This window comes from Centroberyx affinis, unplaced genomic scaffold (assembly GCF_046629955.1).
Source record: "Centroberyx affinis isolate AG114_WGS23_722 - 3 ecotype Tasmania unplaced genomic scaffold, CSIRO-AGI_Caff_v1 ptg001357l_1, whole genome shotgun sequence".
NCBI classification, from domain to species: domain Eukaryota; kingdom Metazoa; phylum Chordata; class Actinopteri; order Beryciformes; family Berycidae; genus Centroberyx; species Centroberyx affinis.
The window spans coordinates 1-72089 of NW_027279847.1; the positions used below are offsets into that span (position 1 = coordinate 1).

General features: G+C 40.5%; 1 protein-coding gene across 1 annotated transcript; it reads right to left on the reverse strand.

The window, feature by feature from the left end:
- Positions 1-1798: 1798 nt before the first annotated feature.
- LOC139649494 (uncharacterized) lies at positions 1799-39294 on the reverse strand (the record flags this gene model as incomplete). The annotated part of the gene is made up of 8 exons (XM_071525909.1): positions 39220-39294; positions 34700-34813; positions 33018-33080; positions 28279-28449; positions 17974-18166; positions 11455-12363; positions 10800-10981; positions 1799-1845 (listed from the first exon to the last, which is right to left on the reverse strand). Coding segments are annotated over exons 1-8 (1712 nt in total), but the record flags the coding sequence as incomplete, so codon positions are not given.
- Positions 39295-72089: the final 32795 nt, after the last annotated feature.

Sequence of the window (72089 nt, forward strand, 5' to 3'; positions counted from 1 at the left end):
CTCATTTAAGGCACCATCAGATTGGAATTTACCTTCTCATTTACAGTCTATTACCTCTTTTGGTCTGTTTAAAACTACTTTACTTCTGTTTCTGAAAATTACTTGATCATGGTTTTTAATGTTTTGTTTTTTGTTTTTCATATATAGCTTTTTTTTTTTTTTTTTTTTACTGTTTATGCTTCTCTTAAAAATGTACTTTTTTAAGGCATTTTATGCTTTATTGAGAGAGAGATAGTGTGAGAGAGAGACGGGAAGGTATGGGAGAGATAGAGGGGAGGACATGCAGCAAATGAGCGCGGGCTGGATTCAAACCCGGGTTATGTTCACTTTTTGGATGATGAACCACCAGAATTGTTGACTAGACATTGATGTGCAACTCTTGTGTATTGTAGGAACCCCTCGAAAACGAGATGCGACATCTCAAGGGGCTTATCCTACTAAATAAATACAATTTAACAATATATAATTTACTCCATATGTAACATGGTACTAATTTCAGTCAGCCAGGCCTTGAACTGAGGTGCTGTATCTTTACTCCAGACACCTGGAATCATTTTCTTAGCTATTGCTACGCCATACTGAATTACAACAATCATTTCTAACTCGTTTGTACACTTTTGAACACCAGTGCAAAATTGCAGTCTCTGGGTCTGGAGTGAGATCAATGCCATATATCTCAGAATAATACTGAAACATCTCCAACCAAAACCTATGGAGCTTTGGGGAAAACCAGAAGAAGTGACCCAGGGACCCGTCGACAGATCTACCCTTGACACATAGGGGTAAAAACAAATACATAAAATAAAGTAAATTGTGTCTCAGAGTAGTGCAGTCAATGTATCACTTTGTAATGGATTAACTGATATCTTTAGTTTATAGAACATGATTGGATACCCTGGAGAGACTCTGTCCAAAGTGTTGGGTGGGAGGGATGAAGTACCCACAGATCTACAGATCTACAAACCTAGACACAAGATTTTTAGTATCCCACTCAGATAGCTAGAAGTAAAGCTCCCTGGGGGATTTGTATATTTCAAAGTTTTCAATGTTAGTCTTGCCGTAGTTTCTGATCTGTAAATACAAGATAAAATGGGAGGGTGGCAGTCATGAATGAACGAGTTAAAAGAATATCCCTGCTCCCTCTTTGACTGAGTAATAATAGCTTACTTCTAGTACAGGGGCAAGAAATTAAGATCTCAATAGTATCTCCCTGCACAAGTCTGAGTTTTACGGAGATTAAATGGTGTTTTGGGTTTTTTTTTTAACTTGTGGGAATGAGATCTATGTCGTGGCCATCCTCCATGGTGCTGAAAGGGCGCTGATTAATAGCTGCAACAGCTATTTCTTAGTCCCAAACAAAATGATCTTGTTCCCACACCTTAATAAGTCATTCCCACAACATAAGGATCTCTTTCCCATGAGTTAGTAAGCTGTGGCCACAACATAGATCTTGTTCCTGTGAGTTCAAATAAAAAATAACAAACACCATTTCACTTCAAGGGCTCCGTAGTTTGCACAAATGGAGAAAACCAAAAGTGAAAGCAGTAACCCATTTAATACCCATTTAATCTTAACCAGGTTTCTCATAATCAGAGTATGAACGTTTGATGTAGGGCCTGGGTTATTCTAACCCAGTTATGATGCTTACATGCGTCAAACTAAATCCAGGTTACTTGACTAACCCGGTTAAGAGGGGAATTCTCTGCACATGTGAATGTAGCCACTGACTCTCAAAATGCTTTTCAGTGTGTAGCTCTAAGCTTTGTGACATTTTGGCATATTATTGAATAAAATTTACCTTTGGCTCTCAATTACGCTGGAATGATGGACTAGGCTTCCAAGTCTCTGAAATGAAAGAGCAAAAATTTGTATTGCATTTTTAAATAAACATTGGAGGGATTACATGAAATATCTTTTTTGATTGATGTATTATACTATGAATTTTGAATCAACAGTGCACTACATTTAGTTTGATCAAACAAATAGTTCGGTTAGTTGCCTGTTTTTCAATTTTTAAATAAAAGCAACCAACAAAAAAGCCACAAGTACTCTTTTTCAAGATTTAAACAAAAGCAGACAACAAAAATGCCACAAGTACTCCCATGTCAATTCTTCTTCCAAGGTCCACAAAAATAAGTTTGGATGCATACAAGGTAGTTTTACTTGTAATTTTGCTGTTACCACAGATCCACGCTCACAAATAAGTTTTCAAAAATTGTTCTTATTTATGTTTTATGGTCGAGCACTGAACCTTTTTCATTTGAAGTCCTTTATTTGAACTCAAAGGCAAAGAATCCTTATAAGCTTTCCTCTAGCGGGACAAGCCAAAGAACTGCAAAAGACTTGCACTTTTAATTTAGAGTGCAAGAACCTTGATAGGCACTCTTTTTGATGTAGGACATCATTTTAAGTGGTCTCTTGTATGGTTCCACCAAAGTTCTTTATGTACAAGAAAAAACAAAGTATAATTTCAGTTTTATAGTTATTCAGCTCCAGGTTTGATCTCAGGAACTTCTGAGAATTACTACACATGGACACTTGCTTGCTGAATCACACAGGATGCCTTGGTAGTGGCGGACTTTGTCAACATGGTGTCCATGGTTTGATAAACTTGTCAAACAAAACAAACTAGCAGCTAATTTCCCTGCAGTAGTAGTCTCTGAGATTCCGAGATCATAAATCATGCAAATTGTATGTCCCTTAAATGAAACAGAATATGACTGGAACTCACAGTGGGGCTCATTCATAAAACTCTGAATAGTGGTATTATATATAAAATATAAAATAATATATTACTATAATATAAAAAATAAATCAATAGATTAAGTTCCTGGAACTTAATCTATTGATATATCTTTTTTAAATGTATTTTCATTAATTTCTACAATATACCGTCTGACTAGATCAGGTGGTTTTTTTTGCAGCGCAGTGTGCTTTTATGAATCCTTTCACAATATGTAAATGATCATGTTAGGCTTGACCCGATTAGCGGCTGGATTCACAGCAAAAGAGGCAGTGGTACGGTGCAACCAAAAGGTGTTTATTCACCCACAAAAACAAAACTAGTTTGAGATAAGTGAGAGCCATGGCTGTGAGCAGCTCTCCAAGGTCCTACCAACAGCAGAGTCAGATAAACACCACAGGGGTCACTTAAACAATAGCATTCAACAATACAATATACTGCCCCTTTAACCTACCATTCTACATATCTATCGAATACATACAGTTAAATATATGTTGCTCTCAAACAATATACATTTTAGTTCAAACCCACACACAACACCCCCCTCTGCTATCCCATCACATGGTCCCTCCTGGAACTATATATAGGTGCTCGGACACAGTGCTTAATTTGTAAATGATGAGGTCCCGGAACACCAAGGGGTCGGTGTTCCCGCGAGTCGGTCTGGAGGGAAAAGGTTCCGGAACATATCAAGACAACAAGTGCATTGGAGGCATGGTGGTGCTCAGTGCAGCCATATAGCTTACTGTAGACCTAACAGCCTAAACATTACTAAATGACCGACTATATGACCTTAGAGCTCCGACTACTGGGGACCTATAACAATATTTGATTATTGTATAGGCTACATAATGCTCATTCTGTCCAAACTGATGGGTTTTTACAAACCTGCCCTTCAAGTAGTGGACTAAAGATATAACTGCACTGTGCACAACATAAAATGCCCGTATACTTGGCTGTGAGATATCCTAATCATACATAAACACATCAAGGAAACTGCACTGGCTTCATCTCTTCATCCACCTCCTGCAGCAGCACTGCTCCGAGGCCCACTCCAGAAGCATCTGTTTGCAAGGTGAATGGCTTGTCAAAATCTGGACTGTTGAGAACCGGATGGGTGCAGATTGCTTCCTTGAGGTCTCTGAATGCTCTCTCACACTCATCAGTTCAGCGCACTTTATTGGGGGCTGAGGCTCTTGTGAGGTCATTCAGCACTGCTGACCTCTCTGCAAAGTGGGGAATGAACTTTCTGTACCAGCCCACCTTCTTGGTGGTTGGAACAGGGAAGGAACGGATAGCTTCAACTTTCCCTAGTTGTGGCTTGATCTTGCCAAACCCAATGACAAAACCCAAGTACTGAACTTCTCTCTGGGCAACAGCACACGTCCGAGGGTTGATGGTTAGTCCAGCTGCTCGGATGCGTGGCAGGACTTGCTGCAGATGGGACATTTGCTCTTCCCAAGACACAAAACACATGGTCCATCAGTCTCTGGAATGTGGCAGGTGCCCTGTGGAGACCAAATGGCATCACACGGAACTGGTACATACCAAATATGTCTTGAATGCCGTCAGCTCCTTAGCCTCTGGTGCCAAGGCCAGCTGCCAGTAGCCTTTGCTCAGGTCCAATGTGGTAATGTACCTCGCTCTGCCAACCCCCTCCACCATGTCATCGATTCAGGGCATCGGGTATGGATCAAAGGCGGATATGGCATTGAGGTACCTGAAGTCAATACAAAATTGCAGTGAACCATCTTTCTTTGGCACAAGTACAATGGGACTGCACCACTCACTGGAGACCTCAATTATCCCCAACTCCAACTTGATCTCTTTTTGCAGTGCAAGGACCAACCGCTCAGGAATCCTGTAACTCCTCTGCCGGACTAGAGCATCCTTCTTTAGACGAATCTTGTGCTATACAAGAGAGGTAAAACATGGTGTCTCCTGGAACAGCTCCAGGCCCAGGAGGGGCTTGACATCCTCCTGTCAAGTGGTGACAGATGGGACAGATCCACTGGGGTGGGTTCTGCTGCACTGGTCGGAAAGAACTTACGTCCTCATCCTGGACTGCATGCACAAACAGCTGCTGGTGCACAGGCTCTGAGCGAACCTGGAATTCCTTCAACAAGTTTACATGAAAAACCTGGTGCTTTTTCACTTGCTCTGGCATATGAAGTTCATAGGTAATCTTACCCATTCGTCTGGTGACTTTATATGGTCCATGCCATTTGGTCAGCAACTTGCTGTCACTGGTGGGAAGCAGCAACAGTACCTGCTGGCCTGGGCCAAAGACTCGCTCTCTGGCCTTCTGGTCATACCACGTCTTTTGGTATTGTTGAGCAGACCCTCATGTTCTCCTGTGCAAGCGCTGTCATCTGCTCCAGTCTCTCCCTCATTTTGACCACATATGCCACAATGTTCTCTCCTTCTGGTTTGGGACTTTCCCAGTAGTCCTTCAGAAGGTCCAATGGCCCCCTCACTTGGCGACCATACACAAGTGGCGAAAAGCCTGTTGACACTTGTGGCACCTCTCGGTAGACGAACAGCAGATATGGCAGCCATTGGTCCCAGTCAGCACCTGTGCAGGAGACAAACTTGCGCAGCATGTTTTTCAGTGTCTGGTTGTATCTTTCTACAAGCCCGTCCGTTTGGGGGTGGTAAGGGGTGGTCTTAATACCCTTGACTCCTAACAACTGGTAAACTTACTGCAGCAGTTTAGACAAAAAGTTTGTCCCACAGTCTGTCAGGATCTCCTTGGCTATGCCTACCCTGGAAAACAGCTGCAACAGGCAATTTGCCATGTGTCTGGCCTTAACTGACCTAAGGGGGAAGGCTTCAGGGTACCGGGTTGCATAATCACATATGAGCAATATGTAGCGATTGCCTGAGGTACTCCTCTCTAATGGTCCCACAACATCCATGGCTATTCTCTCAAAAGGTGTTTCAATGATTGGCAAAGGCTGCAACTGAGCACACACCACCCCCCTTCCTGAAGTCAGCTGGCATTTTTCACAGGAACTACAGAACTGAGAGATCTGGGTATACATGCCTGGCCAAACAAAGTGACTAGCAATCCTATGCAGTGTTTTCTGGAATGCCATGTGTCCTGCCCATGGAATTGAATGTCCAAGTTCCATGACCCTGTGTCTGAATTGCTGTGGCAGTACTAAGGCCTCAACCTTTTCCTTTCGCTGGTTGAGTATCCCACCTTTTACCACATAGGTCTCTTCAAGACAGCCTGCACTGCCCTGCTCAACTCCCTCTACCTCTGTCACCTTCTCAAACCATGGCTTTAAAGTAGAGTCCTCTTTTTGCAGGCTACCTACATCTGGTGGGATTTCACTGTCTGAAAGACAGCCTGGTGTTGACAGCTCCTCTATCCTTTTTTAGCTGTGCCCAACAACTTCTCCCTCCTTCTCTGAGCCTTAGTCTTGGGAGGCTTCACTGGGCCTGACTTCAACTCTACTCCAAAGAAAGGCAACTCCCTGAGAACTGTTCCTGCAGTCTGAGCTCTAGTGGTAACCACATTACAAGGCTGCACTGGCTCTGTGGCTGGTTTTAATTCAGCTTCCCTGCATGGTGGCTCTTTGACTTCCTCACCTGAGCTCTGTGCCTCACTGTTACCAATGCTACCATCTGGCTGGTGCACAAGATCTAGGAGAGTGGGGACATCATTACCTAGAATGACTGCATATGGTAAGGTTGGGGCTAGAGCTACTGACAAAATAAATGTCTGGCCTCCTACTGTCAAATATACCTCTGCAGTGGGGTACTAGTGCTCATCACCATTAACACAGCTGATTATGGCCTTGTCTTCACTCCACTTTTCCCTTGGGACCAGACTGGACAGTACCACTGACTGAAAGCTCCCTGTGTCAAGTAGGGCTTCCTCCCGCTGACGATTAACCAAAACAGGTACAATGTGACCTTTCTCCTACAGTGTGTCTAACCTGGTTGGCTGGGGGACTGAACACAAAAGGGATGGCTTGCTCTGATTGTTTGCTGGGCAATACTGAGTGTGACCTAATCCATTGCACTGATAGCACCTAACCTCTTGCTTAGAGGACTTAGGGGAAGAATTCTTAGCCTTGGCTGAAGGGAAGTGCCTACTGCTGGAAAAACCCCTCCCCAGACCAGAGCCCTGCTCACCCCCAGTGGACTTACTTGTCTGGGCATGGTGGTTCTTCCGGCCAAAGGTGGTGTTTCTGCTCCACTTTCTGGCTGATGTTAAAACCCCTGCAAGGCCAGCCGCTTCCTCTGCCGTCTTGGGATCTTATTCACAGATCCAAACCTCCAGGTCTGGATGCACCATCCTTAAAAACTTCTAGAATCAATGTTTCTGAGATGTCTTTGACAGTTGACCTTTCTGGTTTGACCCATTTTGAGAACAAGTCTTTCAGTCGTACATACTACTCTCTTGGAGTCTCTCCATGATCAATTTTCAGGGACTGGAACCTTCTGCGGTAAGTATCAGCTGTTATTTAATATTTTGCCAAAATGGCTTCTTTCACTTTGTCATAGTCCTCAGAGTTGTCAATGTCCATTAGAACATAAGCACTATGTGCTTTACCTGTCAGCAGGGGGACAAGGTGGACAGCCCTCTCATCTCTGGACCACCGGCATACATGGGCAATTCTCTCGAACGTGGTCAAAAAATGTTCATTGTCATCGTCTGGAGACAATGGAAGTAACTTGGGTTCCCTGTGGAAAGGTGGTTCCCTCTGAGGTCTGACGTTACTCCTCTGGCTGGTTCCCTCATCTGGGTCTTCATCGTCAGTTCTTTCCTGGCACTGCTCCCCCTCCTACTCACATCCGTAGTCTTCTCTCATTCTGTTGACTTGCAACTGGAGCTGTTGAAACTGGTGCTGCATACTCTTCCATCTCTGCTCCTGATGAGAGGAATCTTTCTCCGTCTGCTGGTCTCTGGCTGCCTGAGACCGGACAAGAGACTTCACCAGATCTGTGAGCTCTTCCAGCTTCTCTCCTGGACCACTGCCATGGCCCCCAGGTCAGCTGATGAGCTTGCTCCCTCCTCTGGCTCCTCCTGCATGCCATTCTTCTTTGCACCTCTTGTCATCACCTCTTTACTGTGGTGCGGGCCCCAACTTCTGACACCACTTGTTAGGCTTGACCCGATTAGCAGCTGAATTCACAGCAAAAGAGGCGGTGGTACAGTGCAACCAAAAGGTGTTTATTCACCCACAAAAATGACATATGACAAAAACAAAACTAGTTTGACATAAGTGAGAGGCATGGCTGTGAGCAACTCTCCAGGGTCCTACCAACAGCAGAGTCAGATAAACACAGCCTTATATACCCTGCCACAGGTAATACCTGGATGCTACTAATTACAGGGGCTACTTAAACAATAGCATTCAACAATACAATATACTGCCCCTTTAACCTACCATTCTACATATCTATTGAATACATACAGTTAAATAGATGTTGCTCTCAAACAATAAATACTGCAACATATAAACAATATACATTTTAGTTCAAACCCACACACAACCCCCTCTGCTATCCCATCACACGGTCCCTCCCGGAACTATATATAGGTGCTCGGACACCCCGGGGAACTCTTTTGCCCGAACACCCTGGAACACAGACAAGCAAAGTGATTGCATGAACCAACAATTAAAACCCTTACACTGCACCAATGTAGTATTGCACTTAGAAATATATATTGCACTTAAGTTATACTGCACTTAGAAGTATTGCACTTAGAAATATTGCACTTGCCCATACCAAATCATAACATTCAACCAAACTGTGAAAACCTATTTCATGTCAGGTTAAGTACTGAATGTTTAATAAAATAAACATCAAACAAAAAGTTCGGAAATTTGTGTTTGGTAGATTATTTCTCTGTTGTAACAATGCTTCTTGGCAATACTTTTATACCGTTGGAAAGCCTGTTTATTTCCCTTTTTAAATGGTGCCTCATTTGTAAGGAACATGCATTTGTGGGATGAGCAGCACAGCTGAGTATGTGGGTTGCGCTCATGTAAAATTTGCCAAATCTTCTCTGCCAATGCCAAAGAGCTTATTCTGCTGTTGCTATTGACTCTTGTTTGGTGTTGTTTGGTGGATTGGATGATTGAAGTCTATCAGTAACAAGGAAGAAACAAGACATATTGGCAATTTTACAATTTATTCATTTAACAAACAGTCAGGAGCCTCAGTAGCGTGTGGAAGAACCATACACAGCCACAACAGCCTGGCACCTCCTCCACATGCTGGTCACCAGCCTGGTCACACACTGCTGTGGGATGGCATTCCACTCCTCAACCAGGATTTGTCGCAAGTCAGCCAACCTGGTTGTGTTGGTCACTCTAGCACGAACAGCACGCTGATCCCATAAGTGTTCAATTGGGTTGAGGTCAGGACTGTTGGCAGGCCATTCCATTCTCTCTACTCCCAAATTCTGGAGGTAGTCTCTGATAAACCCCGCTCTGTGGGGGCGAGCGTTGTCATCTTTGAGGATGGAGTTCGGTCCCAGACTGTGGAGATATGGGATTGCCACTGGTTGCGGAATCTCATCTCGATATCTCTCTGCATTGAGATTGCCTCCAATGATGACAAGCCTCATTTTTCCAGTGATGGAGATGCCGCCCCACACCATCACACTGCCTCCACCAAAAGGTGTTACTCTATCGGTGCAGCAATCAGCATAGCGTTCTCCCCGTCTTCTCCACACTTTGACCCTACGATCCAACTTCCGTAGGCAGAATCTGGACTCATCGCTGAACATAACGTTCCTCCACATGTTCAGGTTCCAGTGCAGGTGTTGCCGACACCAGTGCAAACGGGCCTGACGGTGAAGGGAAGTCATGGCAGGCCTCCTGGCAGCCCCATGAGCCCGGAGATTGGCTGCGTGTGGTCTGTTCCGGATTGCCGAGAGCCGTGTGCCATATCGTCCTGCAAACCTTGACTGCAAATCTGTAGAAGACAGCCTACGGTTCCTAAGTGCTGAAAGGGTGAGGAACCGGTCTTCTTGGGGTGTCGTCTTCTTGGGACGCCCACTTCGCGGTCTGTCTCTGACATCCCCCGTTTCATGGAACTTGGCCTTCAGTTTGGAGATGGTACTATGGCTCACTCCAAATAATGCCGCAACTTGCTTTTGTGGAACACCAGCTTGAAGTTGCCCTATCGCACAGGCCTTATCGAGATCAGACAAACGTGGCATGCCGGTTCTTGGAGCAGACACCAATTGACCACTGTAGCAGGGCCCATGCTCACAGGTGCTGCCAATCAGGTACCTGATTGTCAGCACCTGGGGGTACCGGAAGCTCAAAACAAGAGTCAATAGCAACAGCAGAATAAGCTGTTTGGCATTGGCAGAGAAGATTTGGCAAATTTTTCATGAGCGCAACCCACATACTCAGCTGTGCTGCTCATCCCACAAATGCATGTTCCTTACAAATGGGGCACCATTTAAAAGGGAAATAAACAGGCTTTCCAACGGTATAAAATGTATTGCCAAGAAGCATTGTTACAACAGAGAAATAATCTACCAAACACAAATTTCCGAAATTTTTGTTCGATGTTTATATCCAATAAAATACTTATGACTCGGTGTGCAATTATTAATGCTGTGCAAATGTTACTGTGCAAATAACGCTGTGCAAACTATTCAATAAGTCAATAAGTGTACAATATAAATGTGCAAATAGTGCAAAGGATTAGTAACGAAGTGCGCCTTCGTTACAGATCAAAAGGGGTGGAAATACGGGGAAAACAGTAACGCTAATAACGCCACGGTATTTCACGTTTATGAATGAGAAAACATCCTACTGTGATGGTATCTGCCCCTAACGTCATGCTAAACCTGCCGATAAGTTTTATGAATGAGCCCCATTGTCACATCCTACCCAATTTGAGCAATCCTTCTGTCAATATTTCAGAAAGTAAAAGGTTTCTTCTGAGCCTTTTATTGTCTAGAACCCAGATGAATCCTACAGTTCTCCAAACAAACTAGCACGTAATTTGTGATAAGCCGTGACCAGATTGATGCAGGGTACCTTATTTCTTTCACAAAATGTCTATTGCTTACCCTTTTGCTTGTGAAACAGCAGACAAAAATGAACAGCATTCCACCAGACACTGCAGCCATGATGAACACAGCCTGCCTGGAGAGCTGCCAGCTACTGTTTCCATCCAGCAGTTCTTCGTTTAGACCCTCATGTAAAGAAGCCCTGTTGGTATCATCACCACCTTCTCTGTTGGACAGCTTGTCTAAAACCGAGAATAGAGAGGAACATTAGAGGAAATATCTGTGCTGAAGAAATCCAACATCCTGCCTTTCCCTGTGCCAGAGTTATTGCCACTGTGTTATAGCACGAGTTTAAATCAAAGGTAAAAGCAAGACAATTTTATTCAAATTCTCTTTGCAACGCCCTCCCCTTCACAGCCTTTTGCATTTTGCTGGGTTGTGATAACAGTTTTTTCTTAATTTATCTGATCTGGTCTTACAGAGAATAAAATTCTTAAAAATTGCAAAATACTTGTATTTCAATTCTGGTTAGTCATAAATAATTTGAATGTATGCATAGCATTTGTTAATGCTGTGATTATGTATGTACAAAATACTTCCAATGACTTTTCAGTGCAACGTCCAATATGTTTTCTCATATCCCTAACCCTAAAATAAAACAGCTCAACAAAAGACAGTGTGACAACACAGGAACAGTTCAGCCAAAATATATTACCTGTTCTAATCATGTCTTTGTACACTGTACTAATTTTGTTGGATTCAGGCTTTGCCATTGGGGTTTGGAGATCCCTTGCTTGAGCCTTTAGATCCCTGAAGATAATTTTCAGTTTGTACGAATGCCTGTCGCTCATCTTAAATGCCTTGACATCCACTGTTGGTATCCTCTCAGTCTTATGATCCCCATTATCCATAATGCTCTCTGGAACTCTGTATCTTGCTTTGGTGGCCTTGGCTTCAGGGCCAGGGCTTGCAACCTCATCTTGACGAACAGAATTTGAGTTGTGCTGTATTCCAAAGTTCTTGGTATCCAATGATCTCTTGGCCAACAGATGTGCTTTGCTCTGGTCACTGCTGGGAGTAAGGTCCATATCAAACAGATGAGGAGCTGATGCGGCAGCATCCAGCCCAGACACAGCAATCTGCTCTTTTGGTGAGCCTTCAATCCCACTCCCCAGTGGACTGTATGTGAAATTCTCCCTAATATCCTCTGTCTCATCCACAAAGACAGAGGACCCCAGGGTTAAAGAACCTGGTCGAGCTAAGTGTGCAGTGTCATATGTGGTTTCAGGAATGTCCGACTCTGCTTTGAGGAGCATTGGACCATGCACTATTCTAGTGGGTGGAGGGGATTGCCATGACAACTGCCTCTCCTTTACAGGATGTCTGTCAGGGACAGCAGCTGTCATTGAGAGAATAGCAGAGAACCTTTCTGTCTCAAGAGCCCCCATCATGGCATTGTAGCGCAATGTGCCAGGAGGAGGGTGGGGGAAGCTGAGAGACATGGCAGGACTGGGCTGATTAGGTTGGCCTGGCTGCTTGGGTTGACTCCATAAGTTGAAGGGAGTGTAAGAGGCAGTGGTGGTTTGAGTGAAAGTAGGGCAAGAGCACTGGCATCCAGGACCACCTAGAGGGAGAGGAACATAGCAAGGAAGGGTAATCAGACAAAAACAACAAGGTAAACTAGAATTAAACAATTTGGAACACAAATAGTTTATAAGCAATTGATTACTAAAAATTAGGCATTAATGTGAAGGATTGCAAGTTCAAGGTTTTTACTATGTTGATGTTGGCACCAGCCAAAAACATTACAGCTTGTTTAGACCAGAAGCAGAATCAAAGTAGTGTAGTGGGATTTACACACGCAAATCACAGCTGGACTGGTGAAAGTATTTTGACAAAGAAAAAGAAAAAGAAACTAGGACAGCACTCCTTATTGACTTTTTATTTGCCACATGGACGTTTTGGGCAAGACGCCCTTCTTCAGCGTGTGTATTGCCAATACACACACTGAGAAGGGCAAATAAAAAGTCAATAAGGAGTGCTGTCCTAGTTTCTTTTTCATTATCTACTGCTTTAAGGATCCAGCACCCAGTTGTCATGGTATTATCGTGAGTTGAGTGCGTTGTATCTTATTATTTTTTCTATTTTGTATTTTGATGCAATCCAGCAGTTCTCTGTGAGTGAAATGCACTAGATGGAGGTGAAATGCCCCTGAAAATGACTGGCAGCCAATGACTGAAATATGCTGACATACAGACATAGAAACAACATCCTATGCCTTATCTATTTAAGGGTTCAACCTTTTGTTTTTTGTCGGTTTATTATTAGGGGAACACTATTGTAATTGTTAGGATTATTCTTATTATTAGGTAGCCAGCCAAAGGGCAGGCAGTCTCTTGCTATCCTATGCATTAGTAGGTGGCTGGGATTGAGTCCTGGGCGGTGCAATCACTGTATGCTGGTTGGTTTATGTGAAGTTCCTCAAAAGGTTAAAAGGCCTTATTTTTTGCCTTACGGATTTCAATTTCTCCTCCTTTTTCCCCTTTTTTCCCATGGCACAGCCGAGGGCATCACACAGCAAATTCAGGTCAGTCAGTCAGTCAGTCAGTCAGGTAACGCTTAGTGAGATGTCGCTTCGTGAGATGGCCTCTAGAGGGCGTCTCTGACTAAGAGATGACCCTGAGTCTCTTGACAGAGAAATGGGCCGGAACGCATCGATACGAGTGAATTCAATGACGTAGCGGCCCGGTTCTGAAAAAATAAATACAGAGCAGTACCAGTGGTTGTACCTGTTTTAGGAGCTTAAACCGGGATGCCGGGCGACTTTAAACAAACGCACATTCAAACAACAAGCACAGACAGTTTACTCTGAGCCGCGGAGCTGACAGGTTATTGTGAAAATGTCGAGAAAGAAGAAACTAGACATTCTTTCCTATTTTCAACCCAATGTGAGTACAATGTGTTCAAGTAAATTCAACTTGTTTCTATGAAGTAGCACCGTTATAAGTGAAGCTAGGCTGCTGTATTTCTGCCTCTCCACCATGTTGCCGTTCCAAAACAGCCCAGTGGACAGAAATCTATCTGTCAATAATTCTGTCCGTTTTCTGAAGGATCAGTGTGGCCGCCATAGAGATATATCAGTAGAGGGGACATTATGGCATTAAGCGTGGGATAATCGTCTGCTATCTTACCTGGGTCCAGTTTACCTGTAACTACAACAGCTACCTATGGGAAGCAACCACTGTTGTCCTGATTTGTACCTAACTGCTGCACTAAAAGGACCAAAGACACCAGACACGTTCTATAGTGTTTTCTATAGTATTTGTATAGCACTCAGTAGCGGCACCACTGCTGAAAATGGCGCCGATTTAAATGTATTTCTTCCAAGACGTAACTTAATGATGGAAGTGACACATAGTGGCGTGTGGTCGTGGACAGAGCGGACATTCATTTGCATATCTGTATAGGCTACTGTGGATTTTAAGTTGATTCAAGTATAGAAATGTTTGTTTTTACTGTAGTACTTGTTTACATGATGGCATCTATATAAATTATTTCTTTATGGATTGTAATCTTAATTGTAGGCTAAGATGTCATCCCAATAAAGTAACAAAAAAAGTGAGGGCTTATGTCCATTATTACCTTCTTAATTGGCTTAAAGCTGTCACACTAACCACGTAATGGCATTACATTTGCCTTTTATTGTATATTTTATCTGGGTGTATTGTTAGGTGTGTTTCAGTGATGGTGATATTTAATTGCTGCCAACATCCGTCTATTGCTACAACAACAGATCATTTGGGGGTTTTACATTAATAATAAGGAGATTTTCATAGACTCTTAATACAACCACTCAGATTACCAAAGAAATCTGAGAATTACAAGTCTTCTTGAAAAAAGGTTTCATAGTTTCTGTAAAGTAAATGCACCAATGAAATACTTCCAGAAGGTAATCTTTATGATTGAAAACATAATGACTTCACATAGTTTAGGTATTTTGATCTACAAACTACTAAAATGGCTCATGTTTGGTACCATTTTTCACAGTTGTCTTGCACACAGTGAGCTAAATAAAAAGTAGTAGTGATGTTTCAATAAAAAAAAATAGCATTATAATGGCAGCATAATGCACTATCACCATTGACTCCAAATACAGTCAGCTGAGAAGTTGACCCAGGTAAAATGGCTGCCATATGGTCCCATTCCAGAATAGGGATTCTCTATGACAGGTCCCCTCTACTGTTATATCTCTATGGTGGCCACAGCTAGTGGAATTCGACACACGTGCCATGGGCCTGTACAGGATCTGTACTTGTTTTCCTTATGACTAAACGACCAAGCTGTTACTGCCTGCCATATTGGTGCTAGCAGCTATAATTAGGTGGCTGGGCCCACAGCCTATTGTTTTTGTAGGCGTTCTTTATTGCTTTGTTTCTTTCTTTCCTCCTCCTGTCAAAAAGAAGTTAACCAGTCTGTTTTTTCATAACTGTAAAACTAAGTCAAGCTACTGTTTTCAATGTAAAACCAGCATCCAAATAATTTGCAGACCTTAAACTATAAAAGACATATGGTTTAAAAAAAAATCTGAAACTGAGCCCACAGTGACTATTAAATAAATAGTACTCTACACAGACATTTTAACTGTTGCTCCAATACTTGACCAATCTCAATGCATATAAATTACAAAAATTGTATCACCACCTGGGTGACATGAATTGAATTTTGAAAAATTGTTAAAAAATCCTAGAGAAGTCATTTTTCAGAATACATCTGTCTATAGGTGTGGAAACTTTGCTTCACTGCAACATGTAGTCAGTTATGAAGCTGTCAGGAGACCTAGAGTTCAGTGAGGAGGTACAGTCACAGCTTGCCTAGGCCCTTGCTTAGGCATTTATCACTCCATTTATCACTCCACGTACATATATATGTACGTAGGGTGTCCTCCACTGCACCCACACCAGCCCTCACAAACAGCAACCTTCACAAAACCAACCATTCATCAACCCCTTATATAGCCCACAAGGTGAGAACAATCAGATGGGACAACTCACCAATGGGCAGCTCCACCATACACACAACATGATTTTTCCCAGAACACATAATCCCCAATAACAAATTAGCAAATGCAACTACAATAATAACAACTGCAATAACAACTGCAGATTAACCCTCCTTCTGCGTTGCGTAAGCACCAAAACATACTCCACATATATAGACACATGCACCAGTCACTTCCAATATATTCCAACATACTGTATGTATACATACGGGACCTCCATTACAGAAGCTACCTAGTGGAAATTATGAAGTTAATCACTGTTTTTTTTTTTTCATAAACTGTTAAACTAATTAACTCAAACTCCTCACACATTTTACATTCAAATTATACCCAAATTGGTACACACATCAAAAATCATGCCTGCACTGCAGGACATGTCTGACCGTAAATGCTACTGTACTATTTGACTTATAATAATTACCCTTTAGCTTCATGAAAATAAACAGACATACTGTAGAAAGTCTGGATATGGAGAAGTCGACACCGAGCATGCATGGATAGTACACCTAACTCAGAAAGTGGAGAGGTACAATTTTTTTTAATAAAAGGTGGGTGTTACAAACATTTAATATAAGAACAACATTGGGGTTTTGGTCCTTTTGGATTACCTTCACAAGAAGAGTCAAACTTTGTTTAAAAAGACTGCACCTGAGGCATTGATCTAAAATAGACATGTTTCTGCGTCCACGGATGACGCTGCATTACCTGTACGCACATCCCCAACAGGTGATTTACACAAGTTGGATATTGATTTACTTGCTGAGCCTTTTACTAATTATATAAAAAAAAACTGAGGATTTACAACTAAAACCATCTGACTGACTAAACAAGCCATTTGGGACTTAGACTGCTGATCTGGCAGTTTGCCAGCCCATCTGTATCTACCTATTTGCGCAATTAAAATGGATATCCTTCACTCAATAAAGGAAAAGCTGCACAAGATTGACATTCTGGATTAGTTACAAAGAGATGACAATGATTTGAAAGCTACGGCTGACTTCACAGCAACTTTACCACCGTTGACGCAGGCGGAGGCTGATGTATTAAAGTGGAGGATATTGTGAAAACTTTTTTTGTCAGAGAGCTCTCACTGGATAAAGAAATGGTCCAAAATAGCACTTTTCACTAAGCAACGGGAATCGATGGAGAACATATACAAGCAACAAACAAGCAACAGGAATCTATGGAGAAAATGCAGGAGGCAAGGTTTCAAGAGTAATTGTGGTTAAGTTTGAACATTTCAAACAAAAAGAGATGCTTCTTAGTCAAGGGAAACAGCTGGCAGGGAAACAATTTGGTTTTAGTGACAACCAACTTCACACTTTATGCCAGCTGCCATCATCGCCGCTAGCTAATATTGATTTGTGAATCCAGTATCATGTATCAAACTGAACCGTGAGCTGAATGTATCGTTACATCCCTAGTGATGGTATTATTATAATTGGCTACATACATCAAATAACAGCAAACACAGTCTGCATTTTGACATTACTCAGAGGCAACATGAAACATAAAATATTAGTGAATTAATTTTGGTTCGCTAGTAAATTTTTAATTATGTAGTTAATTAATCACTGATTAACCATTAATTGATATATTAGTTAGCTACTACCTCTTAGTCACTAGTAAGTAATATGCTGCTAAGTGATTAAGCACATATTACTGAATCAATAACAACATTGAAATCTCAGTTTAATTTACCTTTATGTATTCATTACCTCTCTGGTAGCCAATGGTAATTATAATGCTAATATATTATTTATAATATGTAATATACAGTGCATATATATTATGATATATTATAACGTGTTATGTATGCTCATATTAAGAAGTAATATGGGAATATACCAGTAGTTATGTGTGTTAGTTCTCTGCTAGTCAGTTTTTTCTCTTTTTCTTCTCAAGTAGTATATAAAGATGCAATAGGCCTATAAAAGTATTAGTAGTATATATACAGTATATACACAAGTAGTATACTTTGTATATATACACATATATAAACTAGAAATATAAATGGGACACTTTAAATATAAACTGGACTCATATCTATAGTCTACAGTATGCACATGGTTCTCTATATACTTTTTATACATACATACCTTGTTTTCTTTATGCCTTGAGCAAAATACCCACTTAGTCTATATGAAAATGATTGGTGGTTGCCCCTGTTTTTACCTGTGGTTACAGTGTCAAAGACACTGGTAGATTCTGGGTCCTCCTCTGCAGCATACTCTGCTTGACAGTTCCAATCCACAGGGCCAGTGCTCTCTGTCATAAGGGTCCTATACATCTGGATCACACCTTTGGCCTTTTTCAAAGCCTCCTTAGGAGAGCCACGAAGCACCCTCATGAACCTTACTGGGTGGTCCTGCCAAAAACAGGAGAGGAGAGAACAAAGATAATAATAACCAAAAAACCAAAATATTATTTCAATTATTATCTAATGTCACACAATGAATTGTGTGACAATTGAATATATTCTTGATGTTATTATTTTTTACTGCCCATAAAAACAATAACCAGAATGTTAAACAATAGGAAGAAGCACCTGCTGCACACACTTAAAGCCCTGGGAAAGTGGATTTGAATAGTTTGTTGTCCCCTGTTGTAAAGGTTGAGTATCATTTTACCCATTCACCAAGGTTTGAAAGACCAGAAAAGACCAGAAATGAATAAACACATTTAAAAACATACGTTTTTGGAGAAGTGGCTTAATGACCTTAGCTCTATTTCAGGCTTGGGCAGATGTGGATTTGTAGTTTTATTCAGAGTCCCTTATTTGGCCAAATGAACCTGCAACACGTCAAGTGTAAACAATCCCTCATTCCTCTTACTAGTGAAAAAAAAAAACTTTTAGCAGTGGTTTGATGTTGCTGAAACAATGGCTCATAGAGGAGCAGGCAGAACATGACAAATACCACCTTACATGTACGAATGTATACAACATACACAGTAAAAGACTCCAGTCTCATTGTGTTCCAGTCCACCTCCATTGCACTAGAACAGAGCACACAATGCGCAAGGGATTCAAAAATGATTAAGGTGGCTGATATGACCAAGGGATGATGAGTAGATGTCAAAAAATGATTGCCAGTTATACGTTAATTTAATAAGCCCATTTTCTCACTGACGGCACAGTTGACACACTGAGTGTGTCAACTGTCGGCCACTGCCCTCAATGACAAGGTCAGTAGGGGCATGGTTTGGATGAGAAAGTGGATGCTGAGTAATGGGCCACTCGCCTTATATAGGGCGAGGTCCCATAGGGTTGAGTAGGCTCATCCTGGGTATGTATATGCAAATTTCAGTGTGCTGAGGTACAGATGACATGGTGAAGCCTGTGTGAAACAGAACAGTATAACCGTATACATATATAAAAAATGTAGGGTAGTCTACTATCATTACATTTTCAATGATAATCTTTGAACAAATCTTTAATCTAAACTAATATCAGTAGACAGTACACTATGACACACATAAGGAATAATATGAAAGGACTACATGAGGTAAGATACTTCCAATTGCAGTATTTATGACAGGAATGTTTGCGCAAACACTGTCGATACTGATACTAACACTGATACTAAACTAGGAGTGAGGTGAACTAAACGTGTTGCTAGAGCGCTGATGCGCTTACTGAGCTGACCAAATCAGCAAAATGAACAATAGACCCTGAACCTAAGTGGAACTGAATGAATCACTTAGTGATTCTGAACTGAACATAATAATTAGAATCAGCAAAGTGATTCATAATTAACACCTCTAATATCAACACGCAAATTAGCGCACAACATCATCCGGCAACCCCCTGAGCAGCCAACAGCCACCCTTTTCTTCATATACAAATACTCCTGTTTTAAAATTTGGTGAACTTCATTAAATCCCAAAAGATAACTGGTTCATTATCAAACTTAATTCAGAAAACAAAAACTAAATTTCATTTATCCAAATCCTACGGCATTGCTTCAACTTCAAATTACAGCATAAATTGCCTTTAGAGGGCAATGTGCTACGTGAGTGGACACCATTGTCATTGTCACTGATTTCTAACAGAAAGCTGGGGGGAAAAATCAAGTGGAAGAGAAGCAAATGAAAGAATGAAGTAAGGTGTCTAGTACCTTTTTAAATGCAAACCACAAAATGAATAAGACATGCCATCCATCCATCCATCCATCCATCCATCCATCCATCCATCCATTTTCTATCTGCTTATCCGGGTCAGGGTCGCGGTGACAACTGGGTGATCACAGCAACCCAGACGTCCTTTTCCCTAGCAACTTTCTCGTGCTAGGAACACCTCCACAGGGAGGCACCTGGGGTGCATCCTTACCAGTTGCCCGAACCACCTCAACTGGCTCCTCTCAGTGGCTTGATACCAAAGTCCAAGATACCTGAACTCCTTCACTTAGGGCGGCTGCTCCCTCCTCACCTGGATGAGGCAGGCCACCTTTGAGAGAACCAAGGCCTCAGACTTGGAGGTGCTGATCCTCATCCCGACTGTGTCACACTGAGCTGCAAACAGCTCCAGAGCACACTGGAGATTATGGTCAGATGAAGCCAGAAGGACAACATCATCTGCAAACAGCAGAGATGCCAGCCTAATGTCACCAAACTGTACACACTCCAGACCTCGGTTGCATATCCTGTTCATGAATATCACAAATGGCAGGGAGAACAAGGCTCATCCTTATCGGAGTCCAATGCCCCCATGCTTGACTTAATGTGACACAACTCTCGTTCTGAGTGTACAGGGACCGAATGGCTCGCAGCAGCGATGCCGGCACCCCATACTCCTGCAGCACCTCCCACAGGATACACCGTCATAAGACTTTTCCAAATCCACAAGATTAGAAAAATCCCATAACCCCTTGATTATCTGCAAGAAGGTAAAGAGTTGGTCCATTGTTCTGCGACCAGGACGGAATCTGCATTGCTCCTCCTGAATCTGAGGATTGAAAATCAGTCGGAATCTCCTTTCTAGCACCTTGACATAGGCTTTCCCAGGGAGGCTGAGCAGTGTGATTCCACGATAGTTGGAACACACCCTGCAATCCCCTTTTTTGAAAATGGGGACCACCACCCTTATCTGCCAATCCAAGGGCACTGTAACCATTGAAGAAATGTGTCAACCACGACAGCCCGACAAAAAGGTGATCTTTGCACAATCGTATGCGCCAGGTGCATACGGTTGATTCAGGTATCTGGATCAGGTATCAGGTATCTGGATCAGGTATCTGCAGATACCTGACGAAGGTCCATTGACCGAAACGTTGTGTCATTTAATTAATTTTATTTAATTTAATTTTTAGTTAAATTAATTTAATTAAGTGAAGACAGTGGAGTCTACAGATCTCTATTTTAACCACGACAGCCCAACAATATCCAGAGCATTCAGCATTTCAGGACGACTCTAATGCACCCTTGCAGGTAGTGAGCCCAGGCCTTGCTCCAGGAGTGGGACCCAGTGTCCCTATTCCGGCCAAGGTTCCTTTGGTTCTTGCTGCACCAGTCATGGGGGTCTTATTGGATCGCTATTTGTCTGGCACCTCACCTGAGACCAGTTTTCTTTAGGTGTCCCTCCCAGGGGCCCAGGCTCCAGACAACATTGCTCCCAGGGTCACTGAGGTGCACAGACCTCTCCACCATGAAAAGGCTGCCAGGGAGGGGCATGCTGTTTCTCTTTAAAAACGTACAGCAGTTTAGTATTCCTCTTACTTATTTCATCAGTATTTACAATTACAAAAAAAGCTTTATTCATCAATTTCTCCACCCTCCCACCAGACCTACTCTCAGTAACATCAACATGAACCCAAAAACAAAGGAGTAATGACATAGATATATGACATCCCATCATCCATCTATTGCCCCACCCTTTTCATAATTAAATGCCAATGGGAAGGTGACCTGGACACCTAACTGACAGTGAAGCATATTCCTTGATATTCTTCATAGGGTTCACTCCTTCTCAATCTGTGGCAGCAAACGACTGCTTCAGTTCATGTTTCCGCACCGTGTTCCTCTGTTCAAAGAGAAACTGGCAAAAACAAATCTAAATATTAATCCCTTATGTAGCAGATGGAACATTCTGGACAAGATTTAAGGTCCATTGGTCTAATACTTTTGAAACTTCCTCAAATGTTTTTGGAGTGACTTTAAGTCCCTCTAGTTTTTAGTACAGTTACAGAGGATATTAAACTTTTCGGACATTAATTTCATGCAGTTGCTTTCATTTATTTGATTGCCAGACAGTTTATTTTAAATTGGAAGCATTAACTCCCACTAGCACAGTGGGGCTTATGAAGTCACCACTAAAGAAGTTTTCCGGGAAGTAAAAGTAATGAGATTTCAACATAAAAATACAATACATTCTTGTTTTTTGGCATAAATTGTCAAAAGGTATATGGTATGATAGTTAGAATGAGCTAAAAAGACATTTTTTTTATTTCAGTGTGACTTTAAAGCTGCACTTGGCAACTTTGCATGTTGGCAGACCCAAATGGCAGCAAGATATAACTGTTAGGATTAGGGTTTTATTACCTAGAAACGCCCGTCAGTAAACAAAAAATAAAGTGTTAAAAATAGATAGTAGATCAGCGTTTTGATGCAAAGGTTCCAGAAGAGCGGAATAGGCAATTCAAAAGGGCCTGTTGTCTGGTGACCATTTACAATGCCAGAGTAGCTAGAAGATGCAGTCAAATCACCAGTCTCATTCTTGGAAATCAACTGAAACAGTGGCAAATCATTTGAATTGTAGTGTTTAGTTTGTTTTTAAGCATAATTTACAAAAGGTAAGTTATTTAACCTCACACTAAGCGTTTAGACCCTAATGTCCAACAAAGGTTCAACAGAGGGCAATGCGCTACTCAAATCAGTGTCATTCCCATCAATGACCCTCAAATAACATGAGTTCAGGAAAAGGAAATCAAATGAAAAAGTGGTAAGTTGTTTTTGTTACAGCTATTCTAAGAGGTGAGGAGGACAACACTTAAGGGCAGCAATACAGGAGACAGATACAAAAGGAAAAACACAACACAATTTATATGGGAGGACTGGAAGGAATGTCAACAAAACAGCATATGATTGAAAGAGTTATAGGATGAGAAGGAAAGGATTGTTCCCTGAGAAACAGAAACTCGAGCGAGTAGTTCAAATAACAGCAATTTTGATAATAGTATTACTTGCTAGCAGTGTTGGGGGTAACAGTAAGGGTTACAGTAACCAGATAATTTTTTTGTGGTAACAACTAACTTAACGCATTAGTTTTATTCAATTTATGTAATCAGGTATTAGTTACTTTCTCAAAGTTACATTTCGCTACTTTTATTTTTCTTTCAAATGGTTAAATGTTTAGTTAGTGCAAATTAAAAACAATTAAGGCATTGTACGCTACATATGTTATTAAAAGCAGACTGTGCAGCAGGCTGCAGCACGGTGGAGGCTTGTAGGTTATGACTCACTTTAGGAATGAACACAAAAATAAACTGCAGAACTTGGAAACATTCACATTACTTTGAACTGATCAAAGAAAAGGGTAAGAACATTATTTTTAACTGTAAGTTTAGCTTTCACTATCACACCTGAAGATTTGAATTGAAAGCGCTTGTGCTTGAGTACTGTCCTATTTACAGTGGAACCAGGTAAATGAAAGTTACCTTGATGTTTTCTTTAGACAACAGTAGATTGTTACTTCAGGCTGTGTCCCAAACGTGATGATTATTGATGATTTCTGTACAATAATAGTGATGACATCAGCAGAAGAGGTATTTTAAAGGCATGATTTTAAGTGGGTAATGTAAAAGTACTCTAACGTGTTACTTTTAATAAAGACTAATTTAGGAACATAAGTTTCAAAAGTAACTTTCCCCAACACTGTTTGCTAGTGCCTTGTAGTCTGCTAGTCTGCAATCTTATATGGTATACTGCGGCATTGAATTGGAATTAGCTTTTTTACACTGCCTGAAGTAGTAGTAGTAGTTTGGCTGAAACGTGTTGTGTGTAAGTTAGTACCTGAATGTTTTGTGGTTTTTGTTCTTGACTTTTGGAAGATGTGCCACTTCTAACGGAAGTAATTGTGTCCACATGTCAAAAAAGGATTAAAGTGAGTTTTTACATGCAAGGAAGCCCTGCCCCTGTACCTTATTGAATTGGCATTGAAAACAAAAACTTAACTGAAAAAAACAATCTTGGCACTGAAAATTTTTTTATTGAAAAACAAAAAAATTGGCATAAAAAAATCAAAACGTTTCCCCATACTGCGGGAGTGATGTTTCCACCTACTTATTAGCCTGTCCAACATTTGAAATTTTATGTTTCATTATTATTTTAAGCAAATTTGTATACTTGGTCATGGTACATTTCTGGTGGCAGATTTAAAAGTTCAGATCAAAGCAAGCATGATGATACCAAATGCGGGACCTGTAGACCCACGATTGGTGGAGTAATCATGTTTGTCCATTAACTGACTAAATCATAACTTTATGAGCTTACCAATAGGACAAGTTGCTATTATTGCATCCACAGAGTACGACAACATAAAATAACCATGTTTCTATGGTGGAGAAGTTGCAAGAATATTGCATTGCAGTCTGTTTAAATCATGGTCCTTTGACAAAGGGCTATATAAATAAACTTGACTTGATGTGGTTGTTATGGTGGGAACCCCAGGGGGGTCCCGGTCATATGTGTGTGTGCGTGCGTGCGCGTGTGTGTGTGTGTGTGTGTGTGTGTCCAAGCCACATGTTTGCTGTCGTCTTATTTCGCATAATGACAGTGTTTGGGTGTCACTGAGGCAAGTCTGTTGCAAAGCACAGCTTGTCCTGTGGTGCATTCCTTGAATCCATTGCTGGTTAGCCGACTGTCTATATCAATGCTGAATATGCGGAGTGTTCCACATCGGTTCTGCTGTCCAGTGTCCAAATTCCCATGAAACAACTTGTTTAGTATTGAGCTTCTTTGGCGCCTGGTTCCCAGAGTCGAGATCAAGATAGGCTTGCTTATCGTTGCAGGGGATCAGTAGATAAAAACAGGGTGAACTGGTGGACGATACTATATTGTCCCAGTGTCTGCTCTCACCTGGATGTGAGAGTCTGGTGCGTCTATTAGGAGGAATGTTGTGTATTGAGCGTGGCGGGAGGTCTTTTGTGTTGGACATGTGAGTGTGTGTCATTCAGTCTGCTCTCGGAACGGGGGGTTCCGAGAGCACAGAATGTCATATATACTGAACAAAAATATAAACGCAACACTTTTGTTTTTGCTCCTATTTTTCATGAGTTGAAATAAAAGATCTAAGACTTTTTCTATGCACACAAAAGGCTTATTTCTCTCAAATTTTGTTCACAAATTTGTTTAAATCCGTGTTAGTGAGCACTTCTTTGCCAAGATAATCCATCCACCTGACAGGTGTGGCATATCAAGATGCTGATTAAACAGCATGATTATTGCACAGGTGTGCCTTGGGCTGGTCACAATAAAAGGCCACTCTAAAATGTGCAGTGTTATCTTGAAAAAAGACATTTATTAGGCACTGAATTATGGATCTCACATGACTAGGGCTACAGATATGCATTTTTTGAAAACCAGTCAGTATCTGGTGTGACCACCATTTGCCTCATGCAGTGCGACACCTCCTTCACATAGAGTTGATCAGGTTGTTGATTGTGGCCTGTGGAATGTTGGTCCACTCCTCTTCAATGGCTGTGCCAAGTTGCTGGATATTGGCTGTCGTACACGCCGATCCAGAGCGTCCCAAACATGCCAAATGGGTGACATGTCTGCTGAGTATGCAGGCTATGCAAGAACTGGGATGTTTTCAGCTTCCAGGAATTGTGTACAGATCCTTGCAACATGGGGCCGTGCATTATCATGCTACAACATGAGGTGATGGCGGTGGATGAATGGAATGACAATGGGCCTCAGGATCTCTGTTCACAACGTTGACATCAGCAAACCGCTCGCCCACACGACGCCATACACCATACGTCTGCCATCTGCCCGGTACAGTGAAAACCGGGATTCATCTGTGAAGAGAACACTTCTCCAAAGTGCCAGACGCCATCGAAGGTGAGCATTTGCCCACTCAAGTCGGTTACGACGACGAACTGCAGTCAGGTCTAGACCCTGGTGAGGACAACGAGCATGCAGATGAGCTTCCCTGAGAGGGTTTGTGACAGTTTGTGCAGAAATTCTTTGGTTTGGCAAACCAACTGTTGCGTCAGCTGTCCGGGTGGCCGGTCTCAGACGATCTGGCAGGTGAAGAAGCCGGATGTGGAGGTCCTTGGCTGGCGTGGTTACACATGGTCTGCGGTTGTGAGGCCGGTTGGATGTACTGCCAAATTCTCGGAAACGACATTGGAGACGATGGTAGTGAAATGAACATAGTGTACCATAGCTCATAGTGTACCAAGCACAGACACCATACAAGGCTAGTGGACACTGTAAGATCCCACTGGTTAAAGCTGTGGTGTTTTATTTTTTGTGGTCAAGTAGGTTTTCTTGGAAGTTGTTCCTTGTATGCATTGAGGGTCTAAGGCTGGTGGTGTCAGGTAGGTTAGGCTATGTAGAACAGGTAGGCTGTTATGTCTTGATAAAATCTGCTTTTCTGTGTCTTGTGCTTTTCCTGGTGTTTGTTTTATATCATTCTGTTCTGTGGTTGAATGTCGATCAGAAAGATCTAGTTAAGGTCATTCTCTATAAAGACCTTTGAGACATGCTTGTGATAAAGCGCTATACAAGTATGTTAAGTTGAACTTGGCGTCAGGTCACGGCACTGCTGTTGAATGTTGTGATCTATTGCAGAAAGTTTTCATTCAGGCTCAGACATCAGGCTCAGTGAATAACTTAAAACATTCAAGTGCGATGCTAAAAAACAAAATAATCTGGAAGCAAAACCCATGACAGATTTATTTTAAAAAATGCATAGTCATAAAAATAATGATGGCGGTGTTAGTGGTTAGTGGTGATGGTGAAGATGATGATAAAAAAAACAAGGGCAACTTGATCTATGTTGTGGTAGTTGTTTCCTATTTTCTTTCATTCTTTCTTTAATTATTCTTCCATCCAAAATTTTGGACTTGCATAACTCCAACATGCTTCAAGATATTAACTCCATTCAGACATTCAATTGTGCAGCTACTTGCATAGATGTGTGGAATCAATTATGCCAACAATATTCCAGATGGTGCTGTAATTGGTCAAACATTAACATTACAAAAGCTCAGAAGTCAGTGCAACCATTGGTCCTAGAGACATGAAACTTTGCACACTGTGTGTGTGTATTTTTACGTGTATATACATGTATGTCAGTTTGTATGCATGGAGGTATGTAAAAAGGTGATCATGTGTGTAAATTTGGGATTACATGTATGTTTGTATTTACGTATACAACAATTCATGTGCTTTCAGCTAGCCCACACAATTTATCTTCTAGTTTTTTATCCTTTTCTATTTCCATTCCTATTCCATTCATTTCAGTTCCTTTTCAAGGGGCTTGTGTTTTTTCTTGAATTTTAATGTGATATAATGTTTTCTGACTTTTGCATGTTTGGTTTGTTTCTGTGACATGGAAAACCATTCTAGGCAGGGGTTGTACTTTAATGTGCTATCCCTTATAATTGAACCCAGATAATTGTTTTTCCAGTCATCCATCTATACCTCTATCTGTTCATCTGTTACTCAAGATTTTGGAAGTCCCATTATGTATGGGTGGTTGAATTAATGTACTGTATGGATGTGGGTTTTTGTATGGATTGTTACATCTAACAGTTAAATAGTCCTTATGCACATCCCATTTTTTTTGTGCTGAGCCAAACTGTGTACACCACAGGCATCGACTCTCGTTGCTCCCAACAGTTATATTAATTGACAATGTTGCGATCCCCATCACGATGTTCGTCAGGTAAAGGATCATCTATGTGGCTTAATGGATGGAGAGACCATCCAGCAACCAAAAGGTTGCAGGTTCAATCCCTGCAACAGCCAGTGTGTCTTGTCAAAGTGCTCTTGATCAAGACACTGAAACCTGAAGTTACCCTACGGAGGCCTACGAAGGACAAACGGAATGCTAAACGCTAATAGCTAAGCTAAACGTACCTGCTCATAAGTCTCGCCGGTTACCGGAACTTTCTCCCGCTGAAGGTTACATGTCCCACAATGACAAGTGAAGAGGTAGGTAGCAAGTTTACTAGTTTAACAAGTTTACTCCCTCGCTTCATCAATTCCGCCATTATGAGATTCTGGTGAAAAGCTAGTTTTTACTACTGAATGGGCCGGGAGGAGCTTAGTTCAGGAGCGGAATTTGACAACAAGCTTTAGAAAAGATGTGAAAACACAGCTGGCTGCTGTGTGGACATTGGTTTATAGCATTATGTCTATAAACCAATGGAATGGAATCTCTATGAAATTAGTTTCAGGATTGGTTATGCAGTCTGATTTTGCTTATTGCAGGTTTAAATAAATTATTATTTTATTGAACTGTAAGCTTACCTCAATCTCTTCATTGATCTCAGGTATGCATCTATGAGAGTAGAGATTGTAGATAACCTTCTTCAGGGTGTTGACATATCTTCTATTGTCCGACTTCCTGGCATACTGGAAATGTGTGTTCAGAAGCTCCAGGATTTGTGGAAAGGCTGCTTTGATGTAACAGACTTTACTCTATAACACAAAAAGTTGAAGATCAGCTTTAGAAGTACCTCTGCACCTTAGCATATAAGTATTATACAGTCTTTTTTTAACAAGATACAAATAGGTCAGTATGTTAAAATGCAGATCAGTTTCTTTGAGTGGATGTTGGCATTTGTATTCATTTCTGTGTTTGCTTGTGCCTGTACGGATTAAAGGAGTGAAGCCACAGAGAAACAAAGAAGGAAGAAGAGCTTTTGTGTGTGTGGTTTTATCAGAATTCACCTCTGGCCACCATCAACTGGCATGCATTACATAGGTGGAGGTTGCAAAACTGATCTCATATCAGCCCGTTTGGAGTGACTTTGGGGAATGTTTGAACTGTATTTACCCAAAACACATTCTTGGTGAGTATTACGCACATGAAAGGTGTGTAGAAAAGTCTGTTTTTTCCTTGTACACTACCAAACTGAAACGGTGAATTACTGAGACCATCAATGTGCTCTTATGATCGCATCCTTTACATTAGTGGTTCTCAACACAGGGTCCAGGGACCACCAGGACACTAGCAGCAAAACAGCCCCAAAGCATCAATCACTACTATACTACTATTACTGTGGGGATCAGCTGCTTTTCTTTGTATGCAGTTGTCTTTTGCCATGTTGTGCATGGCCAAAAAGTTAAATTCAGGCCTCTTCAATTTATGGGTTGTGCAACCCTTCCAAAGAGCTTGTTGACATGGAGGTGTTGTCCAACAGTTGATTTTGAAACTTGATATTCCCAAGATTCCACTATACTGTGCAATTCTGACACTGCGGGTTCTCCTTTGCCTCCCTCACCATCTTCCTCACTGTGAGTGGGACAATATGCACATGTTTCCTCTTACTGGCAAATTTGCAACTGTTCCAGACTTCTGAAACTTTTTGATCATTGTCCCGACTGTGCTTAGTGGTATTTACAACTGTTTATGTCTTTTTAAATATCCATTACCTGATTTTTGTGAGTCAACAACCATCTGTCTCTTCTGAGTTGAAAGCTTCTTTGGTTTTCCCCATGGTAATGGATGACAAAGGGATTTTACATGTGTGCAACCTCATATTTATACCCCAGTGAAACAGGAAATGGTGAAATGAAGCAATACAGTTTCTGAGGACTGAGATTAGTTTAAAAAAAAAATTCATCACAGATGCCAATTTGTTTGGTTTTATTTGAAATATTCTTTAGGGTTTTGACTTTCATGAAGAGCTATCTGCATCCTGGATACTTTATCTTGAAGTTATATGTCTCTCATTTACTGTGGCTTGAACAATTCTCTTAACCATGTCTGTCAAAATATTCAACAGGTCAAATTAAACTCAATCTTTCAGACTCATCTGCCACCCTTCACATCACACTATGAAAAAACACTGTCTTTACTATCTGTTGGCTCTGGCTGTCTTTCCTGGCTGCTCTCACACTTCTCCTTACCACTCATACTGATTTTATGTTTTCAACACAGTATTAGCAGCAACTCACACCTCTTTCACTTCTGACCAGTTTTACACTTTGACACCCTGCTCTTCACCTGCAGCCTGTTAAACAGTAACGTTTTATTTTCCGGGTCCGCAATTTCCTAATAATTTCCTAGAAAGGAACTGTGAATTTCTTAGTAAGTTTCCTGGAAAGAAACATTACATTATGTACTAATTATAGGGAAAATAGAGAAAGAGTTCAGTGGTATTTGGTAGTTGTTAAGTACCTGGTAATTTATTTTGGTGTTTCAAAGACAGAACCATGAAATGATGCAGTAGTTATGGAATTCAACAAATAACTATCTTATAAAATTATATGAATTATGACTTGGTTTACCCAATTGGCCTGTACCTATTATATTTCCAGTAAATAGTTTATAGTTTTGCAGTTCTTTCCAGGAGACTGGTTAGATTTTCCATATAACTACTACATCATTTCATGGTTCTTTCCAGGAAACAGTTCCTTTCTAGTTAATTGTTAGGAAATTGTGGACCCAGAAAATAAAGCGTTACCTGTTAAATGACTGCTACAACTTTTCGGGAGTTTGGCCCATTGGTCACCTTACCCAATATCTGACAAGAGGACTGGCATCAAAATAATCTCTGTGTCACTTTGGTACATAGCTCTGTCCAGTGAGCATGCTAACATTTTAGCATAAATTACATATAGTTTAGTATACATGTATATCTAAAGTATGAATATAGAACTTTTAGTCATCAAAAGTTTTTATATATTTTTACTTTAAGATAAAGAGAGATTCAATTTTTTTGGACATTTTCACCTTTTATTGGATTGTACAAGGTAGAGAGCGACAGGAAAGACTGGGAGAGAGAGGGTGATGACTTGGTGACAAGGTCCCAAGCCAGATTCAAGCCCAGGACATCACATTTACACGGTACAAGCCTTAGACCACTGTCAATCACCTGTCAATCACTGTCATGTCGTTTAAGTTGAACTAAAGGAATATGTTATGAATGATTTTAATCGGTCAGTCCTGGGTCTAGGTCTGAGGTCTCAGGAAAAGACAAGACAAGGTTATATGGATGTTCTTCACATTTTCAAAATAGGAAGAAAGGTAGGATATGTGATAGGTTTGGTTAAAGGAGTGATTGATGATATCAAAGACAGCAAAAATCAGGCAGCTGTGTGGTGGCGATCTGACTACCATAGTGGCTAGATGGACACTGGAGTGTTGGCTTGGACTAACACTTGGACTGACCGATAGCTTCATTGTTAGATGCCTACAAGCTACAGCTAAAAACTTTCCAAACGCAAACTGGCTTTTCAGATGATTCATTTAAAGACGTTGAGCTTTGCTAGACTCAATATAATATTGGATCAAACAAAATGGCACTATTTTTCTCCAGTCAGTTAATTACTGCAGCCTGGTCTTGTCAGGTTCATCCTCCCATTCAGCTCTATTCATGTTGGCTGCTGAACATGCAGAAACTAAATGCAAAAACGAATTCCCTTCACATGAGATATGGAGTGAATATAGTGCAAATACTATTTACACTTACAGATTAAATTCAGTTCAATTCAATGAAGCATTCTGACACGGTTATTGGTTAAATTACCTTTACCCGTTAAAGTTTGTAGGGCAGAGTTATCAAGTTACTGTTACATGTGAGTTTCACTTTAGTTTTCACAATGGGAGCAACAGATAACAGAATTGCAGATTTTGGGGTTATATCATGTCCAAGAAGCTACACAATTCAAGGTACTACCAAAGTTCAACATCACTTTAAGGCTGCCATCTATTTTATAATGTGGAAAAAAAAAAGCTTTGTATGACCTTGCACACTACTTTGTCATTTGCTTGTCATCACCTCTTGCTTGACATTTTATTCCTACACGATTGTATGGTCTGTCTTTTATTCAATTCCTTTGAATTGAATGATTGACTGGTAATGTTGTTACATGATGTTTAATGTGATGTGTGTCTTATGTAGAATTCAAGAATCATTCCCCAGGCCATCCACAAAGCAACCAGGTACCCTTTAGTCGGAATTTGTTTCCTTAAAGACATAACATGAGATTTGATTGCAGGATGGAAAATGGACGGAGCCTCTGAACTGAGTGCAACCTCAATGGCAACAATGGCTGCTTTAATTTATGTTTGCTGGATGATTTTCTTGTTGTGATCTGCATAGAGCAACTCATGTGAAAGATGCACTACAGAGTAGGGATGTACCCGAATACGTTATTCGGGAAAGCACAAATAATGCGATGGAAACAGATATTTCTTCTATGCGAAGTTGCTCGTACGGAGCCCCTAAGTCGCCCCCACCGAGTCTGGTGCGGGAGCTAGCAAGACAAAAGCCTGGTGTGGCAGCTGGATTTCTTTCAAACCTCCACAACCTATACATCAAAATGAAGCTTAGAACTTGTAGTTTTTAGCTGTATGCGTTAATTTCCTCCATTTAAAAAACTCAGTCAAAATATTGAAAAAAACAGTTTTACCTTGTATTTCTGTCAATATTCATCCGTTTAAGATGTAACATGCTGTATGTATCAGCCATAGGTTTCATGGAATTTTGACTTTGTGTCCACTAACACCCTACCAAGTATTTCATGGTTATTTAAACAGACAGCAACAAGTTCAAGTGACAGCAACAAGTGATTTGTGAAGCTAGCAATGGACTCTGCAACACCCCCAGCAATTGTAACTAATTGTAACTAACACTAACCCTGTCCCCCAGTTAAAGAGGGGGTTGGTGGTGGGGTTCAGACAGTTCATAAAACTTAGTTTAGTTAAAAATAAAAAATAAAAAACAGCCAGAGAGAGAGATAAAAAGTACAGGATGAGGATGTGGAAATATATTTCATAATTAATTATATGCCAATATTAAATCAATTTGATGCTTTGAAGGCACAAAAATTGCATTGCCAATGAATATTAGGTTAGAAAATACAACATTTGCCCGATTTAACGTGACTTCCGGTATAAACCACGACCACTTCCGGTCTTCTATCCGAATACAGATGCAGAGACAGATAATTTCGTTGGTTGAACAGATACAGATACAGATAATGATGTCTCTGTACACCTCTACTACAAAGACAGCAAGACATCTACATCTACTCACCAAACTCTGGCGCTCTGTGAACGAATAGATTATTGAACAGCCATTGTCCAACTGGTTGTCAATCTGTGAAGTAAACATGAGGAAGTTGAGAGGATCAGTTCAAAGCCACAGTCAAAGGCCAGTTTGCTTAAGAGGCTAAAGAGTGGGTTGCACCAACAAGGTTTAAACTCACTCACAACTCTGTTGCAGCGAACTTTAAACCTATTTTAATGATAATGATAATGCATTTTATTTATAGAGCACCTTTCATACAAGGACAGTAGCTCAAAGTGCTTTACAGGATGGCAAAAGAAAACAGATAAAAGTGACATAGTATCCAGTCAATGTATTGAGAGAAAAAAGAAAAAAGAGAACAAGATGTACAGAGAAATCACATCGAAGGAACAATCAAATTGGCAAAGCAAAAGTAGACAGTATTACTATTTGTAAGCTAAGGTAAACAAGTATGTTTTCAATTTTTGTTTAAAAATATGGAGTGAGTCTGCCACTTAAATACCTAAAGGTAAGCTATTCCACAGTTTCGGGGCATAGTGGGAGAAAACAGCCTCTCCAATTTTCTTGCTGACCTTGGGAATGTTTAAGAGACAGGCATCTGAGGACCTGAGGGCTCGTGTAGGGAGATAGAATGATAAACTGTGTGAAATATAAGAAGGTGCTAAACCATTTAGTATTTTAAAATCTATTCTAAAAGATATGGGTAGCCAGTGCAGATCACGTAATACAGGAGTTATGTGATCGCTTTTTTTGGTCTTAGTTAAGACCCTGGCAGCAGCGTTTTGTATAGTTTGTAGTCTAGTAATTAGATTAAGATTAAGCAATATTAAGATTTAGCAATATTAAATTAAACCTTTTAAATCTAGTTTTTACTTGAAACCTAAATTAACTATGATCATGATGCTCTAAAACCTTAAACTCCAATATAAACTTTGATAATATTAACTTTAACAGTTGAAGTGGTTTAACTTTCATAATGGCAGCATTTTTGAGGTGGATAGAGGAAAATGAGAGAGGTCCTTGCAAAAAAGTAAGGGACAGACTCAGCCCAAGCACAAGGCTCAGCAGTTGAGTATAAAAGTAGTTGGACTCCTCTCCTTCACTTGCACTAAACTGTCAAAGGCTTCTCACAGCTGAAGTCCTACATCGTCGCTTTTACGTCTGTTTTCTTGACCTCGGTCTTAGAACAAATGAAACCGTGTTGGTGCAACCCAGCATTAATGTTTTCATTTATCATTTCAAAAAAGCCTCTTAAAAAGCCAAATCTATGTCATTAAATGTCTTATAACATTTTTTTTAAAGCAATACAGAGCAAGACAGAAGACTGACAGAAGCCCAGTGACTTGGATCAGTGATTGAAACTTATCCAACAAAACTAAAACAATAGCTATAATTGAACTCCTTTATCTTTGGACCTTAACGCAAATTTGAGAATGGTCAAATGACGTGTCATGAAAAAGATTTTTAAAGTCGATCATGTCTACCAGCTCTCAGGCCTGATTACAATGGCAAAATGTGTGTTTTGTCCATGCTTTTGACTAGCTGTGGCTCTGTTTTCTATCGAGCTATTGTCTGATGCACACTGGTAAGCCGACTCCATGCGATGCTTTGGGCTACAGTGGCATCATGATTCTCTGACCTTCCTATGTGGGGTCCCCAAAGGGCATGTTGTATGGGTGAGCTCTCACCAGGCGATTGAGGCTCAGGAGGTGATCCTTTGTTAACGAGTGTCGACATGGACCAGGGACACCACCCCACGCCAGGCGCAAGCAAAGGAGGAGCAGGAAGCACAGATGCCGGGCCTGGAGTTGCATAAGACAAAAGGACAAAGGGTTATCATGCATACCATACATATTCAAGCCCATCCCCTAAATGAGCATTTCAAATGGGCAACATGTAAGGAGAGAGGGAGGGAAACAGTGTGGTAAGGGGAAAGTGAGGGGGTGGGTCGAGCATCCAGAGCTGGAATGAGATTTAACCAATGTTCAGACCACTAGTGTTTCCACTGGAATGACTATGAAACCATGGATGACTTCTACGCCAGCTATGTATATTACCACAGACCGAATGTTAACTTCCTCACAAGATACAAGTTGATTTTCTGAGTCAAAAAAAAAAAAAAAAAAGAATTGAAAGAGACAGGGATATAATTCCCTCTGTTTTGCTTTTTATAAGCTTTTCCAATGTATTAAAGCCAACTGAATTTAAAAAACAAAAAAATAGATGATCCAACCACTGTGGGATGAAACTCAATCCACGGAAACAGAATTTTTATGGAGCCCTAATTTAACCGCTGCTTACCACAGAGGCTTGCTTGTACGATCAACAATGGCAATTGAGAGAAAAGGCAGAGGCATAGACAGTTTAAACATTTAGCATTTACCATTTAATACTGCATTCCTTGTCAACCATGTGGGTGGTCGCTGATGTTCGTGATATTCCTTCAAAGATAACGTACGTGCAACATAAGTGAAGTGTAAGGGTGAGGTTCAGCTGAAGGTTGCTGCAGCTCCACTATCTCATAGCCAGGTTACATCACTGATGCAAATGACTCTTTCAGGGATTACAGTTACATTCCAGATTACTTCATGACTGATAGAAGTTGAAATAATTAAAAAGTGGCCCTTGATCTGGTCCCTTTCCTACTGTACAAATAGACATTAGAGGAGCAATGCCTTGAATTCACATCTGATGGCTTCTCTGACTTTATTACAACCATAACAATTGTGCCTTTGCCATGCATATTGAGGATTTCTCTCAGGAGGGTTGTGTGAAATATTTCTTGAAAGATAGCTTAAATAAACAATATATGCATTAAGTAAATAAATACCAAACTCTTCATGGTGCACAGTACTCACCTTTTCAATGGGCCAACACCAAAAGAGAGGTCCTAAGCAATAAGGAACCACAGTTCATCTAAACAGTAAATAGTAATTGGTGTTGGATTAGATTCAGATTTTAGTAACTAGTCCTTGCTAGCTGACTAATTATGTCCCCATACATGTCCTCAACACTGGATGATGGAGAAATTACTTTCACTGGCATGATTAGTGAGCTTATGAACTTATGAAGAGATCTTTCGGGTGGATGTACTCATTGCATGTGGATGTACTCATTGCATAACTTTCCTGTTCTCACAGACGTACAGCTGGTATTCTTCACTGGTTTGTAAGCTCCTGCCTGGTCTAATTTAGAATTAACTTCTCCGTGCCTGTTACAGTTGTGGCCTCACTTGGATACTTCCAGCTATCCAAGTGACCACAGTAACCATGCAACAGTACAGGCTTCACTTGCACAGCAATTAAAACAACCAACATATAAATAGCACAACTTAAAGAGGACTACCTGGGTATTTGCCCTTTGCTGTCTGTAATGTAGCACTGCTGCTAAGATAGAAGGTGTTAAGATGTTAAAGGTAGAGCTGCAACAATTAATCGATTAGTTGCCAACTATTAAATTAATCGCCAACTATTTTGATAATCGATTAATCGGTTTGAGTAATTTTTTAAGAATAATAAGTCAAAATTCTCTGATTCCAGCTTCTTAAATGTGAATATTTTCTGGTTTCTTTCCTCCTCTATGACAGTAAACTGAATATCTTTGGGTTGTGGACAAAACAAGACATTTGAGGACGTCATCTTGGGCTTTGGGAAACACTGATCCACATTTTTCACCATTTTCTGACATTTTATAGACCAAACAACTAATCGATTAATCGAGAAAACAATCGACAGATTAATTGACAATGAAAATAATCGTTAGTTGCAGCCCTAGTTAATGGTGCATTAAGTACGATTTTTTACTGTGCCATATCTCACAATGACGGAGTTGATAGGGTTGAAATGAGGAGTTTGATAGGGTTATTGATCAATGACTGTAGAAAACTCTCAGCCATTAAAGGATTATACATATTCAACAATAATTGGATGATTACTTGGCCAGATGGTGAGATTTCTGCCTTTAAAACTCACAGGCCTTACTCATCCGTACTCATCCATTTCAAGCCCGCCCCAAGTCACACCACATTTCAGCTACAAAGGCTAAAAAGCCTTTGTAGCTCCCCCACACTACGCCTTGCTATATTTGCCAAAATAGCAAATGACAAAGCAATATTATTATTCCAGTATTTTCCATGGTGATATACTGTATTACCTCTTCACTTCCTCTCTATTGTGACAATGTGACTTTATTATTTATGTCAATTGCAGGCCACCCTAAGCTGTAGCAGAGACCTGTGTTGTCACACATCCGCAGCATCCTTTCTCCTAAATTGGGTGCTTTTTCATGGGAATCATCCTACTTATTTTAACTTGAATTTGAGTCAAGGATTTGTTTAGCTGACTCACAATAGAGATTAAATAAGCCAATTGTTGCCCAGATATTTCCTCACCGCAGAATGAGGCAAGAGACAGAGCAGGAAAAGTCTAATTAAACAACTTTCACACAGACAGCAGCAACTGATCGTATTTTTTGTTCATGAATCATCCTGCCGTCTAAGCCTCCTAAGCAAAGCAGATTACTGTGTGTAATTTGTGCTCCTTGCATCTTGTTCTCTGGCCAGCCGCCTAGTAAAAACGTTACAATGTAGTCACCAGATCTGTTGCGAACATTACTGAGAGAACTTCCCAAATGGCAGCACTTATCCCCGCCATCCCCGACACACCATAAAACCAAAAGAGTGGTAAAACTGAATCTAATTTCGGGGGCAATAACGCACAACATTATGCCCCCGCCACACAGAACCAAAAGCCAAACAGGATATTGGAAGCCTTATATTGCTCTTCAATTAACAGCCACTGGTTGCAAGAAGTATGAAAAGTTAATCTTTGTGAAAAACACAATGTTCCCAGCCCATATGGACTTACATGACACTACCAATAAGTTACATGGTTGTACATTATAAAAAAAAAAACGAAGATTCAGCAAACTCAGATATCACACAAACTGAATATCCTGCCTTTTTTCCCCATGCTTTAGAAATGAAGCAAGCAATATGGAAACTGCCCTTTCTAAAACATAGTTCAAGTTTTTCCATAATTATCTATAACCAAAACAGATTCCCACAGACAGAAGTCATTTTGCTATACAACAAACATTTCTTAGACCAACATCAGTTTCTCCCAAATCACAAAGTAGACATGTTCTTTCAAGAAATCCTGTCTCCTGTGAGTTTGCAGCTTCTGTGTGACTCAGTTCCTCTGAACATCATCTTAATCCAATTCTCACACCCACCTTCCCGTCATACATAGAGACAGTGTGATTCATAGGCTTTCACAGAACTCAAGCATGCTGCGCAAAGGCAAGGCACAAGGGAGCTGTGAGTCAAAGTGAACAGAAATGTGTGAAAAAAGAGGCAACTGATTTAGGCAGTGGTTCTCAACGTGGGGTCCGGGGACCACCAGGGGTCCTTGAGGGGGTTCCAGGGGGTGCCCAGCAAATTGATCTAATGTTAAACTTCACCATTATTTAAGTTAACACAATCAGAGAATGTAGAAGAATGACTATTTAGATTTTTTAGATTCACTGTTATCTCTCTGCCTACAGTACAGATAGTCATGGAATTCTGGACAAAGTCATATCGAACAATATAAGTATTCTCAGATTTGGGTTCAGGAGACAAAATCTCACCAAATGGGGGTCCGTGGCCCTAATGTATGCTAAATTAGGGGTCCTTGATATGAAGACATTTGAGAATCACTGGATTAAGGAAGTCAAAGAACGTACTTCTCTACTGTGAACAGTATTTTCAGTCTGTGACAGAGGATGCTTTAGAAATTCCTGACTCCCCGGGTCTGGCTTTAGAGAGAGGGGGGAGATGGCAACCAGCGATTCACATTCCTTCTCACAAAAAATCTGTTGGGACTTTTCAGAAACAACATCTGTAATCCATGTTCATCCCTTCACATGCAATAATGACTCTCTTCTGTTTGTATGCCTGTTGGTCGAGACGTGTGCCTCACATGCTCAGTTATCACGCCATAGACTGTTACAGAAGGAATTAGCTAGAATTCACACTATCACAAGAGAGTCAGTGCCATGAGGTGAGTGAGAGCCGATGAACTGATGAACTGGTGAAAGTATGATTCAAACTTAGCACTTTTGTATTTTTTACAAGAGCCAGGTAATTCAGGATAAGTGAAGGCACATTTACAGCAATTCTTAACAAACCAGCCGCATGGTGAGGGATGTGTGCGATGAAGATTCTTACCTTGGCTGTAAGTTCTAGTTTGTGTGTGTTCATCTGGCTGACCTGGGCAAGTAGAAAAGAGTAAAGTCCACTATTAGAGTCATTGGAGCAGAGGTGTTGTCTTTGGCAAAGATAAGCCTGTATCACACTCCAGATGCTTGGCAGCGCCGGAGACCGGAGAGAACAGGAGGAGAGCGCAGTGTGTCCGACCGAGACGGATGAAGTGGCTTGATGCTCAGCCGTGCTGCTTAGCCATCTCCATCGAGAGGGAGTGAGAGAGAGAGAGAGAGAGGGAGAGTGGGAGGGTGTGTGTGACTGTATTACCAGCTCTCCTCACTTGTCCTTCCTCTCGACCACCTCCTCCTCCTTCTGAGTCCCACCCCAACTTGCCAAAAAAGACTTTGAAGCGACTAAAAAGCTCGCTGCAGGAAGCCTGGACTCTGGCTGGTGGTAATTTCTGCCTGAGCTGTGAGATCACCAGACATTTTTGATTTTGAGAATGGAAGTAGAGTACTTTTGAAATCTCACATACTTCTTATTTTCTACTTCTTCCGGACAAAAGTTGTGCACGTGTTACAGGTCCCAGGCATGAGATACCCGTGAACAGGTAATTACTGTTTAGAACAAGAAAAAGCAGAGACAGGAGACGTTAGTTGTATTCTTCAAGCAGGCTCTTCTCTGTCTTTATTAAACATTTCATTTTCTCTTCTAACCCATTTGGTTTGTCTTGTCTTTCCTTTTTTATATCAAAATAATCTTTCACAAAAAATACAAAAATGGATTTCCATAACATCTCTTGAATTCCATATTCACATACAAAACTATTAATTTTCCATTCTCAAGCATCTGAATTAACAGATCTTTTGTAGTTACTATGAATCTATGAAAATGAATCACTAATATAAGTGCAAGCAGTCCACCAAGTGCTGGTGTAAATTTCCTGTGGTAGCTAAACCACATTCAATCACTACCCCTTTTGTAGGCATTGAAATTATCAACATCCGTTCTTTTAAAAGTATAAATGAAGCAGCCTACTGATCCAAAACAAAAACAACTAAACACAGTAACAGGAAAACTGATATGGCAAATATAACAGGTAAGTACTGTAGGTAACATTTAACAAATTCACATTCTAAATTCAGTAATAGGACAACCACAACTCACCCTTCTGAACGCGGCTACAGTGAGGTAATCGGGTAACATGTAAACATTCAAATAACTTAATCTTCAACATCTATACCTTACATTTTCCACTTGCATGTTATGTTAGCACCTAATCTTAACCGTTTCCTTAAAAAAATAAAAGTGTCAAGGAGCCATAAAAATGACAAAGAAAAATACTGACGGCGTGATCGCCATTTTCTCACAGGCCTACTTTCACTCAAAAGCTAGCATGCGTCCATTATAGACAACAAGAAAATTCCTACTACACTAAACAGGTATTTCTACCAACCCATTCGACATCAAACTTCATAATAATACAGTTAGACATGTAATCTTTACACCCCGTGCACTGGATGAGGATAATATGCATTACTAACCTGTTTAGAACAAGAAAAAGCAGAGACAGGAGACGTTAGTTGTATTCTTCAAGCAGGCTCTTCTCTGTCTAAAGAACGGAAGCCTGGCACCACTCTACAAACTAGCGCTCCCATTTACCGAAAACTCCTCCTAGTGGCGTAATTAGGAAGCTTAAATTAAAGCCATACAGCATGAAATCTGGTTCACACATTCAAAAATACATCACTAATTTCAAACATAAAATGTGACCATACATTTGTGTGCGTCACACACTTCCCAACAAAAATAAAGTGGCTCCTGACATTTAGGCTACCTCTTAACTCGTTCCCACACCATTCATAAAACTATTCAACATTCAACAACATTCAAAAGACTTTCACCCTTCATAGACTCTCAGCATGTGTAAACCGGCATGGTGTAAGGTGCTGATAAAATGTAAGGGTGGGTCAAGTATGATGGTGGCATGTAATATGCTGGTGGGACAGAGTAAGGTGATGGGTGGTATGGCTGCATACCCCAAAGTGGCATGAATGGTGCTCCAAAAACTTCTACAGTGTTAACTGAAGGATGTGACTGAAGTGAAGGTTGGCCTAATGTACTGTAAGTGAATTGTGTTGCTGGCCGTTTATTACGAGTGGACCGTCTGATTGAGTTTGTTTGGTCATCAGTATTGGGGCTCATGGTAGGCCCAAGTTCATCATCTTCTGCAACAGGCTGATCAACTTCACCGTCACTTCCAACAGGGGGGGTCTGGGCAAGCGCTGACCCTCCATCCTCCACATTATGTTTCACACTTCCACAGTCACTCTCTGTTTCAGTGTTGGAGTATTCTTGTTTTCCATTTAGCCTCTGTCCTGATTCTCTGACTTCTTCCGTTATTTTTGTAGGTCTCTCTTCCATTAAGGTAAGTTCTCTCTCTCTTACAGGTTCTCGATTGCTGGCTGCTCTCCGGGGTTCAGCAGGAGCTGGGTTCCTCATAGAATCACAGGTAAGTTCACAGGTAGGTGAAATATTTGTTCTATTTCCATCTCTCACAGTATATCTAAGCCGGTAGTACGTAGAGTTCTCATCGTCATCAGAGCCTGTTTCACTGCTCTGTCTCTGTTCGTCCTGCCTTTCAGCTTTTGTTTGTCTTTTCCTCCTCTCTTGTGGTGCCCTGGCTTTCTCTGACGATGGAGGTAGGTCAGCAGGTAGGTCGTTGACAAGATGCAACAGATTGCGATGTAGAACACGTGACTTGGATCCATCCTTTTCTGAGACCACCTTGTAAACTGGGTTGTTGTTTATCTGTTCTTTGACAACGTGGATTGTCCTTTCCCAATATGACCTCAACTTTCCGGGACCACCCCTTTCACTCAGGTTCCTTACAAGCACCCGGTCGCCTGGTTGGAGGACTGCTCCTTTCAAGTGTCGGTCATAGTACTTCTTACCACGTGCACTTGACTGTTTGCTGTTTTCTGAAGCGATACGGTAAGCTTCGGTTATCCTTTCAGCCCATTTTTCGGCGTAACCCCTTGGTGTTCTGTGTTCCCCCTCTGTTGTCAGCCTGAATAACAGGTCTATGGGCAAACGCGGGTGACGGCCAAAAAGTAGGAAGAAGGGTGAGTACCCAGTTGCCTCATGACGTGTACAATTATACGCATGTACAATCTGGGGAAGGTGCTCCCCCCATCTGTCTTTCTCCTTTTCTTCAAGGGTCCTAAGCATCTGTAAGATGGTCCGGTTAAACCGCTCCGCTGGGTTTCCCTGTGGGTGATAAGGGGTTGTCCTTGAATGACCCACTCCGCTCAATTTTTGTAGTGTCCGGAAGAGTTCATTTTCAAACTCACGACCTTGGTCGTGGTGCAGCTTTGAGGGGTACCCAAATCTTGGAATGTAGTCATTGAAAATCTTCTCTGCTGCAGTTTTCCCAGATTTATTGCGGGTTGGGTAGGCTTGGGCATACCTAGTAAAGTGGTCTACTACAACTAAGATATACTGATAGCCTCCTCTGCTGGGCTCTAAGTGCAGATAGTCGATGGAGACAAGCTCCAGTGGTGAATTGGTGGTTATTTTGGACATTGGGGCTCTCACTTGTGTCACTGGCTTCTTTTGTTTTATGCATGGGCACTGTCTGGTAACATAAGCTTCAATCTCACGCTTCATGTAGGGCCAATAAAACCTTTCCCTTGCTAAGCTGAGAACTTTTTCAGTGCCAACATGGCCCATATCGTCATGTAGGTGTTTGAGGACCATTGGCCTGTAGCTGGCAGGTAAGACTAGCTGACGTCTCCCTGCTGTCCTGCGGTACAGAAGCCCATCTTCAAGCTGGAGTTTTCCCCATTCATACATCATCTTTCTGACTATTCCAGTTGCATTTCGTCTCATCTCATCGGTAAGTGTTTTGCTTGATTCTTTCATTTTCAGAATCTCACCGATCACTGGATCTGTCCTCTGAGCCTTTTGAAGTTCAGCGAAATCAATGGCTGGCACAAGCCCTCCGCTACGTGGCTCGAGCTGGTCACCTTGTGATATTGCCATGGCAGCAACCCAAGCAACGTCTTGGTTTTTGTCCGCTCTGCAGCCTCCCCATGTAGCAGCGACAGCTTCTCTGGACAGCCCTTCTGTACACTCTGTTACATACTCGTTGATGTCAAGTGGGCATCGCGAAAGAGTATCTGCATCGACATTGTCTTTGCCAGGTCGGTACCGTATGTCAAATCTAAAATCAGATAACTCCCCAACCCATCTATGGCCCACTGCGTTCAACTTGGCAGTACACATGACATACGTCAAGGGATTATTGTCCGTGTAGATGGTAAAATAAGGTGCGTAGAACAAGTAATCCCTGAATTTCTCACAGACTGCCCATTTCAAGGCGAGAAACTCAAGTTTCCCGGAGTGGAGTCTGTAATTCCTTTCTGCTGGTGTGAGGGTTCTCGAACCGTACCCAATGACTCTGAGTTTACCATTCTGGCTCTGGTAAAGAACAGCTCCCAGTCCTTTGTCAGACGCATCGGTGTGGAGAACAAAAGGTAAGTCAAAATCCAGATAAGCGAGAACAGGTGGATTAGCCAGCACATCAATCAGCTTACAGAGGGTCTCCTGATGTTCCCCAGTCCATTCTACTGGTGTTCTGGATGGTAACTGTGCACCCTTTCCTTTCTCTCCCATAGGTTTCCTCTGTGACTGCTCTCCAGGTTTTGCCTTCAGTTGCAGGAGCTCGTAAATGGGTTTTGCAATTCTGGAGAAATCCTGAACATATGAGCGATAATAGCTCAGAAACCCAGCTATTCTCCGAACATATCCAACAGTGGCTGGTGTTTTGTTCCTTAGGGCATACACAGCCTCCAGGTCTTTGGGGTCAATGCGTACGCCATCAGCCGAGACCAATCGACCAACATATCTCACCTCCGGCTTAAAAAGTTCACATTTGGTGGGTCTGAGCTTGACTCCATGACGTTGCAGCGCTCTCAGGACTTTTCTCAGCCCTTCCACATGATCTTCAAAGGTCTGGGCGTAGCACAGGATGTCGTCCAAATATGGAATGCAGCACTCGTCTCGAAGGGAAGTGAGCATTTCTTCCATGCTTCGTTGGAACGCAGCTGGTGCGTTGGTCAATCCAAAGGGTATCCGCACCCATTCGTAGAGACCCCAGGGGGTAACGAATGCGGTCAGGTGACGTGATCCCTCAGCCATGAATCCCTGATGGTACGCCTTCCCTTGATCCAGAATTGTGAACCAACTGTTCCCACCTAGCGAATCAGTGAGGTCCTGGATTCTCGGGAGGGGGTGCCTATCGGGTACAGTTCGCTGGTTCAGCAATCTATAATCGATACAGAGTCTTAGTGTGCCATCCTTCTTACGCACACATACAACTGGTGCAGAGTAAGGTGATTTAGACTTCACAATCCATCCTTTTGCTAGAAGGTCCTCGATGTATTCCTTTACCTCCTTGTAGAGGGGTTTTGGAATGGAGGTGTATGACCTCTGGACAGGAGTTTTGTCCTTGAGCGTGATGGACATTTGCAAGGTAGGTACACACCCCATATCGTCATCGTTCCGGGCAAATGCGTTTGACTCCTCCCGCAGCATTTCCTTCACGACTTTCTGTTGCTCCTCATTCAAGTGGCTCACATCGACTGCCGGGTCCCATTTCAATGCCACATCACCTCCACTTTCCTGTTGAGTTTCAGAGGGTTCTGCGCTGTTGACCTCCACACTACTTGATGGCTCCTCCGGGTTCAGCTGATCTGTCTGTACTATTTTAGCGATGGGCTCGATGCTCCCCAAGACGGTTTTGCGAGACAGAGTGACATCATGTTTTGTGTGGTTGCCGATGGGGACCCTCACAAAAGGAACACCTGCCTGACAGATCGGTATGAGGCTGTCACCAACATCCAGCTGCTGCAATTGGGTGTTGTCGTCATTTGGTTCAAAGAGGACAAGTGGATTAGAGGTGATCGTAACTCGGTGACTGTAAATCGTGGAAACACAATTATTTTTTCCTTGGATTCTCTTTGTTCCACTAGTGACACCCTAGCAACCACCTAGCAAAACCCTAGCAATCACCGGCGACACCCTACCCACAACTTAGCAGCACTCTAGCAAAGATCAATTCAAAGTTACTGTTGCTTGGACGGCAAGCACACTTTAAAATTTCTTCAGAAAATTTAGCCTTTTCTAGTTACAATTTATAATTGTAGACTGACCCATAACTTTTTGGATATAATTAAATATGTAACAAATTCCTATTATTATTATTATTATCATTATTATTATTATTAGCATAGCATTAGATTGCTTTCTTCCGCTTCTTCTTTTTCCACCTTAAAACAATCTGGAGCTCAGTGAGTGAGCAATCAAATTTGGTGGATAGGTTTCAAATGTCCCCAACCACTCAGCCAAAAATAAAAACAAAAAACATATATATATATATATATATATATATATATATATATATATATGTGTGTGTACACCAGTTGGCCAGGTGGTGGCACTCTAACAAGCAACTTTACGTTTTAGCCAATAACTCCTGAACCATATGGCATAGAATCAATTTTATATTTTTCCTTTTCCTTGGCTCAAATCCATTGCACATTCTAGTTTAAATGTATGCCGTGACAGTCTTTCACACAGCATTTTGAAAATCCAAACCATTTGGCTGTGGTACACAAACAAACTTGATGACGAAGAACAAACAGGAGGTGAGGCAAAATTCCTACAGGCTTGATGCTACAGAGCAACCAAACTTTGCATGTTTGAGATGGGCACTGAAGTGCACCAGACTACATTTGATCATGCTGCACAGCGCCACCATCAGGCCAAACTTGCAACAGGAGCTTTTTTTTTTTTATTACTCTGATAAAGTTGACTCACCTTACACACAACATATTGAAACTGAATTCATCATGCCTCTTTTACAGAATTTTGACACTTTTAACTTTTGGCTGTGATACACAAACTTCACTATCATGTGCAAACAGGAAGGGAGGCAAAAATCCTAACTGCTTTATGCTAGAGCAATCAAATTTGGTGCATAACTTTCCAATCTCCCCCACTACGCAATGTGGGGTGAAGCTATGGTGCTCCACAGCGCCACCATCCGGCTAATCTTGCAATAACACTTGTTTCTTCATTTCTCCTAAATTGACTGAACCTCCACATTTTACACACAGCATATTCCAGCTGCCTACATCTTGGCTATTCCAGAGAATTTTGATACATGTAACCAGGGCTTGACATTAGCACCCGCCCACCCGCAAAATGCGGGTACAATTCAGCAGTGGCGTGTAACACAGTCACTCTTATTAACCACTTTGGCGGGTGGCAAAATATCCCTCATGCCCGCGTGTGTAATGGGAGGCAAAGCGTGCGTCAGAGAGAGAGTGACCGAGATACAGAGGGAGAGAGAGAGACAGAGAGTGAGCGACAGAGAGAGAGAGAGAGATACAGAGAGTGAGCGACAGAGAGAGATTGAGCGAGATACAGAGAAAGAGAGCGAGAGAGAGAGAGCGCACAGAGCAATTAGGGGCTGAGTGAATCAATGCGCTACACACAGTTCTACAATTAAATAGTGGAAAAAAAATATATTGTGGCGGTCAGTGCTGATATTGTGGCGGGCCACCACAAAGTTTTCTATGTGTGGGAAACCCTGGTAGAGCCTGGTAGAACAAACAGGTGGGAGGGGGAACTTAGAGCGAGGGGAGACTGTCCACTAGTTAATCGATCGTGGATGGCGTCGTTCTCTCGGACGGATAAAAAAATAAAAATAAAAAATGCTAAAATGAGTCGCCAAATATACTTTGGTAGTCGTTAATATACCTGGGCGGCCCGCCCAAGTAAAGTCTATGTGTGGGAAACACTGAGTGTGATGCCCACACACCATAGTCAACTTTAATCAAATAAAACGTAATTTCCCAACAACAAAATTATGGCTAGTGAAAATGCTGAGTGGCTAGTAACTTTGGAAAACCACTAGCCACAGTGGCTGGTGAGCAAAAAAGTTAATGTCAAGCCCAGCATGTAACCATTTGGCCAAGACACACAAATGAAGTTTACAGCGAAGATGTGCAAACCTAAATATTGCATGCTAGAACAATCAAACTAAATATTTTCGAAGTGGGTGGCTATTGGCAGCCAATTAAAAACATGAATTATTGAATAAATGAATTCAAAATTGAAGAAAATGCCTTGAAATGTAATGTGATTACTATTTCATTAATACACATTAATTATCATTAATCACTGTAATAATAATAACGCTGCAAGTTGCCTTGACGACTGACTGGAGTGCACCTCCTCCTTCCCTCTTGTTTAGACTCACCGTCTCTCCATTCCTGTGCCTCAATCATGTCCTCAACAATCTCTCCCTTATCATCCCTTTAATTAGTGCCTGGATTAGTAGATTGCTTGGGGTGCTAGTTTGTTACTGTCAACAGTAGTATTGTGGTACTATCAACTGTACCCCCAAGGAACACTTAAAACCTTGTCTCCAATGGCCAGATGGCCAGCCTTTCCAGCAGTCCTGTGTCACTCTACTATTAGTCAAACTCGTCTGAACCTGGCCAGAATAAACCAGCCAGGTCTAATTTTAATTTGCAGATTTGCATAAAAATAATTTTCCACAAAAACGTTGACCAGTAAACGTCAGTATACTTCAAACAATTGGAAAACATTAAAACTAAAAAGCCATACGGTTGTCATTTAACAATTCTCAATTTTAGAATTGAATATCTCAGTTTTCAAAGTGTCTCACCATGACTTTTCCTCAACCCACCTTCTGTACTAACTGGTGTTTTCGGATTTACAAAATCACACAAGGTGTTCACCTCCTTCAATTGATCCACTGTACATGGATCCCTGTTAATGCTGGAATTTTTGCACATTTTCATTCATACATTTCTACTTAATATGTTATAGCGGAATTGTTGGTTACAAATGTGTATATAATCTCCATTTGCTCTATTATCCTATTGCTATTTGCTGCTGCATTGACTGTATTTCCCCGCAGTTTCATTTTATCTAATCTAATTTTCAAATCCGGTTCTTTCACTGTGTGATTTTATTATTAATGAACAGAAATGTTTTGCGTGTAAACATTTTGTCCAGTTGACATCTGTGGTAGCACCATAGCCTAAGGATCATTAGCGTCTTACTCAATTCCACTGCCGTTTAACAGAGCCATTGTCTATATGGCTAAACCACCCCATCCTTATAGAGTTATAGATAACCTGCATCTTACTTAAGCCATGTTAAGAAATAAACATTTATCTGTGTCGGTTTATCATATAAAGACTGTATTTTCCGCATCTCTAAGTGTTATACTTGAAAACAGTAGGGCTTGGGTACTTTCAGGTTATGTATAGAACTCTAAATACGTTAGGGTGACTATACAATTGTACAATAGCAATACTTTGGCTGTTAAAAAAATTCCAAAATGGATTGGTCTGGTTCTGACGTCTTAAAAATTAACAGAAAAATCCAACCTTAAACACTTTAACACCGTTTAAAAAAAAACCCGCTATTGGTGATACCTTGCACTTTTGGGTCCATGTTGCTGTTTGGTGGTGAATCTTTCTTATTCCTGTGGATAACTGGCCAAACGTAGATGACATGACGTCATGTTGAGATACAATGGAGTTTGATAGCAAAAAACTGTTTCAGCAATGTAAAACATCAACGGTAAACGTTAAGTTTTGGTGTCAGGCCCTCAGAATCAAAGAGCAAGTGCTTTTTAGAGCCGCCATTTTGCACCGATGTTCAACAATCAAGGAAGAAATCCATCGTAGAAGAGGCAGAGATACCAATTTCTCCTTCATACCGTTAGGAAATTTGTTTTTTACAAACGACAAAAAAAACATCACAAGACAAACAGGACATCACATTAATGTCATGGCAGGACACAAAACAGAGTTCGTTGTTGATTAGTCCTATGGATGTGGTGATGAATGTTTTATTTGTTCTTGTTGTGAAGTGGGGTCTGAAACCTGCGGAGTAGTTCATATTGGCTGTTGAGTGGATGAGTAGGGTTTCCTATGATCCGGTTTGCCTGTGTATTACACGTGATTTGAACAGTGATGTAATGTCCCGGCATTTGATTCGGCAGATTTTGCTTGAGATATTGATGATTTTTGTTATCTTGTTTTTTATTGACGAGTGTTAGGGAACTGAACAAGGGGAGGCATCCAAAGGTGAGAATGTTTTCCATGAAGGTTTGGTAAAAGAGGAGTAACGTGGAACTGTGTTGACATTGAATTTGTGTCGTTTTCCTCGAAGGTGTAGTCTTCGTTGTCCTCTGCTGTATATCGTCTGTGTGTTGATAAGAAGTAGAAGAAGACGAGGCAGGTTGAGGGAAAGTGGATACAACAAAAAAGTAAATTACAACTTGTGACGGGTCGATTCACAAGTCAACTGTTCATTTGAAGGATACTTTTAAAGTGAATGTGTCAAATCGGTTCCCCAGCAGAACTGAATTGAAATATCAACAGTTGTAAGCGAGACAGCATGCTTGTAAACACAAAACCAGTGTTCAGGACAAAGACAATTTTTATCTGCCTACCTTGGCAATAACTTCACTGGTAACATTTTACAATAAGGGTACATTAATTAAGGGTTAGTTAATGCTTAATAAGCATAACTAACCCTTAAATAACAGTTAACTAATGTGTCTGGTAATCATTTACTAATGGTGTTCATGTTAACTAAGGTATTAATTTATACATTATTTAATAGTCATATTTATAAACTATTAAATAATGTATAAATTAATACCTTAGTTAACATGAAGTGATGATAAGGTCATCAGGCCAATTTCCTCATTTTCTGTGCATTTTCCTTGACCACAAAGTCCAGTGTGCACTGCATACTATGGAAAATACTATGGTAATTAACTTAGATGTGTAGGGGCAAAGGAGGTAAAGATGGTTGACAAAGCCATTCATTTATCTCGACACGTGGGCTTGGCTCGGATTCATGGCTCCAGCTCTCTGTTGTGGTCTCTCTGTGCCTGGAGCCTCTCGGATTCCTTTGTTTCAATAAAGAGAGCTACAGAATGAGTGTCAGCAGCGCGTACATACCACTACACTGTGTCAGGAAAGAAAAATGACACAGAAAATGAAACTGAACAAAAGGCTTGTACAGGACAGAATCTGGGGTGTAAAGGTGAAAGACTGTGGGAGTTCAACAAAACACTAGAAAGGACAAGCCACAATTAACTGCTGTTTTGGATCAGAATGTCCCTTAACTTTTCCTATACCCACTTCATCTACCAACCAGTGTTTAATCATCTAAATCACACAAGGAAACAGTAGCTGTAATTGTATTTACCCCCTTCAATTGACAGCTTGTTGGCATTGACCCCAAATTCAGTGGCCTTTCTACCCACTGAGCACTAGGCGTAATTTCAACATTTATGCTTTCGCTCTCATATAGCCTAGGATCTTTTTAGCAATTGGCCAATAGCCAAGTTTTAGACAAAGCAGTAAATACTAACATGCTATACAAATTTTTGATGCTTGTGGCTTGTAAACACAACTTTCAAAATTGACCGCTCCTCCCTGCGGTTGCCAGAACAGTAAAAACCTGTAAGAAAAAGCAGGCAAAATGCCAAGCAGACAAGGCTCGTTCCAAAACCAGAGTGAATCTGCGGTTGGCTTTCATCCATCGGAGAGTGTTGAAGGAGAGGAAGGGGATGAAGAGTGACGAGGAGTTGGTCTGTTTTCTGTTAGAAAGGTAGCTGCCGGTTAGCTTAGCGATCAGCTTTTCTACTACAACGAAGCTACGCTAACAGCAGCTGCATCTCACGATATACACTAGCTCTGACCAGTTACTCTGTATTAAGAGTTCAGGACCGCTACCGCAGCCAGCGTGGCTTTCAGATATAAGAGGATTCAGCAGTGGTTTTGATTGCAGCCGGACACACCTGCTGCCAAAAAGTTGACGCCCAGAAACGTCCCGAACATTCAGAAATTAGAAAATTCAGGCAATAGGCAGAGACTCTGCAGTCACACACTACCAATGGGCCATAAGTAATGATTGAGTAGGATCATTTTTGGATGGGTTTATGCTATTTCAAGGGGGGAAATCATCCTGCTCAGTGTGCCTTAAACAATGCACAAACAGCTGTAAATATCAAAAATATGTACCAGAGAAGTACAAGATAATGCTTTATTTTTGTCATTTACCCCAGAAGAAGTAGTCTAAGAAGAAGAAGATGGCTACTAAACGTTTTAAAGCCGACTTAAAGCCTATGTAGCCTAATTTTAGCATATAAGCCTATAACCATTTAGACGTCTTTTAAACAGCTAATCCACATAAAATCGTTCAGAGGGTATTGTGTTAAAAGACCTGAGGACAGATTTAAAGTTGTGCTGGGAGGGTAGAAGATTAGTGACACTAATGGGTATTCTTAGAGCTCTGGGGCCCTGTGCTTGGGGTCTAGACCAGTGTTCTTAAACTAACAATCAGGCTGTTCAACACATCACCAAATGTGCCACAGTTGTTACAGCATCGGGGGTTGTACTGTCAGCGGCTTATCAGGACAGAGTTTTCACAAAGGATGCAGCTTTTGTGAGACTAATAGCAACATTCATCAAAAGAGCGGCAATCTACATTTTTCTTCAAATCAAATCAAGTCATTCTGAACAGTTGTTACTTAGTACAAATTATGGAGCAAAATAGTATGTGTTGCATGTGATTTATAGAGGAATGGTTTGGCTTAGAACTGACAGCACTACCACAAAACACAGCTCATTTGCTCTCTACTATCTAACTATCATCCACTAGCCAGGTTTCTACGGAGCCCCTCTGGGGTCACATGGTAGAAAAAAAAACTTGATGTGTAAATCCGTGTGAACGGATTTGTAAACTGTGCGAACGGATTTCTAAACCGTGTCCTCAGATTCCCAATCCATGCGAACAGATTTGTAAACTGTGCGAACGGATTTCAAAACTGTGTCCTTGGATTCACAATACAAATGCGTTCGCACAGTTTACAAATCCGTTCGCACGGATTTACACATCAAGTTTTTTTTTTCTACCATGTGACCCCAGAGGGGCTCTGTAGGTTTCCATTGGCTTAATGGATTTATCTGACAGGAATGTTGGAATACATTATTTGTGCAATGAATGCTTCCCCAGATGTGTTACCTTGAATGAGCATGAGTTGATAAAAACAGCGAGAAATAATGCCATCAAACACACACAAAAAAAACAAAACACACACATTGGCGTACTAATTATTGAGAATGTTGAATTAACATTTTGTTGTGGTTTCCTTAGGTATTATAATAAACTGGTGACAGGCAGCATACCTGCTTCCTTTGTTTACTTCATGTCATAGCTAATATTTTTCAGATTGTAAAACAAGGACCTAAACATACTGGCAGGCTGATAGGCATAAAACCTCACAAATCACACCCATATCACAACACCTTGGAATAGGGATTACCCAAACTATATGGTGCACTGTATGGGACACATATTCCCATCTTGCCAGCTGAAAGTGGTCAGCAAGTGGTCACTTGTTTTTTGTGTGAAGTTTCTTCTTCTGATTATTTTGCTGCATGTGAATCTAGGTCTAGCCTAATTAATCAATAGAACAAAGGTTTGATATATATGTAGCCTAGTAGTTTTGTTTTTCTCTTAAAGCCCTGATGCCATCATCATTTGTTGCAACAAGAGTTTTAAGACTCAGCCTATTTCTGATTAAACATTGCTGATGAAAGTTGCAAAATTATTATTATGGGTAGAATAGGAAAAAGCACACCAGGAAATTAATAGTTAAGGGACATAAAGGCCAGTTGTGTTTAGTAAAGCAGATAGGATGCATATTGTACTACTAACCCTGTTCTGTATTCATCTAAGAGTGGACAGACTATGCAGTCATTACATGGTGAAAAAATAGGACCTTTTAGGACCCTACGGCTTTATATTTAGATCATTTATTTTAAGACCTTTTGAGAATTTGTACAGTCCCGTGGATACACTTTGTCCTTGATCAAGGCTTTTCACTGACTTTAACATACAGTATGTCAGGTTTTGTCCTAGTCCTTGTCAGTGCAAATGGAAGTACATCTATAAGTAAGTATCTACACAGGGTACAGCTAACTCATTCTCTCATTCACTCTCGTCGTTGCCACAAATGTTGTCACAAACATTGTGACATATCATTTTCCAGTCTGTTCATAGATAAATATATAAAAGGGATTATCTAATTTACTGACCTCAAGCCACAAATTAAAACCATCTAAAAATGTAGTGTGTTTCATGTCCTTTCCACAAACTAAGTGTAAGCTACTTCTGTGACCTACTGTATGTATACCCCTTTCCTGTTAAAAGGAAAGCAAAAGGGGAAAAACGGGTTTTCTGGGAAGATTCTGTAGCTATTTACGAGCTTCAGAGCATCAGGCATGTCATATGGACAAATGGTGAAAGTTTGTCCAGCTGCAACTTTCAACGTCAGTGACTACATCAATCAACATTAAAACAGATTGAAAAAAAAGATTTCAGGAAAAAAAAACACAAAGAGAAATAGTTCAGTCTATAATAGCACTAATCTGTAAACATTTCAAGACAACATAACATCAGTGGCAACACCATGAGTTATTTTTTAGTTGTTCACAGGGAGTGTTTTTGCAGGCTTCATTTATAAATTCCTGGAATGTGCATGGGATTCAAATGATCGTATATCAAGAGGTCTTTGTTGAGTGGAAGATAGGATTGTCAGCTATGGGAGCAATGTTTTCTCTCTGGGCCTTTTCTCTCTTGGTATGAGCAGGACAAACACATCACATAGGACTCAACGAATTCAATTCTGTGACAAAAATACGTTTTTTTCTCCCTCTCCATCTCAGATATAACAAATAACCCTGAGCTTTTGCAAGGTGCATACAGAGACAAGAAAGCCACACTCAAACTACTCAGTGTGCACCTAAATCAATTTAGATGAATCTGTTTTGTGTGAGTGTGCCTGCACTTTGCTCTGACTCCCCATTTATTATAACACATTCCCCAATGTGAATATGTGCTGGTACGCTCATATGTGTGTGAGGGATGTAAAACTTTTTGACATTGAAATACTTTTGTTTTGATATTTGGCTGACTCCTGTGGGATTTGCTCCCACTCAGAGGTCATGCACTTCTGAAGCGTTTTTACTCAATAACTTGTCTTGATTGATGTTGCTTTGATGTCACATAACCATTCCTTTATAAGGATAGTTACCATATATACAGTATATATATTATTTTTTCAAACGTAATCTTTGATTGATAGATTGAAAAAAAAAAAAACTCAAACATTTAATACCATCTTTTCCTCATTAAATATATTTACATTAACCACATCATATATTATCTGCATGCCTCCATATCTTGAATGAAGAATGTCTGGAGGACCATATATTTTGTTGGATAAGGTTATCAAGCGTTGTGTTGCACCTTGCCACCTTTTGTGGGTGTTAAAGTAAAGCAGTGAGAGGGTTAGTAGTTCAATGCCTTTGATGGACGGTGTGTTTCAGAAAGACAGCAGCTGTTAAAGCATCAGACAGAAGGTGCAGTGAGTGTCCACATGATAAGAGACAGCATTCGGGGGATAGGCACAGAGTTCCACAGCAGAACTCTTCATGTCATGCCGGGTTTTCCAGCTCTGGCAGATAAGTGCATTTTCAAGCTAATGTTCTGTACTTTTGTCTCTCAGCTACTGAGTGTGACAAATTGCCCAGCTTATCACTTCCTACACAGGATACATGCTAGATTAGTGTTAGCACTGAAAATGTGATGTGCGTTTGCAAGGGTCTATAAACTACGTCCTAAGACATTTCTTTCATTCTTTCTGCCTTTTATCCTCCAGCCAAGTTAAGTCTAACTCTAAATTTAATCTACTATTTCACAGTGAAAAGCCAGTTAGATCAAATCTGCTGTTGATGGGAATTGCCATTTTTGTTTTGCAACATGCCTTCAATCAATAAAAGCATAAAGCCATGAGAAACTTCATAAATGCAACACATCATCTATCATCAATATCACTCAACTTTGCTATTATATAGCAAGTATATATAAGTACTTCTATTTGTAAACCAAGTTGAGCTAGGAAATTGCAAAGCTGTTGAGATGAACTTTAAGGGAGGAATTCTTAGGTGGACAGGTGGGGCTGACATTTTTGCAAAGGGATTCAGCTACTATGATTTGATCCACTCTGAAGTTAATTAAGTCTGCTTATGTCAAGTTATGATGAAGCAGCCAAAAAAACAACCAGAGTTCGACACAAAACCGTTATGTTTGACAGAATAAGCTTTGGTGGATTAGTTCAATATCTAAAGGATGGCAAACTGTGATCTTCTGGTTTACCTACACCGGTTGCATTTCTGGTCCGTCCATTTGTTTCAGAAGGGTCGGATCAGATACGCAGCCAGTAACTTCAATGCAGCCTGCTGCACTGGCCGCATACGCAGCACGCTGACGGATCTGCTGACGGAGCCGGATCGGAGCCAGAACTCTGGAGATATGCAAGATTTCTTGTTTTGACGGACTATGCATATATAAATGCCAAGATTTTGCTTATTGTAGTCATTTATCACCATGTCCGTTAACAAAAGAGTGGATACATGAATCAATGTCGCTTAAAGGAATAGTTCACCCAAAAATGAAAATTCACTCATTATTTACTCACCCCCATGCCAGTAGAAAATCAGGTAAAGTTTGTTAGTCCATACAACAGTCCCAGAGATTCAATAAGTGAGCACCCATATTAATGTTTGCTGTCATAATAATAACGAAAAATGCCATAAAATGTCATATAAACGCTGCATGTATTACACTGTGCAGAAAACATACAGAACAGAGACTAAAGTGGACATCAAACATTAATATGGGTGCTCACTTATTGAATTTGACGATTAAATACAAAGTAATTGGTTTAAAACAATATTTCTACCTATTTTCTAATCTTGAGCTTTTATTTTGAAGGCTAAACTGGCAAACCAGAAGTATTGTTTCTGCTAATTGGAGCTAGTCTTACCTATCGAGGCCGGGGTGCACGCAAACGTGACGTATTTTGAAATCAAGAGTGGTGGCGATTTCAGCTAAATAATGGTGTAAATGTCAGTCTTTTCAAGTCACTTTGGGATCTGTTGGCTTCAAGAGACTTGGAGTATGCTGTAAGAATATGAGGAGTGGAAGTAACAAAAATTAAATGATAAAACTAGATGTGATGAAAATGCTTGTGAATTGAGAACAAGAGTGATGAAAATCCATGTCAATTCACATTCATTTTCATCACCTCTAAATTGATCAGTTAATTTTTGTTACTTCCACCCTTCTGGTGCTCACCTTAAATGATAAATGGCAATGTTGAATGATAGAAAGTGGTGATAAATGATGACAATGAATCTGTTTTTATAAAATCACCACCATTTTAATCAAATCACTTGCCAGTTTATCACTTATTTTTTCAATTCACAAGCATTTTCATCACATCTAGTTTTATCATTTAATTTTTGTTAATTCCACCCCTCATATCTGGACACCGCAATAAGGTTATGGTCACTGAATCCTAATGACAAGGACACTGCCTCAGAACACATATCTGGCCCATTAGTATATATATGATCTATACAGGAAGAGGATACAGCACCATCCTTACAAGCATCCTTGTAGGCAAAGTCACTATTTGAGTCAAATTGCAAGTGCTTGTCATAAAAAGTAATCTTTTCTTCATGGAGCAGTTATCTGCAAACCAATTTACATTAAGATCACCAAGCAAGTACATTTCTTTATTTTCATCAGCCACTCTGTCAATCATTGTACAAATGTCATTAAGGTATTCCATTTCTCTATTAGGTGGTTTATAGCAACAGCCAACCAATATAGGGCTAGTATGAGGTAAGTGCACTTGCAACCACATAGCCTCAATGTTGTCATTCATCAAATCTGTTCGTAGTTTTACTGGTATGTGATCTTGTATGTAAATTGCTATGCCCCCACCAAATCTGTTTCTGTCTCTTCTAAATATGGAAAAACCTTCAACAGATATTACTGAATCCTCAAATATACAGTCCAGATGAGTTATAGCCATGATATGAGTTTCTTTGTTCTTTAATTGTGTGGCAAGTTCATGTGTTTTGTTCCTCCAGCTGCAAATATTTAAATGAGCATTCAGAGTATCAAACCCTTAGGTAGGTTCATGATGTATAAAGACCTTTCAGTAAAGTGAATGTGTTAATGTGTAAGTGATATCAGTTAACCCAAATTTCTATGTCCTAAATCAAGCTGACATAATATTGCTTAACATAGATATTGGTGCCCTTTAATTCCTTGGCATTCCTCATTACAGACATTTTTCTTTATTTTAGTGCTCCAAATTCCTGGAATGATCTTCAACACACACTAAAAACCAATACTCTACTAACCTATGGACAATTTAAAACCATGATCACAAACCTCCCTGCCTCAATGTGTAACTGTTTTAATTGATTTTCTTTATTGTCATCTATGTCTTGTCCTATTTATTTAATACTTTGAACTTGTTTGTAACTCGACATCATTGTAAATGAGGGCAACCTCAATGGTTATTCGAGTTTAAATAAAGGTTTGAAATGAAATGAAATGAAATCTTTATGTCTGAGGAACTTTACCACAATTGACCTGGGCCTCTTGCCAGAGTAAGCAGATGAGTTTCCAGTTCTATGTGCACACTTCTGACTTTGTCTTCTGTTTCCTTCCAGCTCTCATGTTGTGTTTCAGGAATACCATCAAACACAACATTGTTCCCTTTCGATTGTCCTTCCTGATAGTCTGATTTCTCAGTTATGGTTAACAGGGACTGACACACTGTATTAATACCAGTGCGTGCAGTTTTACACTTAGACACAATCCTGTCACTTTCCCCTCTCAGATCTTCAATATCCTTTTGGGAAAATTGCAGGCTACTTTTCAGCTCCTGTGCCTCTCTAGTCAGTTGATCCTTTCGTTTGTTAACATTATCCACAAGTACTTGCGCGATACCCTTGAAATTGCTCTCCTGCTGCTGTATAAGTTGAATGTACCAATCCTTTTGTTGACCCAACAAGTCTCGTACCTGTGAAAGTGACACCCACCTCAGCAGCATGTCAACACCAAGACACACACCAACACACACCTAGAGACCAACACACACCAACAGACCAATGACAGGAGAATTTTGTTATGTCGCGGACACCATCACATTTTGTCGCGCAATGTGATTGGGTAGTCACATTGCGTCACACTAACGTCGCCAAGGAGATTGTAGTTTTCACTGAACTGAACGTCCTTATTGATATTTTGGTCTGTAACTTTTTGGTCCTTGTTTAATTAGTTTAATTAGTTTAGCTTAGCTCGTAGCAAATATGGAGGGTATAGATGAAAGACTGGCAGAACAAGTTAGACAGTATCACCACCTGTATGATTCTTCAATGAAAGAATACAAAGATGCGTATATGGCATTAACGTCGTGGAAAGAGATTGCCAATACCCTGAATATCAGTTTGTTGGACTGCAAACATTGGTGGAAAAATCTACGGGACAGGGAGGCTATGTTTACTATCCTTGCTATCTTTATTGGTCAGACGAAAATGTTACAGTAGGCTAAACAATAACCACTCGGTCAAAAAGATTATTCTGTATCATGGAAGTTTAACGTTACTTGGCTTGTGTCTGTCAGTCAAATGAACCTAACGTTATCGATTTCATCAAATCCCTCTATTATCAAAATGCAGAAGGATACAAAGTAGCACAAATATAGATATAAAACAAACAAGCTGTCAGAAGGATAGCTATACACTGATTGGGATGATATACTAACTAAACAAGCCGGCTGGAGGATAGCATCTGGTTACCATGGAGACGACTGAAACCTTTCGCCGAAGCATAAATTACAAACGTCGCGTGGCTCTTTATTTTCTGTCGAGCGACACTTATCAAAGGTGTCGAGCGCCCTACAATAAATCAGCCTTTAGTAAATATAGACTTGGGGACCATAACTTGGAAATTGAAAAAAAACCTTCCAGGTTTGGTCTTTAGGTTTCCAGGTTTGGTGTTTGGGATTCCAAGTTTGAAAAAACAATGGAAAACCAAAGACCAGAGGCTCTGCAGCACTGCAATCTCATGGAAATAGAGACAGAAATACACTTTCTGTTCTCATCTCCAGTGACAAGAGAACCCGATGACCCTAAATTGAAAGAAATATTCTCTGCTCTCTCTGCTACTATAAACGTATTTTATTATTAATATTGTATATATTTCCAAGCTATCTGAATGAACATGAACAGATAGGAATTGTTGTAAAATATGCACTATTAGAGAGAGAGAGAGAGAGAGAGAGAGAGAGAGAGAGAGAGAAAGAGTCAGACAGACTGAGTTTATGTGGAGGGAGAAAATCGATTGGGTCTTGCATTCGCCAAAGTGAATAAATCCCACATCTTTTACACAAAACACACCTCTGCTAGCTCAGTCTAATTGTAACTAAACATTCGGCTGCAAAAATAGTTTTCTTCAGCATATATTAACAGCATAGAACCGTTCGAAAGTTCCGGAGAAAGTGTTGGGGCACATCCTATTTTGGAAAGGCGGACGGAACACATAGAGTTTATAGGCTCATCCAGGAGCATGCCAATAACTATCATACTGAAATATGTAGGCTGTAACACAAAAGTCATTCAATAATCAGACTTTCTCCATGATTCAGCGACAACAGTGCTCACACATAAAGCCTATAAGTGATTATAAATTTTACTTATGGAATCAGTATTTGTTTTTTTTTATATAGTTATGGCCAGAGGTGGAAAGTAACTAAGTACATTTACTCAAGTACTGTACTTAAGTACAATTTAAAGGTACTTGTACTTTACTTGAGTATTTCCATTTCATGCTACTTTATACTTCTACTCCACTACATTTCAGAGGGAAATATTGTACTTTTTACTCCACTACATTTATTTGACAGCTTTAGTTACTAGTTACTTTGCAGATTTAGATTATTAATACAAATTATAAATCAACTAATAAATGATGATATATTTTTATAGGTTAAGCTACCCAGCAGTATATAAAGTAATTAAAATTAGCTCCACCTTTACCAGCTGCAACATTAAAGTGATGAACACATTAATGCATCAATAATTATAGTCCAATAACATGATGTATATGATTCTGAAATGGGCCATTCTGCATAATGACTACTTTTACTTTTGCTACTTTAAGTACATCTTGATGCTAATACTTTTGTACTTTGACTTAAGTAACATTTTGAATACAGGACTTTTACTTGTAACAAAGTATTTTTACACTGTGGTATTTCTACTTTTACTGAAGTCAAAGATCAGAATACTTCTTCCATCACTGGTTATGGCTCTCGTAGCCTAAATAAAAGTTAAAATGGTATAATATCATTGGGGTGTTTAGGACTCTTAATTAGGGCTTGGCGGTATATCTAAATTTACCAAAACCGACAGCTAATTTTCCACATCGATAAGTTAGGTAAAGGCATCTCTCCAGTGCCGTCCAGTGCATGTGTTCCTGTATTTTAAGGCTGCTACCAGGAGAATGAGAAAGGTAGGCAAACCCTTTATTCCCTTAGTGGTATGGGCAAAAAGACAACGCCATTTGTACCCCACTCTACAGACTTCAGAGAGAAGACAAATATGTATACAGAAGAGATGACGTGAAACTGTCATAATGCAAACTGAATAACGGAATAATGGAACTGGGACAACTTGTGTAAGAAGGCGTTATTTTTCCCACGGCACAAGACCTGCTCATCAGGAGCTAAATTCAGGTCAGTCAGTCAAACACTACTCTCTCACATCATATCTAATACGACATGCTCATATAGCCAGTGGTGGAAGAAGTACTCTGATCCTTTACTTAAGTAAAAGTACCAATACAGCAATGTAAAAATACTCCATTACAAGTAAAAGTCCTGCATGAAAAATCCTACTTAAGTAAAAGTACATACGTATTAGCAGCAAAATGTAGTTAAAGTATTAAAGTAAAACCTAGGGGTCGGGCCCCTCCAAAGGGTCACCAGATAAATCTGAGGGGTCGTGAGATGATTAATGGGAGAGGAAAGAAGAAAAAACAAAGATGAAAAAATTTACCGGCCAGACAGATTTTTTTACCAGCCAAAAATAATAAATTGCTTTTTACTATTGCAATTTGCTATTATTACTATTTAGCATGTCATCTTGGTCTCATATGCGATTCTCAATCAATAGTAGTGTGCAGTAATAATAGTAGTAACATTAACTGTATGCAGAATATTAATTCAACTGTTTCAACACCAAAGTGTAACACATTTGAATTCATAAATTCAGTGGTATTCGCCTTTAAGTGCAAGAAGGATAATTTATTAAGGAGTTTGAGAATGTAAAAATTATAGAGGAATTAACAATAACAAGTACAAATAAGTAACAGTAATAAGTTCAGAGTCATAGTTCATAGTAATATATAGTAGCATGTTCAGTCTTCTTCAGACAGTTCCCTCTCAAAGCGATTTTCCTCCTTGTCTCCCGCTATGAAGTCTGGCCTTCTGCTGCGGATGGTGTCTGTGTGCCACAGGTCAATGGCAGTGGAGGGGTCGTACTTCTTAATCTCTGGCGAGCTAAGTTGTACCATGAGGAGATCTGACAGGGAGGCAGATGTCAGGTTGGATCTCCAATCAGTCCTGACCTGTATTCAAAAAACAAGGAAAAGTGACATTACGTGAGTGAATACTTACCTTTTTGGCACTCACAGAGGAAGGATTAAAATGGTAGTGTGAGTCTTTACCTGCTTCATTGTGTTGAAGCCAGGTCCATCAGGTTGAGGACATCAGAACAATGCTCTTTGTGCTTTCTGTTGACCTCAGACCAGGACATCCTTTGCACGTTCTCTTTTTCTGCGTAGATCTTTGCCTTCAAGATAGTCCACTGGTCAGGGATGTTGTCAACACAGACACCAGCGGAGTTCAGGACAGGTCCAAAATGTTGGCAGAGGGTGTCAACTTCTCTGTCCCCAAAATCTGGAAATGGCAGGGAATACATGAGTCAGAGTATCTCACTCAAGGCACCCAACCTACCCAATATAGAAGTTCACAGCCATTTCTATAAGCCAATGCTAATTCTAACATAATGGCATACTACCTATTTTGGACACATACTGCAACTAGCCAGCCTGCCCTAATATTGTTACAAATATATTTATATGTTTATTAATTAATTCTGTGTAATGTACAATATGTGGTGAACATGGGGTTTCTCATTCAAACCTATTCTGACACACTCACAAACCCGCTGCACTTTCTGGTTCTGTCCAGGTCCTGAAACTAGCCAACTTGTTTGCGCACAGGACTCCTGCACTAAAGTCTCCAAATCAGTCATTCATGCTCTCTCTGAGTTTTGTGAGCAGGGTCTCCTCTGATGACTTCACTGCCTTGTTGTCACTCCTTGCCACTCCTAACTCCACTCCCGCAAACATCAGACCACTGGTGGCCTTCATCATCGGCCCTTCTCTACAGTTAAAAATTATACTCTTTCTATACAGTAATTATGATGTCTTGATTTATTAATGTTCATTTAATGTATATATGGCAATTACATACAGCATTACATTATCATCATAAGCCTACATTAAGTGTAGGTGTAGGCAAAATATTAATTTCTATGGCAATAACCTGTTCAAGATGCAGCACAATAGCTGGGTATCCTCTCAAAAAATGGTCCAGAGCTCGAGGGATGTGGCCAACCCATCGAGTCCCCCCAATTCTTGTGGGTATGAGGGGCGTTTCGTTGAGAGTCTGGTAGCCCTTAACCAGGTTTGCTCTATTGAGCGGACTTGTGTGGTAGAATGTGTAGAGTCCACCCAGTAGTTCTTCCACTCTGCGGAACATGGGAGTGACCTTGATGGCATCAGAGAAGGCCAGCTCCAGACGGTGAGCCATGCAATGCACACCCCAATGCAAGCAGCATCCATTTGGCATTTAATACCCTGGGCTATGTGGGCAGAGTCAGCCTTCTCCACAGCTTTTATGCCCACAAACCTCACCTCCACGTTCCCCTCCTTACAAAAACGAACATACACCAACTCCTCCTCCTTCACAGCACAATCAGTGGATCCATCAGACATTATTGAACAGAATTTGGCGTCCTCCAAATCCTCTTGGACCTTGCGTCGTTCTGCCTCTGCAATGTACTTTATAAACAATCTACACTCCATGTCGTTTCTGTAGGTGTTCCCCACAACCACCCCTTTCTTTTCATCCAAACTGCAAAGACAAAAAAAGAGATTAATTATCAATTAATTAAAAAGTATTAACAATACTTACAGTGGCCACTACTGAAAATATCACACTTAAATTTTCAATTGCCATCATTTTATCAATGAATGTTATTATGCATAATGGATCATATCAAATTTGCCAAATCAAGACTTAAGATTATTGTTGCCAGCCAGCAGTACTCATAAATATTACCAAACAAAGAGCACGTTCTTCACCATATAAATTTTGTTTCATTGTTTATGTTTCACTGATATCATTTAATGTTATAGTCGAGGACATCGTTTTTGTCCATATGGTTAGTTTAAAATGTAGTGCCAGAAGACAACCATAACAATCTTTTTTTCTTATTCACCTTTATTTATTTCAAAATTTGATGTTGAAAACTGTCTAATGACGTGGTTGTTATGATATCCTTAGCTAACGTTAGCTACCGTAACTGTTAACCAAATGTTAACGTTAGCTAACTTATCCTTAGCTAGCTAACAAAACAATTAAACGAAATTAACAAGGTGAAGAACGTGCTCTTTGGTGGGTAATATTTTATACTATAAAACACAACATGTTAAATCAACTTACTCGCACATCCATGCAAAGTCCGAATAGGGTCTCGCTTTCTTGGCAATGGCGTGTGCGGTTCGGAAAAGGATGGTCATCTTCCTAGCGGTAGCGTCAGACAGTTTTGTGGGGGCCTTTACTGATGGGGTAGCCTGGAGGGGCAGAGACTGTGCCCTGGAGACTGACGCGCAATCACGGTGACATTTTGAGCTCTCGTGAACCAAGATGTTCTCCAATTTCATAGTTGTAGTGCCAACAATGAAGGAATTGCCTCTGCGCTTTTCCTTTGCATCAACACGACACACACTACAAAACATGACCCCCTCCTTAAACCTCAGCCATGTTCTTGGAGCACCTGAATCATTGTATCGCCACCTCTCACAGAATTTCCTCGATGATAGCTTCGGTGGATGAGACGAGGAGGGGGCGCTTGCATTGGCCGTGGCAGCAGTGGTCTCTTCGGCCTGAAGTTCGTCTGTTTTCGGTCTCTTTCCTGGGGGCTCCACTTCCGCAATAAATCTCCACATGGCTGACGGCTGGGTTTGTTTCTGCCCCGATGGCAACAAGTACCTCACGTACTGTAACAAAAAATCGCGCGGTTTGATGACTGACGCAATTACGTACTACGCACGACACACGCAGCATGACAGATCTAGCAGATTGAAGTGACAGCAAACCAGCAGCTTTCTCCAGTGCGTGTAGGAAATTCATTTTTTTCTACTGGCCAGAATGGCGGGTGGTCTCCATAATTTACTTTCCAAAGACTAAATTTACCCGCATTTGGTGACTGGCGAGTGTTAATTTTTGACCCTGTTTGAACATTTCTTGAAATGAAACCATGTGAGGTTTAGAGGGAAAAATCACTATTTGGTGGAGCTGTTAACAACTCATAGACATCTGAAATGTGACCCGACTACACACTGCTTTTTGTAAGACGTCAAAAGCCAAAAAGGTTGGAAACCACTGGTTTCATCTTTAACAATGTGTTGTATTTTAAAAGCTTGTTATATTATCCATTGTGTCAAATCTCCATCTGAAAAGTAACTAAAGCTGTCAAATAAATGTAGTGGAGTAGAAAGTACAATATTTCCCTCTGAAATGTAGTGGAGTGGAAGTATAAAGTAGCATCAAATGGAAATACTCAAGTAACAGCCATACAACACACCCACAGCAAATGGTATACTCTCCCAAAATGTCCCCAACATCATTGAAAGGCCAATTTCAGGCAAACAGAGAGATTTAGGCATGGACACACAGGATCACAGACAGACACAGACTGAAAACGTATAGCATATAGTATTTATTTATTGTTAATTTAATGACAAACAAGTTGAATATTGTACTTTTAACAAATGTGTTGCATCACAGGTCAATTTATCAAAAGTCACACATCTACAAATGAAGAGGTACCCCAAGACTGTGTATATATGTGTGTGTGTGTGTGTGTGTGTGTGTGTGTGTGTGTGTGGGTTGCCAGAGTTATCAATAAATTTGATTTCAGCCCTCTTCAACACTCACTGGGTATACTGTACAAATCGAAACAAACATTAAATTCCAGTTTAGTGCCATATTTATATGACCATGACTGTAACATTTCAAATATGGCAAGGGATCAGATCATCTGAGGAATTGTTTCTTCCCCATGTAAATTCAGATTGAGATTCTTTCGTTTGACTTTTTATGCATTCTTTTGAATATTGCAACTGTCCAGTCCTCCACCACCACCCTATCCCAACATGAGGTTTTAATCCACATGACAGTCATGAACTTTGGAATTAGATTCTTTCCGTTCCTACAAGCAGCTGGCTGCCTCTCTGCATCCAAAAGAAAGGAGCACTGTGTTTACACATTTTTTCACATTAAACATAAATGAACTAAATGATAAAATAAATTAAATGATAAAACTCTCTTTAAATGAAAAGTCTTGTCAGCTTCTGGAATATGTGTAGTATTTGTAATTTATAACTTGTAATTTTATTCACATGCTATCAATACAGACAGGACTAGAATTGACAGAGGGTGTGGGAGTTTGCTGAAAAACTAGGTTCTTTGCCTGGTAACTATACCATGGGAACACACACTCTGTAATAATCACAAGCAACTTTGTTCCAATTTGATTGAAATCAGTGACTACGTTTACATGGACTGCAATAATCCGACTATTGACCTTTATTCTAAATAAGACAATATTTCGATTAAGGTGTTTACATGAGTTGCTTATAGAATATTCCATTCATATTCCCGTTTACATGCTACAGAGCATAGTCTGATTAATGACTGAAGACGCACGCTCACATTACGTCCCGAAGTCCTATGTCTGAGTTTCCCTCCGGAATTTAACCTGAAACTCTTTCTGTCATGTTGCTGCCGTGGTAGAAACAAAATGTTGGGACTTCTTTTTACCGGTGGCAGTCATCTTTTCTTCTGTAAACAAGTTGCGCAACACTCGCTGGAAGCTACAGCGTGCGTCATCAAGCAGCTGGATTGCCGTACGTGTCGCAAAATGCTGCGAAAACTCGTCATAGTACGAGTAAGGTGTATACATGTCTACAATGCACTTCAATAATGCCACTAAGATAGGAATACTCCACGTCTTAATTGGACTATTGCTTACTCCGACTATGGCCTTATTCGGGTTAAGGTAATCAGAAAATGCTGTTTACATGGCAGTGTCTTATTCAGAGTATTGTCTTAATCGGATTAATATCGGAATATTGCAGTCCATGTAAACATGTTCATTGAATCACTCTAAAACTACATTACCAGACCTCCTCTAGTAATAATATTGCTGTCCAGAGAGGGCTTAAGTGTGTAATGTAAGATTTTCATGTAAAAATACAGTTGTCTTATTAGCATTAAGTGATACTGCAACAGAGAAGAGCATTCTATCCCTCCTAATTGAGATGCTGTAGATTCACCCTGTTTGTCAAAATTCTATTTTGGTGTCTGTATGGCCACTGGTAACCTGGTGATTGACAGAAGCACGACCAGGACCTTTTAAACAGTGTCTAAAAATGTTCAAGGTGAGAGCTTCACTATCAGCATTTTGCCCTACGACCTCTTAGATGTAAGCTACTATCCAGATGACACATCTACATCAAGTACTGAGTCGAGTACAGGGTCTGATTCGGATCCCCTCATCGCACAGTCCTGGAAGAAGCCAAAAGCAACAGTCTACCTGTCCAAGGTTATGGTGCTCTTCAGGTTTTACCATACCTATACAAAGGTAATAGAAAAGGAAAAGAAAAGAAAAGAACATGCCTGCCACCCAGCACTGCAAGCCATCAAGCAACATTACATTGTTGTAGTGCAAGTACAAATTACACCACCCTCCCCTTGTTTTCTATTCACAACAAAATAGTCTACCTCATATTTTCCTTTGAGTTGTCTTATAAAGCGCACAAGGTAACCAGCTGTGCTACTTTTTTTGTGTCTGCTATAATTTCATTAGCAACAATTGATATGTGAATATGACCACAGGTCTCATTTCTTTTTCTTTTTAAACTACAGTTGCAAAGAGTTTTGATAGTATGAGAGCAAAGAGAGCTTTGCTTTCATACTGTCAAAACTGGTAAAAAAAAAAACAATAACTCTTGACTCAAAATCTGCATCTGTCAAAAACAGTAGGCTATATGACAGGTTAATATCTGAAGTGTTAATAACCCCATACCCATACCTGTTGACTCAAAATCTACTTTTCAGCACAATGAATTTCATAATGAATTTAATAGTCCTGAGATTTGCTACTTTTTCTAATATCTTGATTTCAAACAGAGACAATGCACATCATCCAGGACTTAATCGGACATGGTTCAGATCATAAAAATCATATAAACAATGAAAAAAAAAAAAAAAAAAAAAAAAAAGCAAATGCACGCCTACAGATCTGCTACCAGGGTTTTGCTGAGTTTTGTGCATTAAGAGTCGCTCCACCCCTAGTTAACACGATGTTACTCAAGGTGACAGAAATCAAGCTCTTCTCATAACTGATTCATGTCCACTGATAAGCAAACAGTATGCATTTCATAGTGGTTTCTTTGCATTCCAAAAACAGAAGAAGTTATTATTTATATTAGTAGTAGTAGTATTACAAAATAACAATATGGTATTTTCTGTAATTTTTTGTATGTGTGTTGACATTTTCTCTAGGAATCTCATTTGAATATCATGGGAGCCCACATAGGGTCCTACCTCCAAGGTAAGAGAAGACTGTAAGGGATGTGTGGCCAGGATGAGGAGCAAATCAAATAGGATGAGTAACACACCATGTCCTCACATACCCCATAACAGCATGTATTAAAATGCACATAGTGGGAATTGTAGGGTTTATATGGAGCCATGGAGTCTTAAATTTCTCCTTTGTACTCTGAGTGGCCATAACACTTGTAATAAAATATGTCTGAGAATGTCATCCTTTCCTAAGATTTTTCCATAACATGTTTTTGCACTACCCACTGTGTGTGTGTGTGTGTGTGCGCGCATTAGAGGGAGACAGACAAGCTGAGAGGGAGGAGCAATACAATAGGGTTCCCACCAGTCCATACCTGCCCACACAGAGTTCTGAAAATAAGAGAGATTTAATTGGCCCACTGGGTTCGATAACATTTTTGTTATTCTGTTTTGGTTTTTTTAAGCATGTCCCTGGCCTAAACTATCAAAAGAGAAAGAGAATACTTCTTTCATATTGTTAGCCCACGTCACTCTTTGTGTTTTAACTCCAAAAAATAATGTGTCATGCAATGTGTTGCTTGTCCAAACCACTGCTACAAAGACACTATTAATGATCAGTGAGAATTTCCTGAACTGGGTTCATATTCAAATTAATTTGAGAAATGATTACAGCGGTGCTCATCAGGTAAAAAGTAAAAAAAAAAAGGGGGAATTGGGAGTGTTCAGCTAAATGTGTGAAGCACAAGCTCTGTTGGTGTCTAGCAGGTAAAGGGTGGTTAGGAACTAGTTAATGTAGCAAAATGGCCAAGTCATTAGCCTTAAAATCTTGAAAGTATTCACATTACTTTGAATTACTATAGCCTAAGGACAAGAATGTCATTGTGAACTGTCAACTACACCTTGATTATGAACAAGCAATCAACTTCGAAGAACAGCACTTAAGTAGGCAAATTGCCTAAGAACCCATTCTTATTTAACAACAGCCTTGGTAGTAGTGGCAGTGGGAGAGAGGGGTTCACACAGCTTCCTAGACCTACCAGTCTTGTGTTGTTGGCCACTAAGCCATTACCGTATTGGGGGTGCAATGACTTGCTCAAAGGCATTTTGATACTAGTTATCGAGGGTGAGGAAAGAGCTTCTGCTACACTTTCCCCACCCAGTTATTCCTCATCAGCATGGCAATTCAAAACAGAGGTGTTTGGGTCCCAAGGCTGCTTCTGTAACCTTTAGATTACCGCCATCCCACTGCAAACTGTAATGGTGTGGTCCTTAATCCATATAAAATAAACTTCTAAAAGTCTTCAGTGCGCTATAGACAAATATGTATATATTGCACTTATACTAATCACTAAGGTGATTCAGCACTTGATCGGGTTTTTTTGCTCATAAAGCAAACCCTAACCTTTAGAGCACAACCTTAGGTGTGTGTTTAGTTTCTTCATCAACAGATGTTCATTGGGCTTGTTCATTGACTTTTGTTTCTTGTTTTGGAACACCAATGACTGGGAAATGGAATTTACGGAATTTATTTATCTAAAAATTCCTCATAATTTGTTTTTGATCTTTCCACAATGACATTTACATTTTCCAACTCCCTTTCCCCATATGACAGTTTTCATGTTCCCTGCTGCTGTGAATGGGAGAGGCATAATGGGGCTATCATCAACATAAACAGCTGAGGATGAACAGAATACATGCAACAGAATAACAGTAATCTCATTATGAAACACATTACAAAAACACACTGCAGATACACAGATAAATCACTTTTGGATTGGTAGTTGTAGATTATGTTAGTAATACTATAGGCCCTTTTCACATCGTCATGGTAACAGCTAAACCGGTGCATTACAGCTTCCTGTGGCAAGATTTTTTGCCTTTTGCATAGTGTGTGTGTGTGTGTGTGTGTGTGTGTGTGTGTGTGTGTGTGTGTGCATGTCTGTGTCTATCTGTGTGTGTATGTGAAGATAGTCTATACATGGTGAAGTGCCTTGCATATATGATTTAGGCCAATTCAGAGAGGTGGGGGATACTGTGATGTCCTGGGGTTGATTTAATACCGTATTTCCTCTAATATTGGCCCGGGCCTTTATTTACCTCAACTGCAGAGGGTACCAGGCCTTTATTGGAAGCAGGCTTATATTAGAGACAGGCCTTTATTTCTAATTCCCTCTGTTTGATAAGTATATTTTAGTATTTTAGTATTAGTACTTGTTTGTATTTGTTCGTGTCGACCACGCCCCCGGCCATTATCGGAGACCTGGCTTTTAATTGACTACCGGCCTCTATTAGAGGAAATACGGTATTTGTGCCCCTCTCCACCTACCCGTGTGGTAACAGTGGTGGAATGGAGGGACACTAATCTCACTTAAGTGGTCTGAGGAAACTTGGATAGCTGCTCCACATGCCCACAGATAGGAGATAGACTTCTGTTTTCTATCTGACTGAGTTTAGTATGTTAATATGCCAAGTGGCATTTTGTTTATTGGTGAAATGTCTGTTTTTTGGTGAACTTCTGAATCCCCATTTCCCCACACAGAGCTGCATGAAACAGGCAGATTGCTTGTATCTATCTACTGAGTGGAAATGGTGCGGTGCTGCTGCTTTCCAGGCTGTGGATATGAATACATCTGTTGGTCGCCATATAGTTTTCACATTGGCTTTTTTGGAGATATTTTGACATACCCCATTTGGACTCATTGTTAGCAGCAAGAGACTATCAACAGCTATGCAAGAGACAAATTATTGGTCCAAAATCGCCTAACTTATCCTTTAAAATACAGGAAAATAAATGGTTCATTGTTATATACTGTATGGCTATGGAAATGAACAAAATAAATGCAATTAGCTGGAATATAAATGGGATACAAAATGAGGTGAAAAGCCATGCTCATGTACGTGAAACCTCTGCAGTGTGATATAGCAATATTAAAGGAGACATTCTTGAACAGATGGGACAGGTATTTTTCTTTAAACCTTGTACTGTTTTAAATACTTGTATGATAGCGGTTTGCACTTGTATTTGTCAACTGAATTCCTCCTTTCCCCCTCTCTCGCACTCTGCTGCCGTTTCTAATATCATTCAGTCATTTCCAATAATAAGTGCGCTTACAGTATTTTTGCGGTGTGGTCTAATTGCAGATGCATGTGTGGGTGTACCAAGACTGAGGTGCAAAATAAAGGGAGGGATTTATGGAAATTGGTAGTGGACGTGATTTTAAATTTTAAATTTCTCCTTTGTACTCTGAGTGGCCATAACACTTGTAATAAAATATGTCTGAGAATGTCATCCTTTCCTAAGATTTTTCCATAACATGTTTTTGCACTACCCACTGTGTGTGTGTGTGTGTGTGCGCGCATTAGAGGGAGACAGACAAGCTGAGAGGGAGGAGCAATACAATAGGGTTCCCACCAGTCCATACCTGCTCACACAGAGTTCTGAAAATAAGAGAGATTTAATTGGCCCACTGGGTTCGATAACATTTTTGTTATTCTGTTTTGGTTTTTTTAAGCATGTCCCTGGCCTAAACTATCAAAAGAGAAAGAGAATACTGATTTATCAAGAGGCGGTGGCCGTTAACGCCTACTGATTGCGCACGGCAAAGCATGTCTGATCATTTTGCGCATAGGATAGCTCTGCTGGAACTGTCTCTGGAACCGGTCTAAGATCAAAGTGACAGTCATCTACACAGCAGAACATGTAGTCATTAGATCGCAGGGTTTAAACGACTTAAAAATGTACAATTTAAGCCTCATTGGTGGAGTAGCAGAATACGCACTCAATATTCAGACTATTACCTAAATATAAAAAAAAGAAAAGTTGCATGCTCTTCTCTGGAGCGTGCAACTTTCTCTTTGCTGACACTAAGGAGAGGCGCAGAAACACGTTTGGGTG